The 72,089-nt window shown below is 40.3% G+C and overlaps 2 protein-coding genes across 2 annotated transcripts in view; one reads left to right on the top strand and one right to left on the bottom strand.

Moving 5' to 3' along the window:
* Positions 1-1,245, top strand: part of LMOD2 (leiomodin 2) — a 6,294-nt gene extending 5,049 nt beyond the window's left edge. Inside the window, exons 2-3 of the mRNA XM_059472356.1 lie at positions 1-475; positions 817-1,245. The exon at positions 1-475 is cut by the window's left edge and continues 851 nt beyond it. Of these exons, the coding sequence (XP_059328339.1) occupies positions 1-475; positions 817-843 (502 nt within the window). The 3' untranslated portion in view covers positions 844-1,245. The remainder of the gene's footprint in view (positions 476-816) is intronic.
* Positions 1,246-19,475: 18,230 nt separating this feature from the next.
* On the bottom strand, positions 19,476-69,920 carry WASL (WASP like actin nucleation promoting factor). Its single transcript, XM_059471836.1, has 11 exons — positions 69,495-69,920; positions 44,135-44,269; positions 42,785-42,871; positions 42,189-42,285; positions 37,300-37,323; positions 32,284-32,452; positions 29,054-29,096; positions 28,505-28,658; positions 24,886-25,406; positions 23,691-23,799; positions 19,476-22,255 (listed from the first exon to the last, which is right to left on the bottom strand). The coding sequence occupies exons 1-11, from the start codon at positions 69,606-69,608 to the stop codon at positions 22,194-22,196; spliced, it is 1,515 nt and encodes a 504-aa protein (XP_059327819.1). The 5' UTR covers positions 69,609-69,920; the 3' UTR covers positions 19,476-22,193.
* Positions 69,921-72,089: the final 2,169 nt, after the last annotated feature.

Here is a 72,089-nt window from a genome sequence, read left to right as displayed (position 1 = left end):
AAAGACCAAAGTTCTGCAGAAGGGGACACCTCGGTCCTCACCTTACGTGTCGCCTAAAAGCTCACCATGGTCTTCCCCAAAGCTCCCTAAGAAAGCACTGCCAGTGAAATGCCAGCCTTCAGCCCCTGCACCCCCCCCTCCCCTTCCCCCCTCACCCCCACCTCCCCCTCCTCCTCCCCCTCCTCCCCTTCTGCCAGAGAAGAAGGCGCCTACCAGGAATATAGCTGAAGTCATCAAACAGCAAGAAAGCTCAAAAAAAGCCTTACATAATGGACAGAAAAAGAAAAAGGGCAAAAAAACCAGAAAACATGAGAACAACATATTGAAAGAAATTAAAGATTCTTTAAAATCAATCTCAGACAGAAAATCAGAGGAAGGCTCACGACCCTCCACCCGGCCATCCACCCCACAAAGGTCTCTCCACGACAACCTTATGGAAGCAATTCGGGCAAGCAGCATAAAGCAATTAAGGCGGGTAAGTAGGAGATCCTCAGCCAGTAACTGATTGTGGTCCAAATATAGCACAAGCTCGGTTAATTTTAGTACACACAGTTAGTTAAAAAAAAAATCTTAGAGATGTGAGCATAATAAAGCACTTGGGAGGAGGCTTCCCTCTGATTAGGCTTTTCTCAGCACAGTGATTTCTGACTGTGATTTTGACAGAAAGTGGGGTAGTTTCCCAGGCTCAGTCTTGTTATGGGAGATGATGTGTAGCACAGAGCTCTTGGCAGTGTATGTCTGCAGGAATTTCAGGTATTTTGCCATCTAGACTGTACAGCAAATGTAATGAATGCCCTTCCCTTCCCTGTTTCATAGGTGGAGGTACCAGAAGCCCTTCGGTGAAAGCCTGGATGGCAGAACAAGCAGAGCAGTGATCGAGGGGAGGCTGCTTGTCCTTTCACTGGTGATAACATAGACTGTCTAGAAAGCTGCTTCCAAAGTACACTCTTAGATTCAAGCTATTTCTCTTTAATTTCAAAGAAATAAACCTGCTAAATACAAAATAATGCTCTAAGGATCCATTTGCATTGTAATCTGTAAATATGGAAATAATTTTCTTTTTTATTTAATGAGATTTATATTGAGAAGTTGTTGCTTATTTAGATATTCTTGTCAGTATCTGATTGCACATAACTGGACAAGTTCTTTACACTGAGATGTAATAGTTTACCAGCCTGTGGTTTCTTCTTTTTTTTTTTTTTTCCTTGAATTTACAATAAATGTGGTTTGAAGCTTTCAAGCAGACACATAGTCCTGGATTTCTGTGAATGAAAACCCTCCAGATGCTTGCATCAAGTTCATGAGCATTGGGAAGTCTCCTGGGAAAGAACCTGAGATCTTTCTCAGCTGCACCTGGGCATTTGTGGAGGACAGTACCTGAGCCCATATGTTAGTGCAGTTTCATATTTGCATTGGAAAAAGAGGTTTATAAGGCCATTAAAACTAAGCTGTGGGTTGTGTCAGCCCACCAGTCTGGCCCACCAGGTCCTGAGCCTTGGCCTAAAGAACTGGAAGATGAACAGAGCTTTAGATGACCTTGACTTAGAGGCTGATGGTTAATGTCAATATTTTAAGGATGCAGCAGAGTTATTCAAGTGAGATCCCTTCAGTGCAAGTCCTGTCTGTAATCAGAACTAACCCCAGTGCAGACATCCAGTCAGACAGAGAAACTTGAAAAGCAGCCTACCAACCAAAAAGGCTTTCCTATGGTATCAGGTGAACAACAAGCAGGGTGTGAAGTGTCAATGTGATACAGTGGAAGCAGAGCCAACATCACTTGGAGATGCACAACTGGAGATATCACATCACAGGCAATGGCATGAATAGCCCTTCCTCATGTAGCACTAGACATCTCCCTCTGTCAAATTAGTTATGGTTCTGGGTGCTTCAGCTAGTGTGAAGGCAGTGATAACATGGAGAAAACTGAGTAGTGGCCAAAATGTTGAAAGGCAAGAAGAGAGATATGTCCAGAAGCACTACTAAGTGTTAATTAGTTTACTCACTGCAACTATAAATAACAGAATTAGTATTTCTGTTCCATGAAGCCACATCAACGAGAATTACTTAAGGTTACCCAGCAGTGGTACTGAAAAAATATGGGTAAGCTTGTACCAACAAATATTAATGAGATGGATTTTCCCAGAAATAGGAACAAATTACTGGAGGGCAATTAAGCCTAAAGGAGAGGAGGTCTTTGAATAAATTGTCAGAAATGTTACTGCCATGGCAAGAAAACAGTGAAGACACCTTTTTCTTTTGTATTTATTGACCAAAATGTACCAAAAGCAATATATAACTATGAAGCAATATATAACTATTTATAACTAAAAGCTCACCTGAAACACGCAACTGAAAGACATTGCAACAATTTTCTTCTTGCTCAGGATCACAACTACTCATGAGTATTTCTAGATGTGGTATTACAGTATGATTGGTCTTTAGCTGCCTTTATAATTGCATAGGCTCCCATTGCATAAAAATTGACCTGTGGTCAATCTCCTGTGACCAAATGGAAGCTGGGGCTTGGGATCTTCTGAGGATGGAAGCAATGCTGGAATGCAGACCACATTCAGGAGAAGACCTGTGGCCACAGACCTTGTACACAGAAGCTTGAGGAGGATGAGAAACATCCTGAATGTTTAATCAAATGGCAAAAGCAGCTAAGCAGCTGCAAGGGAAAATAAAAGGCAATGAGGGAACTCAGGGAAAGCACGATGGAAAGGATTTGGACAAGACAAGCAAACATTTTTAAAAAACAATACCATGCTTTTGAGAAAAGAAGTAGAGTGACAAGTGAGGAAACTGTATGAGAGGTGAAAAATGATATAGAAAAAAGGATATGATAAAGAAGAAAATGAATATTGAAAAGTGTCAGATGAGAGAAGAGAAGAGAAAAATGTGAAAGGAGAAAAAGCCTAGAGAAAAAGGAAGAGGGAAGAATTCATTTTTCAGGTTGGTAAGAGCTGCTGGAATCACCCTTTTGCAGAAGGAGAGGACGATGGGCACAGCTCCTATAAAGCTTTGTCCAGAGCTCCCAGCGGCGGCTGCCGAGTGGCCATGAGCCCTCTGGGGTGTGAGCACCCTGCTCTGGAGTGTGAGCCCTGCTCTGAGGTGTGAGCCCTGCTCTGAGGTGTGAGCCCTGCTCTGAGGTGTGAGCCCTGCTCTGGGGTGTGAGCCCTGCTCTGTGAGCCCTGCTCTGGGGTGTGAGCCCTGCTCTGGAGTGTGAGCCCTGCTCTGTGAGCCCTGCTCTGGGGTGTGAGCCCTGCTCTGTGGTGTGAGCACCCTGCTCTGAGGTGTGAGCCCTGCTCTGTGGTGTGAGCACCCTGCTCTGAGGTGTGAGCCCTGCTCTGTGAGCCCTGCTCTGGAGTGTGAGCCCTGCTCTGTGAGCCCTGCTCTGGAATGTGAGCCCTGCTCTGTGGTGTGAGCCCTGCTCTGAGGTGTGAGCCCTGCTCTGTGAGCCCTGCTCTGAGGTGTGAGCCCTGCTCTGTGGTGTGAGCCCTGCTCTGTGAGCCCTGCTCTGAGGTGTGAGCCCTGCTCTGTGGTGTGAGCACCCTGCTCTGGGGTGTGAGCCCTGCTCTGAGGTGTGAGCCCTGCTCTGGGGTGTGAGCCCTGCTCTGAGCCCTGCTCTGACATGCTGAACCCTGCTCTGAGGTGCTGTGCAGCCGCAGGAGCAGCAGCCACGTGCGGCTCTCCAAGCTCTGTGGCACACTCCCTTGCCAAGGGTCAAGGCCTGTGCCTTAGCCAAAGTCTAATCTGGGCAATTACCTGCACACATTTCACAGCAGTTTCCCTTGGAGGCATTTCAAGGCATGTCTCCTATTTGCAGAGGTACAAGGCACCCTCAAACACCTTGTTAAGGTTTTGATACCCCACTGAAAGGAAAGCCAGGCCCCTTGCCTCCGGGGTGTCAGCTCTGCTGCCAGGAGTGCTGAGGGAGCTCACAGAAGTGTCCAAGGAGCAACCTCTTCTCCATTCAAACAGGCAAGCAGCCTATGACAGAACTCCCCAACTGGGAGATGCTCTGTTGCCTTCCTGGACAGTAATCTGGTTTAGAAGGAGCCAAGAGGTGCCAGGATGTGTTTCTGTCTTGGGAGCAGGCATCCCTGGGGCCCAGGTCCTGTCTGTAAGCTGAGTTCCCTTCTTTTTGATCACAAGGAGACAACTGATCTCTGCTGGAGGGCTGGCTGCCTCTTGTTTGACCTGCAGGAAAGGTGTTCTGGAGCCAGCTCCTGCACATCCTGTGCTATGCTCCCATCAGAGTGGACACAGGGGCCTCAGGATGCAGGTATGCTCCTCATTTGGACTCCTGAGGCTCCTGCAGTGGGTGGCCATCCATTTTCTCTGAAAGACCAGTCAGAGAATCAAACACATCAAAATCCATCATCTGCATGTTCCATGTGTAGCACAGCACAATTCACACTGTGAGGCAGCACCTCAGCTCCTGTACACCTCCCTGAAGAAGGACACTCTGGACTGATGTAGCGTGTCCAGAGGCAGACAGAGAGCTGGTGAAGAGTCTGGAGAGTGAGTCACAGCAGGAGTGTCTGAGGGAACTGGGAGTGCTCAGGCTGGAGACAAGGGAGCCCTTGTTGTTCTCTGTAACCACCTGATAGAAGGCTGTAACCGGTGAGGGTCAGGCTCCTCTCCCAGAGTGACAGAACAAGAGGAAATGCCCTCAAATTTCACCAGGGGAAGTTTAGACTGGGTATTAAAAAAAATTTTCTTCAGCAAAATGGTGATCAAGTAATAGAATAGGCTGAGCAGGGAAGTGGTCGGAATGTCCCTGGAAGTGTAGCTGTGGTGCTTAGAGACCTGGTTTAGAGGTGAATCTGGCAGTGCAGGATTAAGAGTTAGACTCAATGATCTTAGATGTTATTTCCAACCTTAATGATTCTGTGTTTCTATAAAAGACCTGAAAGAACCTGAATACCTGAGAGAGCCTGACTGCTACCTGTAAATCCAGTATGTAGCCCTTTAGGTCATGCCTCACCACCCAGGGAAGTGGCTGAAATTATAGAAAGAAAAGGAGTTCATAAAAGCACAAGAAATTTTATTTTCACATCTTCTGGAAGTTTTGTTGCTTCCTTCTGAGTCCCCTGCTGGTGTTTTGGACAGTGACCCACCTAGCTAGGGCTTGGATGAGCAGAGGGGATTCTTGCCCTGCAGAGGTGATTCCTTCCCACCAAACAGGGCAGGCCATGGGGGCTCCTGCCAGGTGAAGCCGCATCCATTTCTGGAGGCCAAGTCTGTGCTGCACACAAGTGGGGAGCCAGAAGAGTGGTGTGCGACAGTCCCTGCATGGGAGGTGAGTGAGAGGCTGTGAGGCAGAGGAGTGGGAAGCTGCAGCCAAGGCCTCTCCTTGCCTACCTGGCAGCACAACACAGTGATGGTTCTTGCAGAGCACTGCAGAAGCTGTGAGTATTGCAGACTTCCATGCCACCACTTGTACATCTTTCTTAGAAGTCCATCAGTTCAGGGGAAGTAATGATTAAGGCAGAGCAGCTCCACACCCAAATTAGAGAGGGCTTCTCTGCAGGCTGTTTAGAGAGTGACACGAATCACCACTGAAGGGGGTACTTGCAATGCCTGGATGTAAGGAGAGAGGTAGATCCAAACACTGTTTTCACAGGTGCAGGCCCAAGTGAAACAGCATCTGGAAGGGTGTGTACAATTTCAGTAGCTAACAGCCAGGAAAAATTGTTTTGAATTGGAAGCGAGACAGAAAATGGCTGGGATAATTGGGGAACTGAAGAGGCTGTCCTGTGAGAGAGATGAGAACAGGTGGTAGGATCAATCTAGCCAAACAAAGGCTCAAAGGGATTTCAGCTCATGTCTATAAATACTGCAACGTGGAAGGAGCTATGGGACATAGTTAGCAGTAGAAAAAACCCCCAGAAACTGTGCATGACTGCATTTGGATCAGAAATTAGAAGACATATCCAAACTCCTAGAACAAGAAGGTGCTTGGAACAGCCTTCCCATTAAAAAAGAATGGACAAATTCTTACTGTTAAAATAATGCAAGAAGCTTATGAAAATAATAGTATGATTTGGTGTTTTCAGAAGCAGGAGCCTGAAACTGGTAACACAGAAGCTCTGCCATTATTAAATTAATGCTCTTAGATGTGATAACTCCACAGGATCTGCAACCTGGAATAGTACTGAAAGTTGTAAAAATCTCCTACAATTTGTAGTAAGATGCTCTATTTTCAAATCCATGCAAGTCAGATGTTACTTTATACAAAGACTATCACATAGAACCAAAGTCTTCTGCTAGATTATGGTTTAATATCTTCCACACTTGATGCCAGCAGGAAAACCATAATTTACCAGAGGGAGTAGAATTTTGTTCACATATTGGTAAGCCCAGCACTGCATGTACACTCTCTGGTTATGACAGAACTGTTTGTCCAATGCTGCACTTATGACAGAATTAATTTTTAGATTCATTCCTTAAAAGTTATAAAACAAGTTTACTTTGACTTGCCAGTTCAATTACTTGACTTTGAATTTTAAGTTCTTAAATATGATAGTGATAATTGTGCCATACACATAAGGAGAAATACTGCACCAGGAAAAATGCCTTGCTTAAAAAAAAACCTGCATGCCTGTATCACTGCTCTTTAGAATCACCCGGTGATTTGTGGTGGCCCCTTCTATATAAGCAGCATGAGATGTTTTTCTTTTCACACATCTGAAATATCTGTCCACTCACAGTGTTTCAAGTTAGGCGCTAAATGAATTTTTAGTGATTTTTGCAGTGTTTTAGTAATTTCATTTTCTCTGACAGTTCTCTTGCTCTGGGAAGTACAGAGGACTCACATTTAAGAGCTGTTGCTCAGAAAACACCATTATCTAGGGACAACATCTCAATGTCCTACCTCTTGGTGGGACTTGAGCTTCCCAGTCCTCAGGCTCACCCTGAGCTGCCAAGACCTGGAGCCAGGAAGGAGTGGGATCAGGAACAGGGGGTGCTGCACAGCTTGGGTAGGCAAAGTGTGAATCTGAGCAGAGCAAGTGGGTGATTGGTAGGGATGGGGGAGCTCCCAGCATGGCCTGAGCATCTGCCCCAGCTCCACGCTGCTCCCTGCCTTGCCAGGGCTGTCCTGCAAGGACACCATGGGCCGAAGGTCTGCCATGGGCTGCAGCCTTGTGTGAAACTGGAAGGCAAAGGAGACAGCCCAACAGTTGAGGGCTTTCTGTGTAGACAGTGGAAAAATGGGGCAGCTGCAGGGTATCAGATCCAGATGTAACTGTTCTCTGTCAAAAGGATGGATCAGTCCAAAAGAAAAATGGAGATATGAAAAAATTCTGTCATTGTGGAAAGCAAGGAAATAGTCTATCTGCCAAATGTATTTATGTCTATCTGTACCTTTGACTTCTTTCACCTTCAAATGCATATGAATTTTATAAAGCCTTTTTAATGGCAAAAAAAAAGTTATTTTCTATAACACAGGGAAAGATGTTTTTCTTTTATTAAAATACAGTCACAGTAAAAATTCTTACTGATTGTGTGGTAAGAGCCCAGATATGTATCTCAAAGCCAAGACTGAGGGTTATGTCCTGGGCTGTTTGTGTACTCTGGGGTATATTTTTTAATTATACTACCTCTCCTTTGCCTTGGAGACATCAGTACTGATCCATATCACAGTGCTGATCCAGCTCATAGTCCTGCAAGGTTATGTTCACATAGACTGAAATGTGCTCCAAGATCCTTAGGCATCAAGAGCTGTTGGATTAATTATTACTATATTTATTTTATTTTAATTTTTGCTAACAAGAATACTTTAACTGGTGGAATAGAAGTGAATATTTCTATATGGTGTGTTTCTAATCGTGAAAGAAGCACAGCCCATGATCCAGTGTGGAAATTTTGTAAATGCAAATGAGGCAAGCCATGAGGACAGGAGTCTCACAGCTGACCTGGCTGTGAAAGAATGCCTGTGAAAAGGAAGGCACGCCGTTTCTGCCATTCCCTCACTTAAGAAACAAGAATCTAAGGAACTGATAGTCAGAAATGCTTATGCACTCTGGGGAGGATAAATCTGGGATGATTCCCAGGAGTGGCCTAGAAGACATTTCACCAGACTAACCAAGTATAGCCTCCATGTATGAAGGCTATTTTTCTTGCATGTAGTAGGCATAGCTGTATGTTTTAATTATCACACTCATCAAAGTTCTTGAGGGCTGCCAATGAGCTACAGTTAAAGCAGTGAATTTTGCAGGCACCTGAAGGAAGTGTTTATGTGTACACAGTGTGGGGTCACCCCTGTTGCTTGGTCTCAGCTTACTGCTCTCTAAATCTGCGACCCATGCATGTGTTGCTGTGTTTCACAAACAAGTTGGAAGGCAACAGTGCTCGGGTTTCATGTGCTCTCAATCACTTCTGCCAAATTCCAGCCCTTTGTTTTCCTCCTCACACAGTGTGCCCAGACTGTGGCAGGTCAGTCTCAGCTGTGCAGGGTGGGCAGGAACAAGCAAACTCTGCCCACCTTGTGAGTGGTGAGACAGGCACCAGCACCAGTCCAGGTTTGTGACTGCACAGGCAGCACCCAGACAGATACTCCAGGGCAAATACTCCTGCCTTTCATTCCAGTTTAGCATGGGTTTGGGTGTGTTACAAGCCCTTGTTAGAAGATTTATGTCATCCCATGCCAGGATTATCTTCTGTCTAGCCACTCATGAGCTAAACTTTTTAGTCTCTGCTAAAGTTTAAAGTGACTAAAATCAGTTTGAGATCCAATCACTCCAGACATCCCAGTGGTTGGATTTTAGGTGCAACACCAGCTGGTGCAGCTCCAGGACAATTTTGCAGCTCTAGGTGTGCACTGCAGAAAAAAAAAAATCAACCAACAAAAAGGAAGACTGTTGCAGTTTGCTTCCCTAGATGTCTCACTGCAGTTTCAGAGCTGTGTTGCTGGTGCAAAGGAGATGCTGGGAACCTCTAGCTAGGAACAGAGGGAGGGTAGTATTGGGCAGCATGGATTTAGCTTGGATTTAATTTTTCTGGATCAGTACCCTAAGCTCTTAGTGACTCCAGAGCACAGATGTTGATAGTTGATAGGCCAGCACAGCTGAGCAGCCTGAATAACCCCAGTGCCACTGGCTCCCACTCTCGAATTCCCACTGCAAAGAATCCCACAGGTCACATGGAGAACTGAGCTCACAGCTGGGTGCCAGAAAATCCTGAGCCCTAATCCTGCTCTGACAGCTCCCTGTTACAAGACATGGTGTTACCTCAAGGGCACTGAACACGTTTTGTCAGCTTCCTGTCTGCAGAGCATAAAAACTCCTCCAGACTGGCCTTTGCTCCTAGAAAACATCAAACATAATTAAACTGGCTCTTAAAAATACATGGTAGATGGGGCTCCTAGGCTCCCTAAACAATGTCCATTGGGAAGTCTTAGGTGAAAAGTAAGGTCATTGATATCAACCATGCTGGACATGGAGGACCATTCACACTGGAGATCTATTATTTGACTACCTCAGAGTGGCAATGAATGGCCTTATCTGTGAGTGAGTGAACAGCAATCAATACTACAAGTTGCTGTGTCTCATTCTAATGCCTAATTAAATGCAGGGTGAGCAGACCTGTTCAGTGCAGGGGGCACTAGGTCCTCAGACAGCCACCCTCAGGACCCTCAGCTCCCTGCCCCTCAGGCAGCTGTGATCCCACTACAGGCTGATCCTGAAACATTCACACTGATCCTGAAGCAGTCAAATTGATCCTGAAACAGTCACACTGATCCTGAGGCAGTCAGATTGTTCCTGAGGCAGTCACACTGATCCTGAGGCAGTCAGCTTTCCCCCCTGCAGCACCTTTCTCCTCAGCTTTATTCCTCACCAGAGGAGATGTGGTGCTGAGTAACTGGGAATGTGGGGTCCTTATCCCATTTGGGGGAATGTGGGGTCCTTATCCCATTTGGGGCTCTGCATTACCCAAGACTGCTCTCCCATCAGTCTTGTGGTGTCTGATACTGTCTCATCATTACACTGTCATTAGCAGTGCCACCTGGGATAAAGAGGCAATGGGGTGATAGATACAGAGGTTCTTTCATTAGAGATGGGTCAATTCATTACTTCCAAAGTGGAATTTCTGGGTCTCCAGTGCTGCTGTTGTGGTGAGACTCACATGCCTGAGATGGCTCAAAGCAAAGACCTGAACTTCACTGTCATATTTCAATGAATGTTTAAACACCTGCCTTCCAAATCAGCTCCTTTCCAAGATGATAAATATTTAACCCCTCCTCCAAATGGAGCAGTGGTCTCAAAAGATTTTCAATTTGACTGTAGCTTTGTTTATAGGATATTTTCTTCTTTGGAATTCGAGGTTAATGCATCTCTTGGGCAGACTCAGGGTCTCTCATTTGATTTGAAATGAAGAAGTCTGGAGAGTTCATTACTTCTGGGGCAAATGGTAAAACTGCTCAGTTCTTCAACAAGCCATGAGGTAGAAAACTGCAGGGCTGTTCACTCCTCTTGCTGGGTCTGGGGGAGCTGCAATGATCTGTGAAAAGAAGATTCAAATGTGTTCACCTTGTTCCAGTATTTGTCAGCAAAAGACGCAGCCTCCTGTCCTGAGGTCATGGGAGGATTCCAGGGCCCTCCCTGGCATTTAAAAGCAAGCAGTGGGCTTGAGTAGTTATTTCTGACACAGAATCCCATACTTTAAAGCAGAACATCTGGTTTAGTTGAAATCAGCTGGGGGTGACCTGAAGGCAAATCAGGAGTTGTATAATTTCACTTAGCTTCTAAGTGAAATTAGGGATTTAGTCTGGAAATTCTGTTGAAGCTCTCGCTCTACTCTGATCTGCCTCTTACACCAGTTATACTATAATCCTTCAAAATGCAAACACTGATCTTACCAGTGCTGGCAGAATTTCCTTCACAGCTGCTTTTGAGTGGGGCCCACACTGTGCTGCAGAGGGGAAGGCTGCATTCAAATATATGAGGAGGAAAAGATGCTACAGTAAGGACATCTACCTTGAAGTGAGTCCAGATGAGGCCATCAAGTTGATTAGAGAGATGGAGCACCTTTACTATGTGAAAAAGCTAAGAGAAATGGGATTGTACAGCTTGGAAAAAAGGTGGCTTGGGGTGACCTAATTGCAGCCTTCTGAAGGGAACCTATAAGAAGGTTGGAGGGGACTTTTGTAGATCAGGTAATGACAGAACAAGGGGAATGGATTCAAATTGAAAGACAGCAGACTTAGATTAGATATTAGGAATAAATGCTTTACTGTGAGGATGATGAAACACTGAAGAGGTTGCTCAGTGGATTATTATTTGTGGATGCCCCATCCCTAGAAATCTTTAAGGCCAGGTTGGATGGACCTCTAAGAAACCTAGTCCAGTGCAAGGTGTCCCTGTCCATGCCAGGGGCTGGAACTAAATGATCTTTAAGGACCCTTCCAGTTCAGGCTCTATGACTCCACAGTTTTATTTGCCTTTCCCCCAAGTGGTGTGTGAAGGATCACCTTGCTGTGGGGCAGAGGTGAGCACCATCCTGCCAGTGACCTGACTTCTCACTTGAAGAGCTTTCTCACCAGCTTGGCCTCCATGCTGCGCAGCACCAAATAAAGCTTGACTGTGGTCAGCTTTTCTTTTTTCTTTCCATATCTCTTGCCATTCCTCCAATAAACACTTTTAAAATATGGAGGAATATCTCCATTCCTTCCATTTTCTTCTGCTGACCCTTCCTTCATTGCAGTGTTTTGCATAGAAGAGGCTTGATTTCTTTTCCACATTTGCTTTGGGTCTGTTTAGTAACTCTCTCAGAGACAAAATCAGTGCGATTCAATGTTATCAGCTTGGGCTCAGGGGCTCTCATCAGTGTCAATCCTCACATGTCTCTCTGAAGTCCACATTTTTATGTCAAAAGACACCCTACAACCTTTTTTCCCCCTCTTTAATCCTCATCTGGCATTGCTCAGGTAATGGGAGATGAAAGCAACTGAGGTAAGGAAAAGCCAAGCCTAGCCCATGAAGTCAGTCTGAATCAAAGCTTCATCAGACTGCTTTTTCCTTCCCACTGGCTCTGAACCAAAACAAAAAATAAGACATTTTTTCATCTTATGTCTCACAAGTGATAAAGAATATTCCCTCCTAGTAGATATCACACAATCCCTCAGTTGACATCCCTTACTGTGTTTCAGGTAAAGGGTCATATCCTAGTGGATATCAAGCCCCTCAAGATCTGAGCCCCCCAAAATTTGAATCAAATTGAAATTTTTTTTTGTTGTTAATCGGTAGCTAGAGGCGGACATTTATGATGAAGCAATTGCATTGTGAACATTGTGTGCTTGACAAATCAATCTCTCAAGGGAAAGGGAAGACAGTCCCAAGCTGGATGGGCTGTTTGGACGAGAGCCACCAGGAGTGAAGTCAGCAGAACTGAGCAGTAACTGGGGGAAAGGTAATTCCAGCAGTGGGAGATCCTGACCACCAACCCATTGACCACCTACTTAAAATGAATCCAACTCAAATGGAGGGAAGAACTGTGCATGCAGACTAATTAGAATGAGAATGAGAGGTAAAACTTGGCAATAGGAGTTTCAGTACTCATTAATGAAAAAGCAATGTAATCTGTAACCAATGAATGCTTGATGCCTTTGTGAAAATGTATAAATAGCACAATGTTTTGATGATTGAAGAGCCAGCTTTTTGTGAGTTATGCCCCACCTCCCTACTTTGCACAAACTAGTATAAAAAATAGAAATCACACCTCATCTTTGTGTGAATTGGTGCTGTGCACCCGATAACAAGTCTGTGTTTGAGACAACAGCTGGAAATGTGATAAACATAAATGGGAGACTTCCTTGGTATACCAAGGTATATATAAAGATAAAACTGAAACTTCCACTTTGAATCTAAGTAAATGTTCTTCGGCATTAATTTCTCAAAAGCAAAAAATTCACAAAGCATTTTTAATATAGATTTGCTTCTGTTCTGTATTCTAAAAATCTTTTTTACAGCTTTTATTGGAAAGCAGTAGTTACAACACCTGCACCACATTTAAAACATGTAATTGTATCTTGGAGGACAAAAGAGGCTTGTTCTGGTAATAAAAATTGTCTATCAGTAGAATTTTATAAATACAGGGCAGCATGCAGAATCAGCCTTTTTTCAAAAAGCCTTCTCCAGCACCACAGAGGTATGTCCTTTATAGAGCTCCAGTTTCTGGTCAGCCTGACAATGACCCACCCCTGTTACTAACGCCAAATGCTTTGCCAGTTTGCAAGAACCACCAAAACTGTTGCAGGAACTTGTGGAAATCTTGATATAACCTTGTACACACTGATATCCTTCTGTGCAATGGGGTACTGCTTCAGATAGCCTAGCAAACCCTTGTGAACTCTGCAACTCCAGTCTGTTTTGCCCTTTTGCCATTCTGCCATGCCCTTGTGTGCCATGGCAGAGAGAAGGGGGCTTTGTACACACTGTGCAGATTGCTCCAGATGCTCCCATCTGCAGTGTAAGCCTGTGTCTTGTGCATCAGCTACGTGCTTCTCTGAGCTAGCATACACTTCAGAGGAAGAACAGTGATGAAGTTCAGAGACAACCTCATGGCACGAGTCCCCAGCAGGTAGCTGTGGCACAGGAGAGCTGCTCAGTGGTCATTGTGTAAACTAATCCTACAGGGTCTCTCCCTCTGCAGACTAATAATTCTATTCCTGTGTTTGAAGTACCACACCAGTTAAACACATATTCTTCACTGGGACTGAGACTGTTGCTAGGGCAGTACAACTGTACCTCTGCACTTGCTGCTGTACATCCTGTACATCCTGGCTGTTTCCAGGACATCCCAACAGCATGCCCATGCATGCACAGGACAACCAATATTTAAACTGAGTGAAAAAATTTGGTGCAAGTACCTCTGTGAGCTTCAGCTCAGCAAGACCTTGAGAGATTTTGTAGGGCAGAGACATTTTGTTAGTTTCACTCAAATTAGCAACACAAAGGACAAAGGTTTTGTTTCTTTTTTCCTTCTTATATGCAACAATATCGATGCTGCTAAATAAGCACCCATTTTCATAGCAGTAAAACAGGAGGTCAGATTGTAAGAGCTGTGCTTGCCCTTGTGTTTCTTAGAAGCCTTCTCTGTCTCCAGTGCAGCTGTTCACTGAAAATTATGCAGAAAGATTAATAAAATCTTAGCTGGAATCTAAAGATGTAAGGCAAGTCCAAAAGTTTTTTAAGTAAGCGTGGATCATGTTGTTCAGATGCAATAGCTGACACATTTTTACCTTATGGCTGTAGCAGTTATCAAGTGCAAATCGTAAAAAAAAAAAAAAATTAACAGGGCAAAGTAAATCAATCTGACTTCAGCCACATCCTGTCACAATTTCTCCTAATGTTCCATGATAATCTAAGAAGTGGGGGAATAAAGTGTGACTACCATCCAGCAGCAAAAATATTATCACACACTTCAAAGCTAACTGGCTGCCTTTCCTCTAACAAAGTCAGAGCTCTAATGTGCACCCTGATGAAAACAGGATGGCCCCTTTCAAACTGAGATGACAGACGAGGCAGTAAGACGAAACCAGCAGAAGCCAGCACACGCAGAGCTGCAGTAAATCTAAGCCATAAACAGAATGCCTCCTGCACTTCAGATCCTCCAAGGGCCCTGCGCTTTCTGAAAGCGCCACAGCAGCACCCTGCACCTCTGACCTTGCACACCTATGGGCAGTCAGAGAAGCAACGATTCTGGAGATTTCAAAATGACTCACACCCATGAAAGTGTTGCTTTTCACAGTTTGGGGGGACTGTGTGGCTGTTGCTGGGCAGGTGGGGAGGCAGCCCCAGGCACAGCCATCCGATAGGGCTGCACACACACTGCTGCTGCAGCACTCCCTGTTCGGGATCAGTTAAGCTTCTGACACCGTCACTCACAGCAAAGTGCTCCTGATGGGAGCTGTGCTGCAAACCTGGCTTGCAAACCAGGGGATTAGCAACTAGGCTGTAGGGCCCAAACCTCATGTCTTTCACACAGCATCTTAAAACATTTTTAGTTTATTAAAACTAAATCCATGGAGAACTGCATGCCGTGGCTGGGTTCCCAAAATATTAAATCAAAAACCAGTTTGATGCAACACTAGAGCATGACCCAATATTTGTACACACAAGTAATCAAACTGCTCAGATTAACTGCTCTACAGACATGTTTCATGTTGTTTTGGTTTTCATTTTGAGAACTTAAAAATGGCTACTGATTCTGAAAACTAGACCTTGTAGAAATGAAGAAGTCTTACCTAATGTTCTTGTTCTGAGAACTGAGATAACTAAATTTGAACAAGGAAAACCACATTTAAAAATATTTTAAGTGTCACATGTCTGGACTGCAGTATGTGTCTGGACTAGATGTATTTATATGCATTATGCTATTAGCACCATTAGACAAATGAGCAACTGAGGCACAGGGCAAAACAGATTTGGTTTCAGTTAAAACACCTGCATCTAAGTGCCTAAAGTGCAAGATGGCACCTGCTCAGTGTCTACACACTGGTTATGGGGGGTGGAGATGAGCAAGGGTCAGAAGAGTGACTGAGTTGGACAAATGCAGGATTCCACTTTGCACTGCATCCCTGATTGCTCAGTTACACATCACATGTTTCTGAGGGAGCACAGCTTCCCCTCCTGAAGGCTGGGCCATGGGCCTGGTGCATGGGACACGACCTCCATGCTGTTCTATTTTCTGTGCACACCACTGACATACCCCGTGCAGACAATCTGCCCTGATGGCCTGGAGACTCTTTGAAGTCACCTTCAAAAGAGCACCAACAGAGAGCCTGCTTGAGGTTAGACAAGATGCTTCTGTCACACACAGCAGCAGTTTCATTCAGGGCTCTGTCCTCCTGCTAACAACCTGAATTTGTTTTATGGCAAAGAATGGACAAGACAGCAAATGTACAGATAGCTTGACTTTTCTGTGTCTTTCAGAAGGCACTAGTTCTATCTAGGCAGAGAAGGAGTATTTGAAGAATGGGCCAAAGGCTAAGAGGCTTAATGCTGAAAATGGCTTGGGGAAGGACAGAGGGAAGCATATAACCTAGTTTTGGTGGAAAGTCAGGAACTACAAAGATCTGTAATAATTTAATACTGTAATGATTTCATATTGCATCACTCTTCTGGAGGATTTTAGGACCAACAGAAAGGCTCTTAGGACTGAACACACAAGGCATGGAACTAACAACTTGATCTACCACAGCATTTGATTTCAGTCAGGAGGCTGAAATTACAGCCTTTCAGAGAACAAAGATACCTTGTGTCTACAAGTAACACTGTGACAATTCACTTCTGCTTGTCAGAATACACAGGTCCCACCAAATCCCCCCCACTGCAGCATGGCTGAAGGTAACTCAGGTAAAACCTGTCATGCAGGGCACAAAGTACAAGGGATCTGCTCTGAGCTCACTCCCAATCCAGGTACCATCTCTAGACAGCACAGGCAGCTTGACTGAGGATCGTATGTATAAAATGTCAGGATGATGATGATCAGCCTGGGTGGTTGCTGCCCAAGGTGTGCATGGTTTCCTGAGGTTCACAGCCAGCAGTGAGCACACACAATGAACCAGGCAATGTGCCCACTACCAAAGAAAGACTGCAGTGTTTTTTTGTTTTCTATGTCAGCAGTGACCTATGTTGGGTTGATTCCTGGAAGAATGCTTCTTGAATTACATCTATCCTTTAATCAGCCACCCATCTCTCACAGTGCTCTTGAGAGCAAACCAGCATGGCATTTTCCCAACTGGTCATTTAGGATCTCTGTTGTTCTCACCTTGATACATGAGTAAGATATTATTTTCTAAAGAGGAATCCACATCAGGACCACTTCTGTTTCCTTAAAATGTGCTGAACAACAGCTGTGCGCTGAAAGCCGCTGAAGGTATTTGTGCTAACTGTATTCTAGGAGGTTTAGGGGCATTGTTAGTGAAGACAAGAATGGTCAAGTAGTAAGGGCTGAGAAGTGAAAACATCCGAGTTATCCAGGACATGAGTGCAGTAAGAGTCCGAAGAGTATCACAGCTCCTGTAAGGCAAGCATAGAAGATCCTACAGTACAAAAGAGATCCTTTAACATTACAAAATTATTTCATGCTGTTTTTCTTCTAACCACTGCAGGCCTGAGCACTGTGAACACAAATGAGAGCAGAGAGGTTTGCTCTCCAAAAACTCCTATCCACTTCTTACCTGACACAGCAGGTGTGTTTCAGTAACATATTCTCTAGGGATTAAATACTAGTAGTATTTATAGTACTAATAGTACTTTATTTTTAAATACTTTATTTAAAAATAAAGCCAGATTCTCTGCTGCCAGTTGGAGAGCCGTAATTCTGAGTGACTATATTCTGAGGATTACTTCTCTTGATTATTAAATAAGCACCGCTTAGGTCCAAAGGACTATTACTCTGTAGTATTAGCCAAAAAAGAAAGAGAATAGAAAATGTGCAAGCTTCTCAACAGTTTGTCAGTCCATGCTCCTTGAATCCCAAGCATCTGGGAATGACCCATCTACCAACAGTGCTCCAAATCCAGCTCAGATGCTCCAGCAGCTCCCTGGTTTTTGGCATCAACATCCAGAAGAGCCAATTCCCAAATCTCTGTTCCTGCCAATGTCATTTAAGCAAATACTTTGTGTCTGATATATTATATGATACAACCATTATCCTATTTCTTAAGCTTTAAACATCAGATTTCATTGTGTTCCCAAAGTGGTACATACAAAAATATAGTAGCTGATAATAGCTGTTTTTAAGCAAAAAAAAACACCAGCTGCTAATGGTTGTTTGTCAAGCAAAACTTGCACTTCCTCATCTAGTCCTTAAGTAATAAATTTAGAATTCATACTGCACAAGCAACCAAACTCAAGATGATTAAGCTTCAGGGAGGAAAAAGCACACACATGAAGTAATGGCTCAAGAATTTCCCTCCAGAGAAACTCCAAAAACCCTTCAGAGCACAAGGAAAAAGGCCATAAAGTATATTTTTTGATAATAATAGATTAAAAAAAAACCCAGACCAACCCCACAATAATGTAGGATATAAAACTTCCTAATTTCACTGTTCATAAATGGGTAAGTCTTGCAGTTATTATTTAAAAGTATGTAAGAGAAAAATTTGAGTAACAGAAAAATTACTACTCTAATTCATTTTAGCAGGTTACACCTGCAAATACTGTAAAATTCAGCATAAAATAAAATTTGTCAGAAAAACATCCCACTAATTATATTTGGGCAATGATTCTATTCCTCAACATGTATCTGAATTGTTTCCAAACCTGTGATTTCCAACAACCAATGTTTTATTTTTTTTCAAGCACAATATAACACACAAGACATAACAATTTGGCAATTAAAAAAACAAACCAAAAAGGCTCCTTCACAACGGGATAAACATCCTCAAACTTTCAAAGACTGTCTTAGACTTGTCAGGCTAGAGTCACTGACAAGGTAGTTAAAACATGGTGTTAAACCTTCCCAGCTCACATTCTAGTTCTTACTACCCCATCCTTTCCATCTTCTCACTCAAGAAAATTCCAGGCATGAAACAAATACATAGCAACAGGAGTCCTTACTGCACTGCTAGAGGATAACACTGGTCCTTTGAGAGACAAAGGCTGAGTATCGTCTAAGCTTCCCTGAACCATTTTCACTTTTCTATAAATAAAGCTGCTTATCACTGTACTTAAGCTTCAGGAACTTTAATTAGACCAAGAATTCCTCTAATGATTAGATAAAGGCTGTTTCAGTGGACTGCTAACAGTCTTAAAAGCAATAGGATCTTTCCTCCCTTTTCCTCCTCACAAGAATCTTGGGAAAAAAGGGCTCCTTTCAAAATCGTATTTTGACTTTCTGCTTATGAAGTGGAAATGATTATATACCTCAGCTCATCCTCCAAAGAACAATTCCAACTTTGCCCCGTGCTTAACGCTGAGAAATCAGATAAGCACTAAACACCAAAACAAAGTGTACACCAGGTAACAGTTTGAAATGCTGGACTCTTCAGATGCTTTAGCAGAGAGAAGCAAACTTCTGAAATATCCTGAACTCAAACTCTGTAATGTGCAGGACAAAGATTTACCTCTGTATAATCCAGGTTCAGCTAGAGCATCCACTGACAAGAGTTAATTATTTAGAACTTCTTCTAGAATGTTTATTAATGATCCCATGTTTGTTTGATGTTTGACCTTGAAATGTTGCTGGTTTATGGCACTTGCCTGCAGCAGTAGCCGTTTCCAAGGAGGCTGCTTAGCAGCGGTGAGATCTGCCAGGAGGACGGGGTGTCACATTCTTGCTCATTGTGTTTACTCAACAGCACAATCCAACTTTCCAGAGACATGAAACTTCTGCGATTTGACAGTGACTATTTACTGCTTTGTGAACTTGGCCAGGTGGCCAAAGTCACTTTTAAAGTGTGTCATCAATCTACAGATCTATTTTAAAACCTGTGCCGCAATCAGCACTTAAAAACCACACAGTTTTACGCTAGTTGGGTCAAATTAATTTTATTATGCTTCATGATGAATTGCCACCAGTGCAACATCCTATTCACTGTACATTTCAAAAATTCACATACTAAAAATTTCAGTTTGATAAATGGAAAACTGAATGATTGAGAAGTTCTTAGGAATTTCATACGTACAAGTGGCTAGCTGATATTGTCTATGCACATAGAGTGTTGAGATACAAAAGCCTCATGCTATTTTGTTAATTGCTAAGGCTATCTGGACAGTCAATTAACCAGAATATATAAGAGGCCTTCATTACAATGTTTAGCAACAATGCACCAGTATCATGAAATGCTGTCTTCTGCTTGGAGCAAAAGTGGCAGTGCTGAAGCATGCAGCTATGACTAACTTAACTGCCATCGCAGTCTGTATGCCTGAAATTTATCATGAACAAACACTACTGGAAAGGAAATATTAACCTGGACACCACAGGTGTGAGTGTACTTTTTATATGAAGAAATAGAAAACCCAAAAACTTTCTTTGGCCAGTATCTACAAATCAAAGTTTTATTCAATAATGCAACTTCAAATTCCCAAAATCCAGAATAGAAATTTGATTAATGAACTGTAATGCTTAATTATTAACTATATTACAGAAATTCCAATCCTGGGAACATAACAGCTAAACATATCTAGTAAGTAGCATGTTAGGAAAACCTCTAGGCCTCATCTGCTTAATTTTAAAATGCCCTATATGCAATAAGAGTGCAGTGCCAGAAGTTATATGAAAGCCATACAAATATTTTCCTTATACACAAGTTGCTAACTCCACTGCCATTAGCTACATGAGGCTGCACTTGCACTTGATCCAAAGCTCAAGCCATTACAGCAGCAAAGCTAGCAGGAAGTGTTTCCAGCAGCAGAGGCCAATGAGAAAGTTGCTGCAAGAAAATGAGACCACTTGGCAATTTTTTTCCTCAAGTTATGTGCTTAAATTACTCTTGGAAAGAAGTTAGCATCCTCTGAATAATTTAACTACAACCTTACCTCTCCCACTACTTTTCAGCAACTTTCTTTTCTCCTCCTACGACTAAATTAATTTGCTAAAGACTAGGTTATAACTGGGTTAGAAATCCAAGCCATATCATGCAGGTCCAGCCTGTCAAGATCAGGTCAACACTGGGTTTCAGTCAATACTTTTCTGATAACTTAAATTTTGTTTGATACCCTGACTACAGTCAAAGACCCAGGACACTATGCATTAACTACACTCAAATGTAACTGACTTTAACGAACATTCTGTGTCCGATAACGTGGTTTTTAAAAAGATTTTCTACCTGAAAATTACAGTAAGTACAGTAATTAATGCTGCAGATATTAAATACCCACTTAGCATAGATTAGTACTTCATAATAGGCAGATGTGCCAATGTTTACTGCACTACAAAGTACAATGTATATAAATGTGCAAGCTGTGAAATGAAAATCCCATGTTCTGTCCACTTATTCAAATACTATTCTTGTGAATCAGGTTCTTGATCTTCATCACAACCCTTGGTCTTAAAGCCAACATATGAAGACAAAATACTGCCATAAAGTTCAGTACTTTACACTCCATAGTGCATAATTCTGAGTTTATGAGACTTTCCAACCTACAGGATGTAGGATTGGTGTTTCAGCATCTGCTGTGTACCATAAAGCAAAGACTGCAAAGTAATACCACTTGTGTTTATTAGTACACCAATGTCCTACAAATTTTAAAAAGTAATTAAATGCTATTGAAGCAAGCCTTAAATGCAGCCCTTCAGCCTAAAAACCACAAAAAATTGATTTTAAAAATAGATCAAACTGTAGCGATTGCCAGCCTCCAGTACAGCCCTCAGTAATTTAGACATCTTCATTCTGAAAGTAAGAGCAGGGAAGGAAAAAAACCCAAAAACCCAACCAACAAAATCCAACCCCCCAAAAATCCCCCAGAAACCCTCCCTAAACCCCAAACCAAAACCAACCAAAAGTTGAACTTGTTTGCATCGAAGTTGCATTTACCACTATGACAGTACAGAGCCACCCTGTTTAACTTCAGATAGAGGTCCCCATTGAAGAATTTAATTTCTACTGCTGTTCAATAGCAGTCAGTACTATAGTTAGGACAAGGTAATTTTCACAACTAGCTGTGCATTTCTGCAGTGCTTTTGTGTTATGTAAAGCATACTGCTAAGATTTGACCTGCAATGTTTTGATGTATTTGAAACCATGCAATAGTATAAATCAGCCTCAACATTCATACAGCATTTCATTTGAAATCAAGGGGCTAAATAAACTAAGAGCTGCATCACTTAAAGAACATAGTGCTATACTAGGCTTTAATAAGAAAATTTAGATACAGAAAAAGTAGGGTATGAAAATAGTGTTTTCCTTCTTGCATTATAACTAAATTACATTAAGGTTTTTGTCAGTCTCACATGTTACATTTAAACTCCCTTATTGATGGAATGGAAAGTATTCACATGTACATTATCATCCAGGTGTAAACTTGCACACATTAACAGGGAGTAGCTTTGTAGAGGATTATGACAAACCTTTACAGATTAAATGAGGTATTGCACAGATTAATAAAAAAAGCAAAAGGCAACAAAAATATACAGCAAATTGGTAGAACATTTACATGATAATTTTACAGAATCCATAGACAGAAAGCAGTGTTTAGTATATCATTCACCTTAAAAAATATATATATAATAATATATGATCAATCATCCCATTCGTCATCATCCTCAAAGTCTTCTTCATCATCTTCATCCTCATCTTCATCTGTAAGATAGGAAAAGCAAGTCACTTGCATGCACAGAATTAACATGATCAAAGTATTACTGATTTCTATCACAATTTTCTGAAAAGAGAACCATCACTTCAAGGTCATGACAATACATTTAGTAATACTCTGTTTTAAGATTGCTAGACATGACATCCAGTTCAGATAGTTACTAGCTGGAAGTTAAATCTAATTTGTTTCTTTACTCACTCTTTTCTCCACAAAGGAAAAATGCATTTTGTTCACAAAGAGAACAAGAATCACAAGTTCTTGTTTAACAGTTACTATTTATTACTGTTGCTTAAAGAATGTGCAAGTTGCCAGCTTGTTCAGCTTGTTCCAGACTGGGTGTTAAACTTCAGGAACAGATTAATTTCTGGAATGTAAAAACTGCTTCCCCAGGTTTGTTACATAATGGAATTTGTTTACTTTACAAGCAGGTAAAAAAATCAGCCCTCCAAAAAAGGTCTAGTGAGCTAAAGATCATTGTGGATACCAGAATACTCAAAGCTGTGTAATGAACATCAATTTCAAAGTCAATGCTTGCTGACTTTATTCAGCCTTCCACTTTTTTTATATGCATCATTTAAAAATTTACTCTGATGAAATTAAACTACTTATTTGTTGGACAAGACAATTTCCTTCCCATAGGAAGAAACTGTAAGGGAGCATTTACCTCCCCTTCAGGTATTTAATTTTTGTTAAGTACCAAAATTGGCAATTACCACATAGGGCAGCATATCAACAAACCATAGTGCTCTTGGTGAGATGCTCAGTAGATTGCATATACAGTTCTGATAGCAAGGCAAGCTCCAGAAATGTACCAAAGCCTAAGCAGAATAGATGTACCCAAACAGCTGCATTGCAGCTACTGAACTGCAATTTCAACTACATTTATTACAAGTTGGTATTTCAGAAATGCAAATCCTCTTGCAGTCCTTATTTTTCCCAGCACTTAAGCATGGGAAGTTGATTCAGTCCTGGCAGAAACCTGGTCAAGTAACACTGCTTATCCAGGAGGTGGCAGCCAAAGCCCACCAGAACTGACAGCACAGGAGCTGAATGATGGCAAGAGATTTAGTGTCAACAAACAGAAAGCACCAAAAACTTTCTTCCACAAGATTTTGACCACTTATTTCATCAGACAGCTGGTAAACAAAAACAAATCAGTTGCAACAACAACAGAAATGTTTTTCTAAGAATATTAACCTTGCTTAGTAACTCAGTAGAGGATTACTGCGAGTTGCTAAACCCCAGTAAGTCAAAGCAGCATGAAGGAACCATTCAGCCCATCACCAGGGCACTGCCAAGGGCAGTCTGCCCTGCACTATTTGCTGGAATCCATGCTTTTCTCCACCATCATTTTACAATAAATAGAAGCGTTAACTCTTGAAAACCTGACACTGTGAGGTCAGAAATTTCCATCAGACACACCTGAAGAATGAATGGCTTTGCTCCTTTTCTGCATAACTTCCATCAATGCACCTACAATCCCTGAGGTGGGTGCAGGTGTAGGTGGTGCACTTTCCTGACCATCAGATACCTAGGAAAAAGGGTTACAATAGAAAGAAGCAATTAGCAAAGCAGAACCTCTGTATTTTGAGACAAAACTTCCTTGTATGATTATTGAGTTTATTTTCCACCAGGAGAAAGTGTGGAACAGTTTGTTGTGGAACCTTTAGCTCAAACTGCAAAATCTTTAGTAAAAATAGTCAACTTTTTAACCATATAACAGAACTGTAGCCATACCAGAGTTTAAATATTTAAGCTTTGATGAACACTCATCTAAAAGAAAGCTTCTTAATATGGTTGTACAGGCATGACTTGTATGGCTGCATAACCATTATTTATTTTATCTTTGGAATAGACCACAAAATAATTTTCATTGCTTGGGTTTGTAAACTGAGTTTGCTTTGGGCTGATAATCCCTTCTGAAGTAATGAACTTTGATAATGCCTACCTCTAATGGCAAATAAATATGAACACACCCTTACACTTTACAACAGAAGCCTTGAGTGCAGCGGAGTGGCAAAAAATAAGTATCAACAGGCAAAATAGTTTTTAAGAGATTATTTAAGATAATCATTGACATCAGTAAGAAACAGTAATAGCCTGTTCTGCAGCAGGGACAGCTACGGCATCTCTTATGGGCAGCACTTGTCAAAACACAAGCAGACACCTTCTTACAAGCCTCAATATTTGCAGAACACAGGTCCATCTTAAGATGAAAATAAAAACAAATTAATTAATCTAGTGTTTGCCTTCTACTACTGTTACTCCTAAACTCATCTCCTGCAGTTTAGATTATTTAACTGAATAGTCAGGAAAGCATCAATCTTTTCACAACCCTTGCAAAAGTTCTGTACAATCATGATACTATGACATCATCATTGTAGGATTTAGGGATTTTACTCAAAAGTGAGAATTGAGTTTGAAAGGGTAATTTCATGCCCCAAAACTCATCTACAGCAAATGTGTGTTCTTTGCATTTTCCTAGTACTACTGTTTAGTCATGGCTTCAGAAACTCTAAAACTTACGATCCAGCCCCCAAAGCAGAGCCACATTTTACTGATCACACTGCATTTGCATGTCCCAAGGGAACCTGGGTGCAAAACAGCTTTTACTCACAGATTTCAACTGTATACCCTGTCGTATCTGGTCTAGCAGTGCATCTCTTCCTGAGCAGGACACTGGTCGACTGTTCTGTTCTACCTTCTTCAACTGAGCTCCTTCTCTGATTTGATCCAAGAGTGCAGCTTTGTTTCCCGCAGGAACTGGAAGCTGGTGATCAACCTCTGAAGGAAGGCCGGGCGGTGGAGGAGGACCAGGAGGGGGCGGAGGAGGCGGAGGGGGCGGAGGAGCAGTGGAGCCGCTTGCCGGCGGCGGCGGGGGCGGAGGAGGGCCGGGGGGTGCGGCCGAGGAATGCAGGGGCGGCGGCGGAGGATACACGCGGTTGGGCGGAGGCGGCGGCACCGCCGCACCCGGCCTGGATGGAGGCGGGGGCGGAGGCGCTGCGGCGGGAGCCCTTGAAGGAGGGGGAGGCGGCGCCCCTCGGCCCCTAGCAGGGGGAGGAGGAGGGCCCGAGCTATGGGGAGGGGGGGGTGGAGGTGGAGGGGGTCCTCCTCTGCACGGTGGTGGCGGAGGTGGAGCTGAAATGAAACAAAACAACTTTGAATTACCTGCTACTCAACACCTGAAAGTCTTTCAGAGACCAGCAGAAAAAGAACACAGGCTGTGCCTTGCCTTTTGCAAGGATCTCTGTGCCTGTGCAAATTTTACCAATTCTGGATTAAAATGGATACAGCTGAATATAAGCTGTGCCTATAGGGCAAACCAAGCGAAACAAAGCCTATGTCAGGCGTGTATTTTGTAAAAGAGTCAATCACTGCAGGAAGCAGATACAAGACAGCATGACTGATTAAAGTTCATAAGAATCCTGTAAAATTTTGTTGAGCTAGGACACAACAAAAGAGAAAAACTTTTCAGAAATACACTTAAAGTGAAATACAGAATTTCCACTTTCTAATCTATCCTTTAAGTAATTACAGAATCAAGCATTTTTTAAAGTAGTATTTTCTAGTAACAACCCCCTCCTCCTCATCACTAATGCATTATAATGCAGCATAAACTGACTCTTAGTGTCTTTTACTGAAAATTACTTCCAACAGTATCTTTATGGCAGGGGCTGTCAAAAGGAAACAACTTCAGGGCTACACACAGGATCATTTCTCTGTGAAGTGGCCTTGAAATGTACTTGCTCTGCTAATGGCATTTTAAGTAGCACTGTTTCACTTCCTCTTCCATTAAACATCTAATGGCTCATGGTACTTTAGGTTGTGTGGTTGCTACACATAACTACTTAATAATCCAGGTGCCATTGTATAATGTCACCTGGATTATAAAATTAATGTTTGATTTCACATGCCTTTATAACAAAAGCGGTATTACACTCAAGAAGATACTTCTCTACCTGTTCTATTATTCCCTTCACGTTACTGGCAAAGAAAGCAGTCTGGCTGCACTGCATAGAATAGGGAACATCCATAAAAATAAGATTTTGAGGAAGCAGGAGTCACTAATACCTGAATGCCTCCTTCCCTGCTTACCTTTAGAAAAAGATACAACTCTTAAAATCATGTATTTTGTTCTTAAGTTCCACGAGTTGCTGAGTTTTTTTTCTACCCCTTCACAAGAACAACACAGAGAGTACTGGATCTGATATGCCATGTATTTTCCAAGAGACATACTGCTAACATTCTTGATTTTACAAGTGCCATTTTTGGCTGGCACGGTTGTAGTTCCGCTTAGGGCCACTGGAGGGCGGTGTTACCAAGGGCCACAGCCCGCCTAGCGCTGCAGACGGGTTTTTGCAACGCTGAGAAAAACGCGGTCGGGGCTCCAGGGTCTGTACTCTCCCTAGATTTCTAACACAAGGTTTAGGTTTTCCTGGGGGGAAATAGTTTATTCGCATTATAACTAGAGAGATATGCCACATCCAATATGTGGGAACAGCATTCTGCCTGTCTGCACTCAGCTGTAGTAAATTGAGGGAGGAGCAGCAAGGGGAGAGCACTATTAACTTACCCTCTCTCTCCCTTCCCCCTCAAACAGATGGTACAAGCAAAGCAAGAAAATAAATTTAGTTTTTTTATAAATGCACACTAATCTGTACACTGATATTAACAATAAAATTTGTATAATTATCTATAGATGGTACTGTCACCAAAAAAATAACCACCAGTACCAAAACTAGGGAAAGGGCAGGGAAAACAGGAAAATAATTTCCATCTCAGCTGAATGGCTTTTCTGCAACCCTCTAGTCAGCATGCTAGCAGGGTGAATATGTAAGCACAGAAATTCTTGCAATAAACACAGAAAAATGTTTTTCAGTTGAGGAAGAGCACTTCAAACAGCAGTCAAGCCCATACATCTAATAACAGAGTAGTGGATAAACCCACTGAAATACTGGAATATTTTATCTACCTCTATAAAAAAGCACAGAGGTACATTATCATCATGCATATTATAGATGAGGCAGTTTTTCTTTTAATTGCATACATGCAAATGGTCATAATGTGAAGTTAACACATACAACATAGAAAAACATAGAAAAATAGGCATTTAAAAAATATTTTCAGCTAGTCATAAGACTACAAAGCAAGTCTTCTCAATGTAGTTTTAAAGTTAGCAATATTGGATCAACACCCTTGTAAACATTTAAACTGAGTTTATTCTATAGAGAAGGTGACAGATTTCTTACTGAGAAAAAAACTCATAATTGGGAGTTTTGTTTGCAATTTAACTAAGAAGTTCAAACATAATTTTTAATATTGCATTCAAACAGGTTAAGGTATCATCTATGAAAGAAATCACACAACAGCATGGATACTTTGAAGCATATGCCAGCACAAGTACATACCGCTGCACCGAGGCGGACCTAAGAAATAAATGTAACAAGTCATTGTACCCCAATTCTGTATCTCTTGAGTCACTGAACAACTTACTCACTGCTTTCAAACTGTTATAATTAATTTTTCTCTTGAGAAGAGCTCTAAGCAAATTTTTGAAAGTTTGACACTGGCAGTGTAATTTGAAACTGACTTGCTATCTTCCACTAGATAATGCATCAGCTGAGGTCACATTTAAAGGTTAGGCAGGCAGCAGCTTATTTGAGAATTTTTTCCAGCATAAGCGTGCTCAAAACTAGTATTTTTTATTTCAAATTAGAAAAAAATTAACTTCAAAAAATATAAAAATTGCAGGTCTGTCACTGTTTCAAGGCTCTCTACAGAGTTCTGCCAGGGTAAACAGGCAGCACACATCTGACAGCCATCTACTATCAATACAGCTGACAACAGCATTATGTCTTCCAACACTTTCATTTATTTATAAGATTGAGATTATAAATAAATATTTAACGTACACAGTCTGAAAAAGCTGTATCAAACATACTGTGGAACTTTGCATTCAGACTAAGTGCTACTGGAAATTACTTAATTGGCATCAATATCCTTATTCCTCAGGGACAAGTACTCTCATGGGTCATGCCTGAACGTTTTTACATAGTGTAGAGTGTATGGAAACATGATTGTATGGAAACATGATCCAGTGCAACTGCAGTGACATGAAGCCCAGAGAAGAGAATCAAAAACTGCTCACCATCAACAGTTTCTACTCTAACCCTTAAGGCAAAAAATACCGTTAATTTTTAATTTTAATTTTTACATGGAAGTGAAAGGAATCCCACCTTGTCTGCGCAGCTCATTTTTAACAGCTTCCACACCTCCTGTTTTCTCAATGAAATCATATATGACCTTTGAAGTTTCTTTGTCTTTTAGTTGAGCCTCTGAAATTCCACACAGATCAAAGAGATTTTTCAGTTCTGGGTCTAAGTTGTTCACCTGCAAGTGAGATACATTGGTTTTAAGTAGCTTGGAATGTGGAGATATTTTAAAACTATCATTTATATTAGGGGAAAAAAAAATACCAACAAACCATATAGTTAAAAGGAACAGCAAAGTGATGTATAGGTCTCTGAGTTGACTTTTCAAGTCAGAAAGTACTACTTTAGGAGAAGTAAGTACCCTGCATGAAAAACTGAAGGTTTTGAATCTTTCCCCCCTCAGTCCCCCTTGCTATTCCATTCTATTCCAACATCCCTCTGTTTAAATCACATCATAAATCCCAATTTGTAACCATTTAATGTACAGTTAACTTGTTCTTTAATGCAAATCTTTAGTGCAAAAAGTTTCTAAAGTTTAAATCATTGTCTTCAGCAACTTATTAAATTACTTACATCAAAACCTGTGTTTGGATCCCAACCAACATGTCCAATGTGTCTAAAAAAAGGAGAAAAGTCCATTTAATCAGCATAAAAGGATCATGTTAACTAAAATAAGAGGACACCAAGATAACCAGAGATACCAGCTTCTAAATAATTCTTATTCCTCAGTACCCGCACTTGAGAATGGAATAGTAAAATGTCTTTATTTTCACTTTTTGTCTCATGTCCAGAAGACAAAATGGAGAATTTCTCTCCTTACGTTACAATCTGTGGCAAAACATGAAGGCTTCATGCCACCCTGTGGCGCATATGGATAATGATGCTGCTCAGAGATCAAGGAGTAGTTTTGCCTTTACACAGCAACTGGACCTTGAGCTATTGCCAAATTTTTCAGTGCCAGGCAGCTGGAAAGCCTCATCCTCCCTGTCACCACTGTGCGTATCACTGCTTTCTCATTCACATCTTTCTAAGATAAGGCAGGACTGTTTTCAGCTGCCATCTTCCTAAGCTTCTAGCAGCCATTTCATGTGGCTACTGAAGTATTATTTTATGTGATGCTATAACCAGTTAGAACACAGATCAGTTTTGTGCCCCTCCAAGCTACCTGACAATACTGCTATTGGATATGGAAAAGAGAACCACAATGTTACCAGGAATCCATGTTTAGTGATTCTTTTCACACACTTCTGGAAGGAAGATACAGTTCTCAGGAAGTTCAGCTCAGAGTTATAAAAAACACCAGGTCAGCTGTTAGTAGCCAATGCAGTCTAGGCTACACTTGATAAATTACTAAGGCTGTTTGGCTGCTGTTAAACAGTGCCTTGCACAACAGACCTTGTATTCTTGCTGTTTTTATCAGCAGCACAAGTTTTCTTCATTAAAATACTGAAGTACAATGATCAAGTTTTGGTTTTGGTATAACTATGACTAGTAAACTATACATTTTAAGAAGCAAGAAAAGAAAAAGGCTTGGTTTAGAGTGAAATTATGCCATAAAAAAGAAAAACCTATTTTGCCTAATTATTTAAATGCCTTTAAGTAACTACCAAAATACAGGATGATTTGTTTACAGAATTCTGAATGCTATGATACAGCTTGCTTCACATTAATTAGGAATGCATTTCCTACCAGGAAATTCTCACAGCTGATCACAATGTATTAACCTGGCATATATAAATTGACATTGGTTTACCACTAATACGATCTTACCCATTCATTTGTGCACATCTGTGTGACTTGGGATGCTCTTTTAAGAGGTTGTGAGCATGTAACTCAATTTAGTGCACTGAATTGACACTGAAGTTTTATATGCCATAGTTTTAGCATTATTTTTTGTTCATTTTTCACCCTTTCAAGTATGATAAATTACTTGTACACACTGACTATAACACACGTTTTTCAGATCTTTTCAATACAAATACATATTATCAGATAACTCCAAGTCTTATGCTACTTAGAAGAATGTATACAGTAATAAGTTCCATTCGTTTTGAGTACAGACTGTTGTTTTTTTTCTCAAAATGCTGAAACTCCGTATCTGCCTAACAGAAGACATTAAAAAATTTTATCTACTGATTGCAACTTTGATCTGGCATAAACAGTGACCATGTTAGTCTTCACAGGTATCATAGCACAAGTGACACAAGTTATCCTACTGGCTTATTTCCCTAACAATACCAAATGCCAGTTTCCGTATGTTTGTACAAAATCAGCAGTTAAAGTATCTTACATACTAAGATGACACATATCTGTTGCAGTCTACAGGAGACTTAAACAGACCTCAAGCCAAAAGGACTTTCAACAGACTTCTTTTGTAAAGGGTCACCATTTACAATTTAAATTTACATTATATGACACTGGAACATATCTTTTGTTTGAATGTCATTAAGTATTTTATCACCTTACTCTCAGCTTCTCTAAGTCACAGTCTGATAGACTTCATAAACAAAAGTCTTGAAGTAATTTTCTATCTATGCTGCTGCACAACCCCTTCCACAAATTCCTAACAGAGGTCTGACAGGGTAACGCAAATTTTGTCCACATATGCTCAAGTCTACATCACTACAGTCACAACAATGACCAGCTACCAAGCACTCTTCAGTTTTGTTTCCCTCACTCTTCTTTTCTGTATTTTTCCATTCAAGTGACACTAACAGATGCAGCACTTCACTGATACTCAGATCAGTAAGAACAAGGTTGATGCCTGAATTTTCTAAGCAAAATTTGTTTAGGGAAGTGTTTTAGCCCACTTCTTTTATATTCCATCCGCTATCCCATTCTACAGAGCATTTTTCCAAAACACTGTGCAGTAATGTTACTGTAACTAGTAATGTCAACATTACTTTAATGCAATTATATTCTGGGAAAACACATCAGTTTAATGATGCAACATACCACTTCAAAAGAATAAGACATTCACTTGGCATGTAAACTTCACAGTGCTTTTCTCATGCTTCACAGAAACTAATTTCTCTTGTAACTAACTCAAGCTCTAAGTTCCTGCTGCTTCAGCAAATAAAGTACATTTATTTTAAAAGGCAGAAGATTATTGCAACAATTAATGTTCAGGAAAGCAACAGTTAATTGAGTAAAGTGACCAAAACCAAGTTTTATGAAAGGGGAGCTCAAAGTGGTACATCGTAACTGCTCTAAAAGATTAAAGATACATAAGAAATGACAATAGGAAAAATTTCTGAAGGATGCATGCTGTACTTTGATCACAAGGTACAGGTCCTAGCCTACACAACAGAAAGCCTGTAAACAGAAAGCCAAAGATGAAATCATGGTAAGTAATTTCTGCAGTTATGACAAGTCAGGACACAAATGTGTATTTCACATGACAATGCACAGCTGAGTATGTGCAGGTGTAGGAACCACAGTGTCAAAGAGTTGACCACTGAGGTTGAATGAGTGTTCACTGAGCTGACAACCTCAATAAGGCACCTCTATGCAGCTGAAGTCTTTTCTAAGCTGATTTTCAATAGCAAGTTACTTTCAGTTGTTCACAGCTGCAGGAAAATCCTCATCTGTGTATAAGCTAACCTTCTTTTAAACCCCACAGCATTCCAGCTAGCATTTACTTAGTTCAGGATACACAGGTTCAAGAGGTGGCCATTTTCAAATGTAATTGACACAAAAAAAAGAAAATCAGAAAAGCAAAATGCCAACATCCCTTCCCACCACTCCAAGCAACAAAACTCCCACCCATCCAAAACCAAACTCAATTTCAAGAACATACTTACTGGAAATTAGATGGAGTTCCAATATCTGCCTTTGTCAATCTTCTCTTTTTAGTTTTTCCTTTCTTCTTTTCTTTGGTATATGAAATATTGTTGACTTGTGGAGTATAAAATCTGTTAGTTGTAATTTCTGGGTTTTTGATATCAACAGTTGCCATTGGTAGACTGGGGCCTGTGAAAGTAAAGTACAGTATTTTTAGTACTGTGTTTCACCAATGCCACGTTCAATCCACAAACTTTGGGAGGTTTTTTTTTTGACCTGTAGAATACTTGTACTTTAGCTGTAGCTCCACATGCATCCAGATGGGTTCTGGATGTCAGATGCATAAACCAAGATATTTGATTTAAAAAAAACACATGTTGCTAGAGCAGAGCAACAGGAATATTTTCTGAACTACAACTTGTTTTTTGCAACATGCACAGAACACCTGGAATGATGAGACACATTAAGATACAACATAGCTACAATCCTAGATAAGATCAAAGATGTAACTCTCATGAACAGTTAGACCCAAAGAGCCAGCAGGCCATTACCTGGGCAGCACACTAAACTGATCCTTCAGGAGATAGAACCTTCCCTTAACAAACCCCAAGTGGGAATGCTTTCTGCCATCACACACACACACAACCTGAACATCACAACGGCTTCAAAAGTCTGCTCTGGACACACTACTGTCTTTAAATACAGGACAATATCTGTGGAACTATTCAGGATTTCTTATATCTCACATTTTGACTAGTTTTCAAAACAGTGAAGTCCCAGATAAGAAACAGCTTGCAGAGACAGTAAAAAGAGCACTAGAAATACAGTTTGTAATCTTTGTGTTTCACATACATTCTCAAACTTTGCTTTTAATTCTAAATAATTCTGAATTATTATTCTAGTTATTTAAAATGCATCTGAATTATACTCCTGCTAATTTAAGCATCTTAATATTATGTTACTTGCATAATGCTAGCAAACTAACGTACCTAGTACATATTCCACTCAGGTTTTTAGCTTTGACAGAAGATAATTCCAGACATAAGCACATGATAGCAGTACTTAAATGCTAAGACGCAACTTACGCGTTTATCATATACATACATATACACACCGGTGTATTTTTATAGAAACCTACAAAAAGGGTAAGTAATTTCAGTTTTGGAAGAATGAGATTAAGCAGGCCATTTAAAACCAGTTTGGCCAGAAATAGTTTGAAAACATTCTTTACTTCCCTGTGAGTTAGGACCCAGTAGCTAACAAATGAACTAAAGACACAGTCTTACTGGGCAGATGATAAAAAAGTATAATTAGACTTTGATAAATTTGAATTTTGTTTTGACACTATTTTTTCATAACTGCATTCAGAAAGAACCAACAAGCCTTATGTTCACAGTGCAATATAAAAATCAGAAAGGACAAGCAGACAACACAACGGGTAACATAGCTGACACTTGCATTTAAACACCTCCGGGGGAGGCACCTAGTACTGGCCAGGACAAAAAACAAAAACAGAAACATGACACTGGGCGAGACAAAACTCATCTAAAACATAACAACTCGAACACTCCTATAGGAGTCTTAAAGGGCAAGATTAAAAACTGTGCTGAAACTGCATGAAAAACATTGTAGAATGTTTTCTGCTAAGCAGAAATGCTTTTATCTAGAAATGTTTTGATCTAGACAACTGTCCTTTGAGAATACCTAAACATAAACTGATCATGTAAGACTACACAAAACAATTTGCATTGTTAAGAGTTTCACTTAAAAGTAGCCCTGAATTGACTTATCATCAAATATTATCAACTCTAAATGTAACAACAAGTTCAGTAAAATCTTCAGAATTAATTGCAAATCACAGTCTTAATTTCCTTGGTACCAAACACTAGGAGTTAATATTCACTTTAATAATCTATTGCATTTTTTGTTATATTCTGTCCATTTTTACCTATTACATTGGTATTTACAGTTTCAATAGCTGTATTGACATTCAAAAAAGAAACAGGTATCTCTATAATGCTAGTAAGTTGATGATATTCTTCTCCCAATTTCTAACATCTTTGAAGTGCATCTTTCTGTACAAAAAATTCTGAACTAAGCAACATGGTCAGTTGCCTGTAAAGCAGCAGCAATTTGCAAACAGAAGTTTAATTCAGCTGAGCTAAAATCAAGGACTGATAGCCTGATTCCTTGACAATAATGTTCATACAAGAGGTCACAGTAAAATTAAAGATGAAAATTTTTCTTACCGTCTGGTTTAGACCTTTGATGTCCACGAGGGATAAAAGAACCTTGGAAAGAATTGTACTCTTCTAGAACTGCCATATTTATATCCAGTAAAATTTTCCCCATCATTACACATGCACCTTCCCCAGCAGGTGCAGACAGCTCAATAAACGAAGATGACAGAGGCATATAGAGCTCATCATTAGGAAGTACCTGACAGTACAGTGGCCTTAAGCATCCACTGTTATCAAAATCTGTGACATCTTCAGAAGGGGCTCCAGAAAACGTTGTACAGAACATTTTGAAATGTTAATTCTAGTCTGTATTTTATTTAGAGTCTCTCTAGGTACCTGTCTCAGACTACAGACAGCTCTACAGAAATGCAAACTGTTCAAACTGTTCTAGTTAACAGCTGAAACAAAATTCTGCCACATGGTTCCTCAAGATTCTCTCAAAAACTAATACTCTGAAAAATCCTCATTTCATCCAGTACTTCACTACGAGGTCAGTTCAATCACAATAACTCTTCTTTATTTGCATAAAGAGACCTAGCAATTACAAATGAGTAGAACACAAATCCCAGGAAATTACAGACTAATACATTTTACATAACTGTTAATGCCAATTTGAGTTTAATCCTCCAATTTTACAAAAAAAAAAAAAAACAAAAACAAACCCAAAACCCTTAAATCCCTATCACTGAAAACATTATACAAAAGGCCAAGTGCTTTTTCCATGCAGCTTCAATGTATGCATAAAATCCAGACTAACAAGCCCCAGTAAAACAAAATTCCTCACAGTATTTCAACCATGGGTCATGTGAGTACAGAAATGTGACTGTTCTCATTTTTCAGTTTTAGAGCTAGTAATGCATTAGCACAAAAAACACCAGCACAAAATAGCAGGTGTTTCATCTTTTCTTCCCAACAGAATTTCTGAGAAGCAAATGCATATAGACAGTAAAATAAAAAGCACCCGTTATTACAACAGATATAGTTTTTTTTCATCCAGTTACATGCTGATAGTATGTGTCTGCTGTAGTCTTAATTCCAAATACTGAAATGCAAAGTCTGTGTAGGCTGTAACAACCCTAGGCTGTAATCCATGCCCTGACCATGTCTTATCTGTGACTGTTGAGGACATGGTCACACAACTGCTCACCACCAGAGAAGCCAGGCATTACAAAATTTCATAAAATCAGAAAAAGAAAAGGTTTAGAAAGGTTTTGAAAGAGCATGTGGACGTCCCAAGGAAACAGTTTATTAAAAAAAACAGATGCTGAAACCTGTATATAACCTGAAGTGATTATAAATCTGAAAACACTGAGTATAAACCCTATGTCTTCCACAGAACACTTAGGATAAATTCAGCATAGAGATAATGACTGCAAGTTTAGTATGAGAGAATTTTTCTCAGAAAAATATTGTTCCCAAGGTCTTACAGCATGAGTTATGGAGAGTATTTTAAGGACAAAAATTTTTGCAGGCTTCGTTTTCTTAAATCTTATTCTATTCAAGGATAGCAACCAAGACCAATAAATTGTTTGTGCTATAACAGAGACAAAGGCTATTTTTTTTTTTGTGGGAGGTGTTACTACATGATCACTGTGGCTGTAATTCCCATCTGCTCTGCAGACACTGCTATCAGGGATGTGCTGTTTAGGTAACCAGAGCACTTAAAAGCTTTTGAAAGCTCAGAAAAGCTGGCAAGACCATCACACATGGTATTACTGTCAGTGTTTCAAAATTTAACAGCCCAGTCAAAGTTTAATCTATAATAAAAATGCCTGACCTAAACTGATGATTGCCTGAATTTCCTCAAAACTTAAAGTTAGTGAAAAAAAGGAAAAACAATTTTTTGAGAAGTATTCCATATGAGGGAAGTTTTATCTGGGTATGTAGAAGGAATCATTAGTTCCCATAATTCAGGCTTAGTTATGAGTTACTTGTTTTGGTGACCTACAGAGAAATGCTTGAATGACTTGGTCAGAACAAATTTTAAGGCTACCACCTCAAACCATAAGCAAATTTCAGAAGATCAGTTGACTCCACCCTTGCTCAAGTAGCAAACCCACAGATACATGCTATGACCTGTATGATCTGGCTCACCACAGAAATCTGACAGGAGAAATCCCTTTTTAACTTCAGTGTGAATTCAGAAATCAAAACCACCAAACTTGATATTCATTGATGCACCTTTTTCATGATTTTAGAATGGATGGTAAAAAAGTTCTGTATCAAACTGATACATAGTTTGATTACTTCCATCAAGTTACTAAGAGGATCTCCTGAGGAACCTGTATCTTCATGCTAGTGAGACATGTTCCTGAGAGGCAAGGAGATTCAAATAATTCTTCATTCAAAAGGAGTTTAATATTGATGAACACATGACATAAAGCCAAAAGACATGGTTAGCCAGATACACTGAAATTGAAATATTATATTCTATTAAATCCACCATTATTATACCTGCCATTGAGACAAATGCACTAGCTTTGTACTGTGATCCTATACATGCATATTCTGAAGATCAAGCAGCAAGTGCATGCTACAAGGTTTTCTCCGTTTAAGCTGAAGGGCCCTCTCTCCTACTGGCAACAAAACATGCTTCTCCAGAAACATTCTTTACAAATGTCAGCTAAGCCACAACAAATACCAAAGAACAGAAACAAAAAGAATACTGTAACCTCCGGTTTACTGCTTTTGTCACTACATGACTATCCTGAACAAATCTCAAACAAAGCTATACATACACAGTAAATGACAGCAGAAGGAAAAAATAAAATGCAGTTATTAATGCAAAAAGCTTACCATTTGGTGGGTCTCGTCTTTTTTCTGTTGAAAAAGAAAAAGAGCTATTTAAACATAGGTATCACAGGAAAAATTAATTCCAAAGTTTAGAGTCTAGTGAAGTTTTCAATGACCTTGACCTCAAATTTAGGAATCTATTAAAATCCTTAAAGTCTACTTGTGCAGTTGAAAAAAAGTATTACAGAACAAAAAACCCCAATCTTAGATAACAAGTACTGATTTAAAGTGTTCAAACAGAGCAGGAGCATATAAGGCAATAGCTACTGACTAGGTTTCTGGCATTTCAACTGTGAAGCAGAGTGAAATATGCAAAAATAATCTGTTTTAAATACAACCTATCAAAGTGAGAGTTTTGAAGCATTATGCTTTCTGATATCCACTGAATGAAACTGTTTTTTCATTTTTATCTGAAAGGTAATTAGCACTTTTATAGAGTATTGTTCCCTTACAGAATCTAAAATTCAAATAATTTTTGCTTTATGCCTAAAAAATAGGACACATGGGGTAAGACACTTCACCTATGTTATCCAACAGATAACTGGACAATATGGAAAGAACTAGAATCTCCTTGATACTAATATGATTATTCTATTCACAGCACCAGTGTTTCACAGACTATGAAGAATCTGGCTTAATGATTTAAAATGTAAAGTTTTTACACCTCAATATTCTCAGCCTATATTAAGTTCCCCTTCAAAGGAGATTTCCCTCACTTACTATTAATTACTATCCACCCCCAGTATATATTTACACACAGTACATCTATATACACACTCTTAAGAAATTTGGATTTAGCAGCACCCAGAAAGGCAAGCAGTTTATCATCTCACTACAACAAAAGCCACAACTGTGTACGGATTTGGAGGATCTGTAGTCTGACAGAGGCTCCCAAGAGTTGTATAGCAAGAATTTGTAACAGGCATTTCACTTTCCAGCAAGTCCAAGAAAAACTTAACTTGTTGCATTTTTCCAGACTCAAACATTAGAAGGGAGAGGGTGCCTCCACAGATGGTGCTGACCTTGTCCTAGGAATACTTATAACCCCAAAAATTACTATCCTAAGTATGCAAGGCGAGTCAGCCTCATGACAGTCTGCTGATCTTCAGGTAGGAATAAAGGAATCTGTCAAGATCAAACCTTCATGAGAAAGTGATCAAAATCCATTGAGAGTTAACTTTTCATGAACAAGCCTTCCAAAGACAGTTGAATTTTAGGTCACAGAAGGTTAGTTTCAGGCACAGAGATGGAGTACCTCTGCAAGGGTGCCTCAGCATAAGGTATCAGGTCTGAGGTGAGAAAAAGAAAAAAGGCTCTTTGACTAAGTACCATGCTCTTTTTTCCTAGAAGATTCAGTTTAAAAAATACACCTTGTACTGTCCCCTAGAAAGAAATTTTTAAAAAAATAAAAATCCACCTCCAACTCAACCTTTGGACCATAATTAGAGTTCTAGTCAGCAACTTAGAGACAGCAAAGGAGAGTGCAGGACCGGTTGCAAATCTGTCCTGGGATGGGAAGATGGCAAAAGCAGGAAGCATTCATAGCAAGTGTTAGGTGGCCTTGAGCCAAATCAAGGGAATCCTTTACAATTTTCATTACAATAAATAGTTCAAGAGAAAAAATATTGGGAAACAACCCAAAACATTATATACACTTTCTGTAATTTTTACTGGCTAGAATAATTTGTGGCCCAAAGAGACTAGCTCTGTTTTTCTGTGGTTATCATTGCTGACAAGAAAGTATGAACTTTTGTTCCTGAAGCACAAATGACCTGATGAGAGTGGCAGATTTTCCAGTTTTTGAAGATGAACATGCCTACTGATCTAAAACAGATGAATATCAGGAGCTGCCTATGTACAAAAAACACAGCTCCCTTCAACGAGCATTCCTGGAAATGAGAATAATCTCTGCCAAGACTTGAATCCAATGAAAGCTGAGCAGGTTAGAGATGCCCTTGTCACCCATGCAGCAAAAACAAGAGCTGTGACCAAAGATGAAAGAAAAAAACCAAAGCAAATTAAAAAAAAATTCTCTCCATATGAAGTATCTACCTTGAAACTTATGAAGTCCATGATGAAGGTACTCAGGAACTAAAAGCTTGTGAAGGAAAAAAGCACTTTCATGGAAGGTTAACAGAGCTCCCACCCATGAGCTACAAGCAGTACATAAAATTAGTCAAGAAGCCTCCTATTTCAGAAAGAACTACTTGCAGTTAAGAACAAGTGTCTGTTTCTCTTTTAGGGATGAGTGCTCAGCATGTGGAGAAGGCTCTTGTATTGGTACACACATGAACATTTCCAAGGCAAGATAAGAAAAATAAAAAGTAATGGTATCCATGTGCAATACCTGAAGTGACAGTGCACTACAGTGACAAGCACTGAGAAGAGACACACTGTGTTCAGCTGTTTACTGGGGGAACTATTTGGGATTGGTTTAACAAGCAAATAGAGAGATTATTTAAGTAAATCTACAGACAAATTAATGAATTATAGCAATTTCTTACTAATCTAAGGTTAAGAATTGACTAAAAAAAGACAAACGCAAAAACAAAAACCCAAAGCCACCAAAATTAAAAGGCCAACCCAAACCAGAGTTTAGTTAGATAAAACCCTGCACTATTATAAAGATTGAGACAACAGATCAAAAATTCTTTCTCTACCTTTGTCCCTCATTCTTGATATTTTTTGTCCTTCACTCAACTTGATATTTTGTACATTCTCTGTTTGGAGCCAAACTTTCACCTCTCTGGAACTCCAGATGCACTTACTCAGGGGTTGTCTGTATACTGGAGTGCATTTCATGCTGAGTGAGGAAGAGCAGAACCCTGTTGTGTCTTCTCTTAGCTGTCAGACAGTATTTTGTGCACTAACCTCAGCAGCAAGCCATAGCACTGTGAGCCAGAACTGCTGTTACTGCTACCTTTCAACAACATAAGTTTTCCATAAGGCTCCAGGAGAAGTCTAGCAAGCCCTGAATGGCATAACAGGCAGCTAAATGATCCCATGGAGTACTTGGGTGAGTTTAAAACACCTCAAGTGACACGGCTATGAAACAAAACATAGTTTGGAAGGCATGAAAGTAAAAATCCCGTTAAAACAGAAAAGCATCAAAATTATCAGACTATTACATCTGTGACTGAGAAATTAAGATGTATTAATATTATAGATGATATACAACTCTGGTATCATTTGTGTATATCTATGTATACACCTATATGTAAATTAATATGTGTTTCATATAAGCATTTATAAATAAACAAACAGATAAACACCAAGAGCAAATCATCTTTGATTTGAGCGTGCAGAGCCTGTTATTTTCGAAGCACAATTAAATAGCCACAAACAAATACAGAACTCCATCTGGTGGCTTGACTAAGGAATCTCGTAACTATTTTAAATTCTTGGTTTGCAGCTCTTAACAAGGAAAAACCTGAAGCGTTTTGTTTTGAAGGTTATTTTTTGGTTTTAATTTCATTTTCTTTTTAAAATAAAAGCTGTCTTGAAGTTGCAAGTGTTTGGGGAGGTAGAGTTATTTGTGAAAACAATATACAAAGTAACATGAGCTTTAGCATACCAACAAAGGTATTAGTTCAGAGAGTAAACAAGAAAAACTTAATCTGGTCCTGTGGAAAAAAATCACTATGTGGAAGAAAAACTCTGAACAGAAGGTTTGACTGAACCACTATTTTCAAACAAAGTTTGCTACAGCCAATAATGCAAATATACTTCTTCCCATGTCACGTCTGTGCATTGCAGCATTGCATTTCAGATGTAATAGAGTAAAACTTCAGGAACAGTAGATGCAAAATTACTTTTACAATGTGAGTATGAGAAACTTTATAATTGCCACTACTTAATGATCCTCCTTCTTCTCATGCAACCTTATGAACTTATTCTGAGCTGAGGGAATCTTCAAGAAGTCATTTAAGCTCCTGGAACAAGTGGTCTGCTCCTGAGTCACCATGCCTTGGTGAAATCCAAGTAAACACATACTGATAATGCACATTTGCAAGAGCACTTGCAAGGGCAGCTCTCCAGGATGAAGGCTTCCTCCTTCTACAGAAGCCTACACTGCATTGCTAGTGTGACTCCAGAATGGATTACAAAAACACATCCTGTAGCTCACACACAAGTCCACCCTACATCCTACAGCAACCCTGAGCACATCTACTTGTTCCAAGCCTGTAGTTTGTGTCACTTTATCCTTCACGGACACCTGGCTGTTTATGGGCTCCCTGGAAAATGACCAAGACAAGATCTGTAGGAAGCCTGAGCTGCCTTTAAAGCACTAACCACACTCCCAAGGCATCTTGCAGCTGGCAAAAAGCATGCTGTGCTTCACTGGCTGTCCTGTGCTCCTAAGGACAGTATAGGCACATTGTGTCTCCTGTTCTTGGCCTCAGCCAAGATCACTAGTTCTGAATAAAAGATATTTCTCTATTAACTGCTGGATCAATGCCAAAAATTCATGAACTACTGAACATACCAGATGGTAAAATTTTTGTTACAACCCACTTGGGCTGAATTTAACAAATCAGTTATAAACAGCCCAGGGCTAAAAGAGACTTTATTCAAATATGAAAACAACTTAGAGAAAGATTTCTAGTTTTCCCAATGTCAGCTTACAATTTTTGTTTCCCTCCATTTGTATTTTCAAATCACAGCCTTGGGGTCTCAGCTTACACTTCCAGAACAGAACAACAAGGTGAGTTGTTTCGGAAAAGTACTAACTTTGCACACTAGAGAAAGAAGAACAGTTTAATAGCATAATTACTTCAAAATATAAATATGGCAGTGGTGTCTCCAGTGGCTTTCAGACATAGCAGTAGCTTCCTGCTTCCCCCCCAAGTAACATAAAGAAGCCTGAATTTAAGATTAATTTGAATATTTACCAGATTTTCTCTGCCGTCGTCCAAGTAAATCTGTTACTGTTTTGCGGAATAGTTTAGCTTCTTCTTCATTAGCAAAATTAAGACCAACTTGACATGTCTGAAAAACATTAATATTTCCCCCCATGACCAAGAAAATGTTTTAAAGGCTTTCTTAAATATTGTCTTACACCTTTCTAAAGGTATAACAAGAAAAAAAATCACTGCAAATTAGGAACCAAGTCTTAGTGAAACGTATCTTAGGAACCTCTGTCTACTTATCAAATTTCTAAGGAGATATAAGCAACATCTTATAGCTTCAAATCAAAGAGGGGAAGAGAAAGGAAAATTTGTGCTTTAAGAATATATGATATGTCATAAATATAATCTGCAAGTCAAAATGCAATTTCATTAAAGAAATTCGAAAATAAAGAACAACATTTTATGCTTCTGTACTATATATTAAATTTTCTAGTTGAGATATCACAAAAATTCCTTTAATAAATAAGCTTTTACAAAGAATTAATAAAATTAATTAATATTCTCAGTTACACTAAAAGAAAATACTGTTCAAACTAAAGGCATTTTAAAATACATATTCAAAGACATTTGAGACTCACATCTCCAGCAAAGGTATGAAAATATCCTCTAGGACTATTATATACAAAGTTATTGTACAGCTCCTGCTCCCACAATAATTTCCCATCCTGAAAAGAAGAAAACAAATAAAAAAAGACTATAAAACTTCAGATGAAACTGCAGAGTTTAATTTCTTTTACAACAGAACCTATTAAGAATTGGACACAGCATAGCATTAAACATCTGCCTTGCTATTATACTAACCCAATGGATAAGCTCAATCAAAATCAAAGTACACCAGAGCTTGTGGAAGAGCTGTGAAGGCCTAGTCCATTGGGTCACTGTGTTCTGTTCAAATTCCTGGGTGCTTCCAAAAACTTCTTTCAAGTTCTATAATCCCGCCACAGTGATACTCAGAGCAGTAATAGTGACCAGTTACAAGCATACAGTGACAAAACAGCAACTGCAATAAAGGAGACTTCCAGTCTCCTGTTCTTATCTCGGGCTTGACTTGAAAACAGTTAACTAAAGAGAACAAAAATCTCACCTTTTTAAAAAGTCTCATGTATTTAAATGACATTATAGTTCAGCACCCAAGGAAGAGGTTTCTGACAAAGTCTTAACAATAAAGTGACCAAATCAAAGTCAAATGCAAGTGCCAACTGGCAATACTGAACAAATCTGAGAGACTTCAAGCACTGAACCCTGACAGATAAGGAGCTGTTTCCTGGCTGCAGAGATAATGGGAAGCTTTCCAAAGTCTCAGCACAGTCAGTAGGACATAGGTTTCTCAGTATCATTTTTGTTACAAAAACACATCTTGAACACTTTGTCTCTCAGTTCCCACTCTCTTGATCAGAATACTATAATAGGACAAAGCTCTTCAGTATGACTCTACTCTTTGTGGAGGGGGAATGAAAGAAAAAGCCACCCACCCCACCTCCCAGAAAGTCAGAACACACAACTTGTTTATCTTGCAGTTTTCACATGCTCCACACTGACCAAAAACTTTGTTTCCACCCATACATAAGACAGCATCTATTTCTTTAAACCATCCAAAGTAGTGACACCTGCTAGAAGTTTGATAGCTGTCCATATCAGTAACACTATACTCATTTCCACTAATCAGATCTGTAGAGGGCAGCTTCTGAGAGCTGTAAGAATAGTTGATATTTATTTCATCCATTAAAGATGACAAATGAAACTGTTTAAATTTAGAGTACCTGAAAAAGTTGTAATTACCTATTGATAACAACTGCAATTGCACAGCTTAAAGCACAAGCACTTGTGAATTTCTATGAGTGCATAGCTACAACTTAACTCATTGAATTCAAAATGGAGAATGAATACAACCAGACTTTAAGGGTCTGAAAAAGAAAAAGGATGCTTACCTTAATGTCAAATATTCTGATAAAATATGACCTCTGTGGATTGTCCTTTACAAGGCAAGCTACACCACAGCACTTCTTTGACCACATGGCATTGCGATCTGCTGCGTATATCTGAACGACTGCTGAAGACATCGTCTAAAAACAAAAGGTAGCTATTACTTTTAAGGAAAAAAAAAAAAAAAATTCTATAACTGAACCTTTCCCAAAGCATCTCTTAGATTTGTTCCTTGCTCTAGGCAGCAACTTTGCTGATTTCCCAGGTAGTTAACCCCATAAGATTCAAATGAGCCCAAATCACTCCTGTGCTTTAGATTTTCACTTCTATGCAAGATTTAGACACCTTAAGAACCCTTCATGAACTTTACCATGAAAAATAGCAAATAAATTTTGCCTCTAAGAAGCAGATCAATAACTATAGTGGTCACACAAAATAGCCCTACTGTGCAAGGAAATGTCTGTTTAATACTTCAAACTGAATACTCAAACAAACACAATACTCAAGATGAAACTGTAAATTGCACAGTTCCTGGACACACTCCTGGGTACTGGAATGCAACTGGAAGACATTGCTTAATTGTTTAAGTGGTCTCTGGCACAATTTTAACCTATGCCAACTGGTGAACTCCAAAAATTCCTGGGCACAGTTTGAGAACTCACATGAGCTAGGCTCATTCCAGCTGGCAACCAGAAATTGCCTGATTTTCAAACTGAGAGATTTTAATAAGAGATGAAGATTATTCCAAACCAGATTGCTTTGGTCACTAGAACATTCTTGAGCATATTTTCTAGTATGTATGTGCTTTACCTTAAGAGTCCCGTAAGGAAAGGAAAATGGAAACCCTCAAAGAATATTTAACGGCCAAGTCATAGGGACATAAAGTTTAAATTATCTGTAATAGGCCAAAGCAGAGCCCATCTAGCCTAGGATCCAGGCTCCAGCAGCACCAGCTGCCAAAAGAAGGTAAGAATACCAGAATATACCATTACAACTATGGAAGCATATCCCCAGGAACTGCCAGGCTGGAGCTCAAAGCTCCCCAGGCCAGCAGCATATACTGCATTGTTCCTTTGTGAATTTGTCTATTTGCTCTTCAGACCCATGTGAAATTCTGAGCATGATAACACTGCACAGGCCTGTGTTTCACAGTTTTCTTATGTGTTGTGTGAACAATTAGCTCCTTTTATCTAGACTTTTGCCACCTGCTAGTTTCAGTTGATCATCCCTCCTTGCTCTTACACTAAGAGATGGTGTTGATGGCTTCACAGTTGTTCCTTTATGCTGCACATCCTTTTATAGATATCTGCCACACTTCTTTGGCCTCTACGCTCTCTTTAGCAAGCAACACTAGTTTTATGTCACTCTTGTACCAAGAAAAAACAATCATATTACACATTACCCTTGTCACTTTTACATGGATATTAACTAGTCCTACTATGTTTTTCTTTGCATAGAGATGAGACTTGTGCTGTATGAATCCAGTTTGTTAGCCCTTTGAACACAGGGTCACAATGAGTTTTCTGCTTTGTTCTCTACTTCTTTCACTATCAGTCAAAAAGCTGCATTTCCTTTATCACTATGAAATATTAAGTAGATATTATTTTAGATCTGCTATAGTTCCAAGACCATTCTGGATGAGTTATACCTAATCTGAGTAATAGGCTCTTCATTAGGTTTTCCCCACCTGCTCCACAAGGATTACTCTGCCTTTATCAACACTGACTACTTGCTGAAAGAGTAGACATCTAGAATGCAGGCATGCTTTCTTAATCATTATAAGATTATCTACTAAATGTCATTGTCACCATGGTCATATTGTTCTAATGGCTTAAAACTGCAAAAGAACAACCTAAGTTTAATTGGATCTTTTTTAATCAAAACCCCTTCAGTTTTGTTAAAACAGAGTCAACATAATATAGTCAGACTGACGGCTACACCTTTGGGAAGCTATATAACCCCTGCCCAAGCACTGTGATGCTAACTTTCACAAACCAAGTCATATTTCTGATTCTTTTTGCAGCCACCTTGTCAGAAGTTGACTGACTGACTACTAATCTTGCTGGTAACCTACAGAAGAAGTTAAAGCAGGTTTGTCTGATGAAAAGAGTGCTTTGTAGACGCTTCCTCAAATGCTCTACAACTAAGTGTAAAGTAAAACTTCTCTCCCTATAATCTGCAGAGTAATACGAGTAATTTAACCATAACTGCACTTATCTGACAAGTAAAAAGGGACCTAAGAATTACCCATACTACCACAACAAAACAATTATATCTGCAATTCCATTTAATGTAAGAGGTGTCATTTTCCCCTCTATGTTGCAAACGGACAATGATCTCATTTTGGACACAGCCAGGCAGATTTTGTTCAAAATCTTTGCTTCTCTAACAGCCTCTCCCACTCATTTCCCCAATACTGTCTACTTAAATTAATAACCTTATAGACACAAATTGGTAACACACTGGAGCAAAATGGGCCATTCTACAGTTCACATTTAAGCACAGCAACTATCTCTCCACCCCTGCAAGAAGCCTTCTCAATACTCCAAGAAAAGCCCAGTTTCACTACCCAATAGGACTTCTCACAGAAATGGGTGGTCTTGGTAGGAATTATACAACTTAAATTCAGGGCACAGGAGACAGTGACCTATGTCAAGACATGGCTCCTATACATTGCTGATGATCACATCTAACAGCAAAAGCACCAACTGGAGTATCTGGGTAAACCAGTAACTGTCGTAACTCGACAACTGCTTATAAAACCTTGAACCAACACCCACCTCATGAGTACAAAGAAGAGTATCACATAGAGTGTGTCCTCATTCTGCATAATCATAATATATTTAATATATACTTGGTTACCCTGTGAGTAGAGCTTGATTTAGAAGATAAAAAACAATTTCACTGAATCTAAAGTAGGTTTTGTTTTGAGGTCTACCAAGTTTAGAGTTCAACTGCATTTTAACTTGCTCATTAGCTTTGTACAAATTCCTAATGTTGACAATTGCAATGAGGCCTTTGCATATTAGAATATAAAGCTACAAATTCTGCTGTCACACCACTCAGGTTTTCTGGGGGTTTGTGGTTTTTTTTTTTTTTTTTTTAAGGGTGATAAAGGAAAAAAATACGAAGTATATTTTGAGGGGCAGGGGGAGGAGGACAAGTAAATCCAACTCCTTTTACTTCATCCCCTCTTCATTTTCATTACGTACAGCAGTGGTGCCAAGCTTTCTGCTATTCAGTTTCTGGAACAAAGATGGTAAAAGTAATGATCCACTGCATTTGGAAATTTACACAGACTCACGGTGAAATTTAAAACTTGAGAAAATAAAACTATGTTTACTGTTATTCAATATGAATCCTAGCCACATAAATTCAATTTAAAAAGTTCAAATGTAATTGCATAATTGCAGAATCTGAGAACATTTACACAAATACATTTGAATATTCTACTGCATTTACTGAGTATTTACTGTCTATTTTGAAGACAATGTAGCTAATCGTTTCAGTTTCTCACAGCATTCTTGAAGAGAACCTTGCATTTAAAAGGACACATTCTTTTATACATAAGTATTTATTCAGAGTAGGTCAGACCACTGATTCAACATAATGATTGTATTTTTTTCTGGCATGTAGTAGGTTACTTTGTTACTACTGTATTTTCAGGAGGAGGATTTTGAAGTTGTCACTACTGCTTTTTTAAAGAGATTTGGTAAAGACCTTGTCCTTTTTATACAGCTATATATCTAGAAAGGGTGCATAGGGGAAAGAAATAAGGTAGTCCACCAAAAACTGCTGGGCCATGGAGGTGAAAACCAACCTGGCTCAGCTCCCTCTATTTTTTCCACAGTCAACCTCCAGCTGGAGGACATAGCATTGATTCCAGGAACCTGTCACACCCTTCAAGCTGATGAGCTGTGAAGCAGCAAGTCTGTGCTGTCAGCTGTACACTGGCTGTCTCACCGGAAGAGCTGGTCCTACCCTCGGACCCATACTGCAGGATATGTGGTATCAACAACAGGCTCACAAAAACACCTTCTGCCTGCAGAACAGCCACAGCCACTCACCACACGCCTGCAGAATGTGACCACAACAGCCACTGACAGTTCCCCACTGGGCAGCAGAGAGATGTGTACTGAGATCAGCCTCTGGTGTGAACATTTGCTGCAGTGGCCTGTCATGTTAATGACTTGCTGTAACTCCAGTCTTTCTCAAAAAACAGTGAAGCAAGCCAACCCAGACGGTGGCACAGCTCATTACAAGAAAGAATCATTACAATGCATGGCTTATGGCTGACAGACATGTAAACACAGTGGGCCAAAAGTCACAACAAAGAGTGGCAGCAAGATTAAAGCTTCAAGATTCAGCCACCTCAGTATACAGCAGAACAGAAAGCAAGACCCATTTGAATGTTTTTCCCCAGTGTTTACCTACAGCTGACAACAGGTTGTAGTGCAAAGATCAAAGGTTCACAAAATTACTTTGGTTGGACGTGACCTCTGCAAGTATTCCAGGCCAAGCTCCTGCTCACTGAAAGGGTAATTAAAAGCCTAGTGTCTATTTGCTCAGGGTGCTGTCCAGTTAGGTTTAAGGGCTACAAAATCACCTCTGTACTTAATAATTCCCATTTTGGTGCTTGTAGAAACGCATCCAGATTTCATGCATTTCTCTAATGGTTCAGGATTGTTACATGCTAAATGTTGACAGTACTACTGAAAACACACTAGCACTAACTTTCAACCTTTTCCTAAATTTAAGTGATGGGTTTTTTCCCATAAAGAGGCAGAACCATGTATACACACATGACAGGCTTGCTTTTCTCAAGTTATCCTTCCCAGTCTCTGAAAGTGTTTTACAAATAAAACCAGGAAAAAAAGATTAAGAAAAAAGAGAGTATTTTGTCGTGTAAAGCAAAAATGCAAGTAGTAGCAGTTGCTTTCAAGCAGAGTAACCTCTTGAAAAAACCCATGCCTATACAATGGCTGTAGCTTCTTCATTGAGGATTTTCAGCTCAATTAGCTAATTTTACATTTCTGTGGGAAAAAAGCAAGCTATGGTGAATAGCTGTGTGCAATCCAAACGCTGTCAGACAGAAATCAGAAATCAGTATTTCTCTTCTCTTTTCCATACAGCAGGTATCTGGAAACATTGTCCAAACAATACTAGAGCTGGGGAGAAGATACCTATGGTAGGTATTTTTAAGACATGCTATGGCTGAAATCTTATAGCTAAGCCAACATGTTGCAGCCTGACCAGGTGATGCTGGGCGCTCCTGGGTGACACATTTCTTCTTTGATCCAAGCCCAGGAAGACAGCCTGCAGTTTGCTTCTAGAGTGACTGTTCCAGAATGAAGAGCTTTTGCTATTCTCTGATACCACAACAGCTGTAATAGTTTTCCTCAGAGAGCAAGGCTCAGGAACACAGGCATGCTATCAAGTACCATTTCACTGCAGAAATGCTTAGTAAGGCCTAACTTTAATCTTGACCACAAGAACAGCAGGAAGCTTCAGTACCAAAGCAATCTCTAATAGCCCGGCATTGGCTGAGTTAGGGAAGAACACACAGAAACAATGTCATTAAGACTTGTAAATGAGAAAGACAAGAACCAGAAGTGAACCGGGTTCTATGGAGAATTGACCTTCATTCACAGAAAATGAGACAGTTAGATAGAATTCAGTGGTTGACATTTTTTTCTCCAGATGACAAATATTCTGAAGGAAAAAACAAACAGAATACAGCACTGACTAATCAAGCAGAGACAGCACTTGAAATCTTAGGTGTTTTCTAAAATAAGCTTAGGTTTTACAATTACACTTTAAAATGCTGGTACTTAAAATTAATTCATATAATTCAATGCAAATGTAATTGCAATTAGACAGTGATAATAACTCCCTGTTGTTTTGCAATTGCCTTATGTTCAGTGTCATAAATACATGGAGCTTCCAAAAGTATTTCTGTAGTGCTCAATACAGCTATGCATTTTATCTCATCACTCAATACAAAAACATAAAACCTGCTGTAGGGACAAGGCACCAGAACTTCCACCCCTTTCTCAAGGGAAGATTTCAGTGCCCTACACAAGCAAGCTCCACTTGCTCTTTCTGGCAGTTTAATTTTCCTTCTGCACAGTGGTCCTGTTTCAAGAAAAAAAAATGTAGCTTTTTTTCTTGGCATTGAGGAGTCTCCTGTCATGCGGGAACAGTATGCTATGTTCCCTTCCTGCGAGGAAGGGCTGATAACCCACTTCTGGGGGGAACGTTCTCTCCACCATGCACTCCTACAGAAGGCATGCACTGCAATCTCTCCCAACAGCAATTTTAAACAGACTGACTAAGCCTGCCACTATTGAAATGACCTCTAAGTAATTAAGCCACATAAAAAACATGCAAGTACGCTTCCCTAACAATTGCAACATTTCAAGTAGCAGAGGCATTTGCTAGAGTAGACAAAAAGACTTCCTAGCACTTTCACAAAACTCAGAAGAGTTTAATTAGGTTCAGAACCTTGCAATATTTCTAAGCCCTGAAGAGTAGGTAAGCCAACCTTCTTAAGCATGGGTGTCTAGTATGATGGTAGAGGTGCAATTCAGGCCTAACCGTGAGAAATATGAACACAAATTAACATCACCACCAAATTTTAAAAAGCTCAGGAAGTATTCACAAGTGTCAGCTTGTAATTGCTTTTCAGTTACAGATGGGAAAAGATTGAGATGGGAAGAAATTGGAGAGAGAAAGGACTGGTGATGTTGAAGGCAGACTATTCTTGCTTACTGCTGGCACCTTCATCTGAAGGACTGCAAGGATTAGGGCCCCAGACAACAGAATAAGTACAAGAGATGCAGCTGTCTTTTTAGGCTTTTCCCCTCTAAAGACAGTGTATCAGGCAGTGTATGGTTACTGCATCTTGTACAAGAAGTGTGATGATACTGTCTTGAGAGCATGCACAGACACATGTGTGCTAAAAATATTCTTCAAGGACTCCACAATATTTTTACTACAAAATTAGATTTCTGTGAGTCAGATTTTGCAACTCTAACTGGTTTATAATTTGTTTTCACACCAGGTTGCCTACAGAATCTTCACAACTGAGCCTAAATGTGACAGCATTCCTCCACTGGGGATTTGACTTTATTTTTAATTTGGACAAACTGTGATTACTTCAATTTTTAAAGCTATTACAGCTTCTGAAGATATATTTAGCGAATTCTTAAGAATCTCCACCTTAAAGACAATTGTGTGTTGCAAAAACCGAGTTTCAGATGTTACCGACATGATTTTAAACTAGTTTCCCACAGAAAGGAGACATACAGAACTTCACAAGTTTGCTGGCAGATTTCAGTAAGTTAAGAAACTACAAGCAATCTCCTAATTTTTATGCCCTTTACAGGATATTATTTTCTAAAGACCAACTGATTGCTCCAAAGACAGGAACACTAAACTAAAGCAAGACTTCACATTATTTGACAGAACTGACAAAAGAAAGCCTTTCGTAAATATCCAATCACATAAGTAAAACTTTATTTTGTGCAAATCAAGAAATTACTCAGCTGAAAACACTGAGGCCTTACCAGTTCTACTGCTTGTGAAATTATTTGCTACAATTACCAAGTGTTCAATTTTAACACTTTTAATTTAATTTTCATCATTTAACACATTTCATTTAATTAATTTCCCATGATTACCCACTGATTTAAAAATGCTGTGCATATAGACACCAAGAAAATAGTAATTTTTTTCCAAAAAGTTAGGCTATTAGAAATAAAGCTACTGTGTAAGAAATACTGCTTTTTCTTACTTAAAGGCAGAAGGAAGAAAGAAATCTTTTCAGAAATAACAAAGCCACTTCAGCTATTTCCTCTCATTTCTGAAACATGAGAAGACAACTCCACATATTGCATAGTGTTATGTGGAAACATTTAAGGAATTAAGAGACCAAAAATTTAACACTTAAGAACAGATTCCCTGTCTTGCCTGTGCCATGATAACCAGACAAGTGAGCTGCAATATCCTCACTGAAGATATTTTATTGATGTGAAGAAGGCACCAGTGATCATTAAGTGATGTTACAACAAAAAAAGGGATGAAACAAGGGACTGGCTGTTTGACAATCTAAGCCATAAAAGTGCTTGTCTGAACTTAAGTCTGCTGTTGTCCAGTAAAGAGATCCTTCACTCCTCATGCTCAGTCAGCCAGTTACAGACAGCTCACATTTTAATGAGTGTCTTCAGATAAAAATTCATTTGCCTTTCCAGTACCTCCCACAACTCCCCAGTTCAGTTAGAACTGGCCAACTCCTTTTCAAAACATTGCTCAACAGTGGATCACAGAAAACCAACAATTAAGGTGTAGGCAAACAGCACAGCATATAAAGCCTAATCAACAGCACACGATTAAGAGACATTCTTTTACCAGACACAGCATGAAGTTATTTTTCAATCCTACTACCTCCCTTCAGGACAGCACACGGAAGACTTCAGCCTTCCTGAGATACGACACAACCATAACCACAAGCATGCTGCAGATTATAATATTTCAAGCTATCTCAGTCTAGCAGATCATTTACCAGCTGACATACACAAGCTGGGGTTTCCACGGATGAGCAAACGGAACACTGTCACTTCCTGTTTACCTGCACAGCATCACTCACTGAGCTGCACCTCACTGCTTAATGCTGCTGAAACCTTGGCTGGCCACACAACAGCACCCACAGCAAAACAGTTACCTGTGCTCTGGAGCTGAAGTTGTTCATATAGATATAGATATAGATAATATGCTGCATACAGGCTTTCTATAAATTTGTTCTACTGCCATGGAACAGAAATTCTCCCTAAAGATGACAGCTTGTGTTGCAGTTCCACTGCCTCTCCAGTCTCCCAAGAAACTCAGATTCAAAGCGTGTAAGACTGTTCTTGCAAAGCTCAGGGAATTTTTAGATGAAATGCTGAAGTCTACCTTTCAATTTTGATCCATTTTAAATTTATCAAGACTCCCAAGACTAGGATGAATCTTACATAACCATGTAAGAGATTGTACAGATAAATAGATTAACCAGTTCTCAAAATATGTTTCATGGTCATACACAGAAATGGCAGTGTCAAGTCAAGAATCAAAAGTTTCATGCAACACACAGGATAAAACTTTGAGTTTTCTTTGGTTCCACTGCCCATCCAGCTGTAAGAAAACCCAGCCATTCCCTTCTCTTCCACAGCAACTCATTGCCTTCGTGCACTAAGGTCTTCCTCCTTCAGCCTTCAACCATTCCATTCTCTGCACAGTAATATTTTTGTAGATGATACATATTAAATGCAGATTCTTATAAGCAAATCCTCATACCCACTTTGAAGATATGAGAGTGCTTTGAGAAGAAACATCAGAATTCAGGCCAAATTTTTTAAAGTTAGATCCATGCAGTTCCTTATCAATCCACACAGTGATATAGGTATCATGAAGTTTATAAGTAAAAATCTGCAGAACAACAGTAAATTGAGTAAGGAAAGGATATGAAGCACAAACCTCAGGATTTCATGAATTATCCCAGCTCTGAAACACTCATTAATGAGCCCCTGAAAATGCTATTCAGTATCTACTTGGTACTCCCAGGCCCAGATTTTAAAAAAATCAGTATTTGCTTTGCAGACATGATATTTAGGCGAACTTCACTTATGATCTCTACACTTGAAGACAGAAAATAACATAGAATTTTGACTTTTGATACTTAGGGAAGATTGAAATAAAGCAGCTTCATTTGTTTTAAAAGAACTCTTATAAAAGAGTACATTAATTACATGCCAACATGAAACAAAGAACTCCCTTCAAAATATTAGGAAATATGAGAAAAGGCTATTAAAAGTAAAACCTCTTTGAATAATAGCCACCAGTTGGTCTCACAATTGTGTATACAACTTGTGTCCTGTCCTGTAAAGCAGACTCAATCCACTTACATAAAGGTACTTAGAGATGCAACCCCCCCTCACACTTTCACCATGCCACAATTCAACATGTATTAATTCCTCCTTGAGCAGTTCACATTTAAACAGAATAGTTATGGCAATTCAAGTCAGATACAAGAAAACATAACTACATGTAAGATTTTTTTTTATATATACACCAGCAACTGACTTTGCTATGTATAGTCATTCCCAGTGACAAGTCTTAAAAAGTTGCTATACTATGGGGGGAAAAAAAGGCAAGAAGGTGTGTTAGTTCTATGATCCCTTGCCATATTCAAAGTTTACTGCAGGATAAAACATTAGACACCACTGAATGCCCAGGAGACTGCTGGTCTTCATTTTGTTCTAGCAATAAGAAGTTGCATGCTAATGTTTGTTTGTCCCCCATGCCTCAGTTTCCTCATGTGTAACATGTAAGGGAGACACTGACCTTTATCACTGTAAAGTGCTTGGAGAACTACTGATGAAGAAGTATTATGCTGTCACAGACAAATTATTTTTGGAGGGTGTGAGATATGTGCCAATAGCTGCTAATTGCTGCTAATAGCAAAGGTTAAGACAGGTTAATTTCCACATCTGTTTTAGGTAAGGAAATGGAGATATTCTTTCACCATGGGGGGGGATGCCCCTTGAGTCTAGTGACATTTATTACAGCTAACAGTTTCAATTACCATGCCCAAAGGGGCTTCTTCTCTGCAGATACCAGCACTACTTTTACCAACATGCTGTGGAGGCCAAAAGCCACTTAAATTCACCCGTCTGTAAACAAACTTTAGTTTGGAAGCAGTGCCACAGAATGGTGGTCTTAGATGGCTGAATGTACATAGATCTCCGGCTTACAATTTAAATCCCCTATTTCTATTCTAGACCAATCATGGCTGCAAATTCTTTGTAACAAAATTACTAATGCTTTTGTAAGACACCATCACACTTATTTCACACAGTACATTTAACTTGAGACTCTTAAGATGGAAGACTAAAGAGCACAATCATATGACTCAAAACTTCCCATGTACCTGGAATGTCTCAGTGGTCTATTCCGTGAAAACCCCTGAGCAATAATAATCCATTAAATCTCAGTATGTAGGCATTGAAAAAAAATATAAAACAATGCACCAAAAAACAAGTTGTTTTGAAAACCAGGCACTCTAGCCTAGTTCTGACACAGCCCTTCAATAAGGGCAATCTCACCATCCCCATGTACCTAGATCAATTTACAATGGATTCAGACTACATAGAAAAATGCTAGGGAGAGTTTGCTTCAGCTTCTGGCATTGCTACTTAGTCCCCTAAACTCCCCTAGGAGTTGAAAACTCCACTGTGGCATGGCCTCTGCAGGTAAATATTTATGTTTATACTCTCAGGTCAGGTATTAAAAATCTTCAATTTCTACTACTAAAGAAAAGTCCCCACAAAAAAAATTTGTGTTTTTGTTACACTCTCTCTCTTGACTGTCTAAATGAATAGTACAAAGGTAATTTAATGTAGTTTACTGAAGGAAGAAAACACCCTTAAGGAAAGAATTGCTGAGTTTGCAATATTCAATCTCCAGGGTGAAAAAAGAAATACAACTGAGCTCTGCCAAGCTGGGACTTCATAAAAAGTTCAGATTAAGAATTATTTTGAAATTCGGATATTAACAATGAAGTTGACGATTTCCTTTCTGAACTTACTACCCACTATCTGAAAATAAATGCAGAGGGCTGCTGAATGGGAAAGCTCCGTCCCTGAAGCCAAAATTCTCCTGTAACTCCATATGGTGCCAGAATATTTCTTATAATGAAGCTGCCTGCTTTACTAAACACACCAAGAAGAGCAAAAACTGTAAAGAATCTACTATTTAAAGTTAATGAAAAAGTGTTCATTTATACAAGTAAAATGCTTTAGAAAGAGGGCAGCAGGATGTTATTTTTCCACTGCACTTAACACTTCAGTGTCCATATCTAGTCACCAGTTTCCAGTTTAAAATATCATGTAATGCTTATTTTTTCTTTCAGTGCAGAACTGGTAGTACAAGTTCACATAGCAAAGGGAAGGAACAGATACAGTGATACTGCTCTCAATCTTAATTCTTAATGTCTGGATAATCAGAACAAAATCACCCTCATCGTCATTTGATGACAGTTAGCTCCCCATAACTGCTGTGTTCCTGTGTGTAACTTCTGAACATTGTTCAACAGCAGTAACATAACATATGGAAAGTAACGTGTACCCACCTGAATTTACAAGTAAAATAAACATTATTTCACTCTACTTACACCAGTACTAGACTCATGTGAGAAACAAAGCTTACAATAAAGAAAATCAATATTTATTAGACCAATATAAGATGTTAGAATCCACAGTCACATCAATATAATTGACATGGACATGGTAAAGATATTTTAATGACTCTTAGGACAGAAAACCTTTGTTTCAAAGAACAGCCAAAAGAAACATCTGGTCTGAAACTGACCTTTAAGCTTTTTGGTGAGTATTTTCTGAATTAATATGGAGCCAAAATATAAACTTAAATGAAAAAGATGTTAAGATAGCTTTGCTTGTGATCACAGTGAAGTTGTAACACTGATAACTACCAATCTGCATTGCACTGCAGTCCAATTAATCAGTATTATTATCCTAATCAAGCATCAGATTTGAAGCATTACATGTTTCAGTTTCTGAACTCCTTTTCTGCAAGTCTCCAAGTGTGTTCTGGAGCTGAAGGAGGCTAACATGCTCAATGCTACTGCTTCCTGCTGCTTGGGAGAACTGGCAACTGCTTTCTTGTCAGGTCAAGTGGTTGTCACTATCTGAAAACCTCCACTTATGCAATAAATTACAGTGCTCTTATGACAGTATAAAATCAGCAGGTAAACTGTAACACCACACTAACATAAAAATGTACATAATAAATGTTATGCAAGTTACAATCATTGAAAAGATAAAAGTTATTGTGACATAATGATTATTTTCTTCAGATGTGTAACACTTTTGGAAACAAGATATTCTCTGTAAGGGCAATGATGCACCCTAAATCCCAATGGGTGAAAGAAGGTACCCTTTGTCAAAGCAGACTTTGGACTTCCAGTTTTTGTGTGGATATTCCCTTCCTTTGTGATCAACTACTTCAGCTGCTCTGAGCACCTGAACAGCCTCAATCTGTTAATATAGAAACAGAAAACTCTTGATGTTGAGTGTATGAAAGATATCATTCCCATGAGTATACAGCTTAGAGAAAAAACAAGCCGGTTATCTCATAAGACAGAATTCAAGAAAAATTACACCCTCCTCAAGAGACTTTACATAAATATAGAAATAGGATACCTCTCCAAGTCTCCTGCAATAAATTATTACAGGTGTGGGACCTCCATAATAGCAATGCATTGCTAGAAGTTCAGTATGGTTGACTGTATATGTATCAGATTTAAGTCTGTATAACTGGGTCCTCAAAAGGCCGAGGAGATGAATTGCCAGAAGCTTTAAGGCTGTGGTACAAGCACTCCTTGTGGTACAAGCACTTCCACAAGGAAGATGGTGATGGAGAGCACCAGTAACACAGCTGGATCTTGGGAAAGCCTTGCAGGGGGACGAAGGGTTTGGGCTAAATAGAAAAATCTTGATTTCCTGATTGTGCCCAGGAATGGATACGAGACTCAGAGCAGACTTACAGAATAAATTGAGAGCCACTCAGCTTCACCAACAGAAGTGTCCCATTGAACATCTGTTACACAAAAGTGCATCCTTCAGAATGTCACTGCCATCCACCAGGTGTGATATTATACACAGCTTGAGAGTTTTTTACTAGATTATGTGGAACTAACATCTCTAAATCTGCCAATCCCTACATAAAAGCTTCAGTTCTGCAAGAAATGCAACAGTCCTCTGCAGAATTCCAGACTCCAAGAAGTAACATGTCAGCCAGCTCATTCCAGGACTAGGTTACTCTCACACACCAAGCACCATGCTGCACTTAAAGTGCCCAGAGCACCTGAATTGAAAAACAGCCTTGATAATACATGGCAGACATCTGTATTCAAGGCTGATTTGTTTATCTGGAGTAAGCCAACTATGAAACAACCTTTGTTAATTCAGACTTACATCATAGTGGTATTTTTTTTTTTGTATGTGGTGTCCTTGGAGAAGTTATTTCCAGTCAAATGGATATTGGTACTGCATCATCTCATTGCTAAAACAATTATTGCAGCTAGAACAGACATACAAGCCACCATCCTGAAATAAAGCCTAAAACCACTCAGCTGAACCAAATGCTACCTGTTGTAGGAGAAAACTGCTTGCACAGCACCAAGCCTCATCAGGGGACCAGCTCCTGCCAGTGCTGACTTATAAAAGTGACACTGGGAAAAAAATATGGCATGAAGGGAGAGAGGGAATAACCAGACACTCAAGGGGAAAAAATGGTACAATAAAAACTTGAGAGAAGTGTTCACAGAACTGAGGCATGCAAAGACTGCCTAGCTGATCTCGTGGACATAGAAGACAGAACAAACTGAAAAGTCTCCTGAGCTCATACCTTTATACCCCAAACAGAACCAACAACTAAGATGAGATACTAGCATAGACAGAATATGTGATGATCAAACTACCACTAATTACACTACCTGACATCTGGAATGGTCTCTGGAGCTCAATCAGGAAACAAATTACTGCATCTGAGCTGATGGGAAACTGCTATGACACTCCAAAATGCAGTAAAGATTCTAAGAGAACTAAGCACATCCCTGGAGGCTCTGAAGATGCACAGAACTTTTCTTAAATGACTTACAAACTACACATCAGAAAAGAAACCTTTAGACAGGATACATTTTCTTCGGCCATTGCTCTGCAAACAAGTGAAGTAAAAGAAATGCAGCATCCTTTAAGGTCATCCTTGCTGTACCTCATGCACTCAGTAGAAGCACAGCTATAAGTCAGCTACATCTCCTTACCAGAAGGTAAAATCTTTTTTTCCCTTCTGGAATCAGAGATCAGAAACCTTATGAGCTTGTGTTCACAGTATCAGTATCAAATAGACTTGGTAATTTGTCCACTGTAGCAGGCGATTAGTGCACAGGCACATTTTTGTCTGCTGTAAACTTCTAGGCACCTACATTTTCTCCAGTTTCCAAAAGCAATTTCTAGGAGCAGAAAGACAATACTGAATTTTGCTGCCAGCAGGAAAAACAGGTTTGATGTGAACTTAATGTCAAAGCAGACAGTAACGTGCACAGCAGCAGAGCTGACACTTATTCTGTGATCTACATGCTACTGACAATGCTAGAAGAGACAGTTCACATCTCCCCATCCCCAGAACAGCTTCTGTCTCCTTGCAGATTTCCCTGGTTGTGCAAACATGAGTTACTAAGACCTGGGCCACTTTCAGGATATGATGGGAAATGGTGAAGAATACATAGATACATAGAGTAACAAACTCTCTTCCCAACACAACACAAATTGGGTAGGGATGGCCCTACCCCATGTGATGTACCAGGAGCTGTTAACACCATTCTAATCTCAAAAACCACACTCATACAAATTTGAGCAACTACTAGGCTAGCACTCAAAACTGTGCCAGGAAGTGTGCCAACAAATAGAACAGCATGGACAGTCATGGAACAGTGCCTGAGTTCATGCTACTGCCCCACTTAGGTCTGTTAGCACAGCTGGCTGACACACCACAGGTGAGAAACAAGACAAGATGCATCCTTCTGCCACCAAGCTTAAATGTTATCAGCAACATAAAGGTATGGTCCAGACAGGTATGGTCAGTGTGAGAGATGGACTCCTTGGTAACACAAGTGAAGCCTGGACTAGCAGCATGAACACTTTTTCAATAAACAAATTTCCATACACAACATGAAAAGTGGACAGAGAAACAAACAGGATTTTTTCTGTCATTTACAGGCACAAAAGACCAGAGGTGTTCAAAGAGGCTGTTAAGCAAAAGCCTCAATGACAAACTGAAGCATTCAAAGCAAGACCTCCTAAATGACATAAAAAGATAAAGTTAAAACCATAACATGGAGTGATATCTACATATCCCAGCAAAACATTTAGCATCATATCCATCTCCATGCATCCTATAAAACAAAACTGTCACACAACTATAGGTATGTTGCATCTAGATGCTTGAATTAAGGCAAGGAAGGTCATGACCTGAGAAGAGGCATCAGCTGTTATTATCAGTCTCTCAGGTATAGGAATATTGGCACCTGAATATGATATGGACAAATCTCTTAAAGACAGAACTGTTTTTTAAAACAAAGAAATGGTGCATTGAATCGTTGAGTTCTAGACACCATGAGCAACCAGCACTTTATGTCACAATCACTCTTTAAATTTAAAACTACACAAGATTTTAAAGTTCCAGCTACACAAACTGAGCACCGTGCCACCAGTACAGTGTAACACAAAGAGGCCAACATTGTTTAAGAAAGGTCAAAACTACAACACTATTGTGTGGCTAAAAGATACTGGTTCACATAATATTAGCATAAAATTAACCCCAAACCTTGAATTATCAGGTTGATAAAAATATAAATGCTAATAAATGCATATCCAGTTATAAAATGAATTTCATACCTGAGACACTCTTAACTAAAACCTAAAACAAATAAAGAAAAAAATAGCCCTGCATTTAATTTGTTAGAAACTACTGCTTCCTTCCCTGCAAACGCAAGGGGAAGCTTTTGCCTGTGGTATTGCAGAGAGCACACACCACTACAGGATGTTCATAGTTTTCTTCCTCTTTTCAGTTAACCACAAGAATCAAGCACAGTTTTAGAGAGAGGAGCTTATTTGGATGCCTTTGTGTATATTTAGTGTCATAAGCCAAGTGATGTTTCTGTTTGCTTTGGCTGACTGAGGGGGAGTAAAGGGAAAAAATGTCTACTTAGAAAGAATGACCACATCTTAGCTGTGCTCAGAGAGAGCTGTCACATGGTTAGAGGAGCAGGAAATAACTTACAGTTCAGTCAAAGCAGGACTAAGCAGTTCTGTGGTTTCAAATCTGAGCCTGTAGAGTTGCTGAAGCTGTATCTTCCAGTATACAGTTTCTTAACATAGCAGCTTACAAACTGGAGAGCCCAGTCCTGCCTGGAGAAGCAGCAGTGAAGGGTGGAGCAGTGCAAGAAGCCTGAGGAAGACCACACTCCTTTTCTGTGTACCCTCCTCATATCCACCAGAAGCTCTCTTCCCTATAACCACATTAACAATGACTTTGGCCAGTGAAGACAAATACAGGTGAGAAATGAGTAATGGCAGGTCTCAGGCTCCATGCACTCCATGTGTGCAGCAGCAAAAGCTGCCTGGCACAGACATTGCCTCCTCTCCTCATGAATGTCCTTGAGCAGTGCTCTGCTGAGCTACAGACAAATGTCTATCCCAGCACTGCATATGGGTAGGACTACACATCTGGTGAGACACAAATCAGATCCTTGCTCATCCTTAAGAACAAAGGAGCTGAGGAACTGAGGAGGGGGAAAAAGGGAGTGGGGGGGGGAAATGGTGAGGAAGAAGGTCAGTCCTACCTGGAGATCTTTGTGCAGATTATGGATGCAGGAGCTGAAGGGAGAAAGGAAAATTCTGGAAGCACTTGAAGTGCAAGAGGAAAACAGGAAAGGAGGAAACCCTGTTACTGGGACAGGGCAGAAAACTTACTAAAAGAATAAAAAGTACATGTGTTAAGAGTACAAGGAGAACATGATGGAAGCAGAGACATGAGATTTGGAGGGAAGAGGTCACTATGCAGGACTTCAAGGTACCTCAGCAGAATGGGGCTTACAAAAGAACTAGCTGTTAAATTGATTCCTAAAATAGAAAATTCTTTTAAAGTCAATAAATTATTGCTTCTGTTACAAAATGTACTAGAGAGGTTGTAAAATAATCGGTCACTTTTCTTTATCCCCAACACAGAAAATATAAGAAATTAATACTAATTTCTTGTCCACAAGTCACAAACAGGTAAGTTGGCTGTCACCTTGAGAGAGGAGAAAACATTTAAGATCTACAGCCAAATTCCCACTTCCAAATATTCTTGCTTTTCAGCCTAGACAGCAAGACAAGCACTAGGGCTTGTTACTTAATCTCAACAAGTGCTGGCTGGCTTTTGGGACAGCCATTATCATCAGTAATACTTGAAGTAAACACATTTTTTAAAAGTATTTGTAATCTCAAAGGCAAGAGTTACCTTCACATAATTGAGAGTTCAAATAAAGAAAGCAGTTTTCAAAGCTGTTCAAAAAGGCAAAAGTCACACTTTCTTTTGTTGGGTTGGTGTTTCTCAAATTGCAGGCACAGTACCTTCACATACAAAATGTGCTTATATGGGAGCATATCTGTGCTCACTAAATATACCCCCCTTATGCTGCATAGTGGCTAATGGACAAGAGGAGATAAAAGCAAAATAACACATCTGCATTGAAGGCAAAGGAGATGAATGCAGGGAAATTCTGAATTACAAGATGTTCTGCAGGGGAAAATGATGTGTGAAACTGTCTTACAGAAATGGAAACACAACCTTAGTGTTATCTTTCAGCTTTAAACTAGACACACTGGAGGACAGAAAGATGTATTAACACTGTTTCTTAGAAAACCTAAAAAGAAAATGCTGTGTTAAGAGTGAGGATTTTAAGGACAGCTAAATAAACAGTAGAGGGAAAACAGCCTCACCAAGGTGGGGATGCATGTATGAAAGCAAGTGCCTAAAGTGAGAAGCAATCTGCAAATGTGTCGTGGAGCTCTGCAGCCAGCAACAGTTTTCTTGCCAGCAATGATCATCTCCACAGAACATTATGTCTACAGGAATTGAGTAATTCATTTAATGAACTTATTCCAGAATCATATATTCTTAACACAGACATTCTAATTTGAGATACCTAAAGTGTCATTTACTGCACAAAGAGGTGTCAGCAAAACTGTCTACCTTTAACTCAGAAGTGTCTGAGAAAACACTACTAAAATTTAAGAATTAAGCAAGTGAGCAAATTTCTAAGAAAGTGTCCCTATGATTGTTTGAACTGCATCTTCTCTTTTTCCATTTGGACCTTTGAGAACACCACTCCAGCGATGATCACAGTACACCTCAGGATCTTCAAATTTAACTACAATTGATCTGAAGGTCACACTTATTGTTCCCATTTTATTGGATATCCAGGCACCAACAACAATTCTGGAAGCCACAAAAGATGGTGTGGCAGTGCACCCAAGCAAATACCTGGAGAAACTAAACTATCTTGTACAGCATCTGAGCCACGTCCCAGTAGAGCGGGCTGTTTAAAACCACCCATGAAGTAGAACTTCTAGTTCTACTAAAGCCACTCTGCAATATTTACTGTTACAAGGAGAACCAACTAGCCAATAAAAAAAAATCCCTCTGTGCTAAGTAACACAATGTCAGCCTTTCTTCAAGAAACTGTACCCTAACCTCCTAACCTACCAATCAGCAACTCTGCCTAAGTGCCTGTGACACATTTTCGTTGCTTCCTGTATTTTATTATCTAGGTATTAGGTAATGAAACCATAAGTCTCCTGTATGCTAAGTTTTATTTCTGTACTACAAAGATTCCTCAAGAGACAAGCCTATGAAATGCACTCACTGGAGGAGAGGACACTATAAATCTTACCACACAGCTTCAAGTCAACAGCAAATTATCTCAGCAAACAGAGCATTTAGAGCTCCACAAACCCCATGTACAGACAGCTCTGCCTATAAAAAGCCAATGACAGGATCAAGCCTTTTTTCATGGTAGTTGATGAACTAGTACAAAGTTCCTAGGTGGCACTCACTCATCACACACAAATATCTTCAATGCTTCACTCCATCCATTCCAGCACTAAGCTAGAAGCTGCCAGTGGCAATTGCTGCCATTGCTGGCACCTGCAGCCACTATCAATGAAAGCAGTAGAGGAGTTCTTAATGCTGGCACAAAGTAGAGCAATAAGGGTCATAGGAATTCTAAAGAAAAAACAGGTGAGTTTTTTCAGGCAGAAGTACCAGAACTCTTTCAAAAAAAGAAATTCAAGATCTAAAATTAGAGCATTCCCCATTTTCATGTTTTTAGCCTGAAACTGCATGGTTCTTACGAGATGAATTTTACATTCTTCACTTGTGACAAATTCGGCTAGTACTACATCTTTCAGAACCAGAAGAAATAAGCAGAGAGAAAAATATTCTAATGATAAAAAATTCAAAACAATATTTACAAGCAGATAAGGTCAAGAAATCACATCAATTTTCCATTAAAAGAAGAACAAAGTAGTCTTTACATTTAAAAATTTGCATTAAATAGCAAACTCAATGCTTATCTTCTAACAAGAACCTATCTCTTCCTTGGGTGTGCTCCTAAGCAATCTGAACTAGGCTATCTGAACATCTTAGTGAAAAACTTGCAGTCAAAACTTGACTGTTCATCTGAATTCTAAATTAAAACTGTGCCCTCTTCTAAATTCCTTAATATGACTCTTAGCTGTGAAAAACCAGTAAGTAACAACACAACAGCTTGTGACTACAAATTGTTTTCATCCTGTTGTGCATGTATACCATAGGATTCCAGAGCACTTATCAGGAGCATGAGTGGCACAGCTGACCATGTGATTAACCACACAGATGCTGAGAGACTTTTGGCACTTGACAGCCTCCAAAACAGATAAAATATATCTACAAAGATGCTCAGAAGAGCTTAATGCTGAAGCCTTAACAGAGTGAGGTACAGGTTGTGTTTGCCTGAGTACATCACCCTTCATTCAGCAATACATAATGCTTCACAACAGACACACAGTGACTGGAACTTGTAGCAGGACCCACTCCTGCTACATACTCACTCCTACTCATATCAAGACAGAGTTTGTCTAGCACATGAAGTACAGGAACAGCCAGGAGAGATATAACCACTAGTCACTGAACACAAAAACTTCTGTTAGCTGAGTTTCTATCTTAAAGAGATTTAGATAACTGACAGTGAGGTTTATTGACAATTATGGGATTTTAAGACCTAAATTTCTGCCTTTTTCTCCTTAACCATAGCCCACACTTTGTGAATTGATGCTTTGTCTCAAATGCATACAGCTATGAGATGCAGTGCCTTCTAGACTGTTCCCAAGCAGTCTCAAAACATTTCTCATCCATGGGTAAGCAAGCTAAGGCAGTGAACTATGCTGTAAAGACATTAATAGCAAGCTGTGAGCATGAGGAACATACTCTTGTAAGGACAATGGTTGTACCTCTTGTTCTATGGAGTCTGATATGATCCATTACTGTGAAAATCAGTTTTGTAGGCACAGGTATGGTTCAAAGGAACTGTTAAGACCCCACTGTCATTTTCTCTACAAAGGAAGATTATCACTGATAACTTGTTCAGAAAACTCACTCTAGTGGATACTAGTGAGGTGTCTAAAGATGCTACATGTCTTTTGTAGAACAGGGCAAATCTCAAAAGAAATCCAGGTGTAATTCTCAATACTCTCCTATTCCACAAGACCCCATCCTTTACACTTTATCTTTTCCCTCCACATCTCATTTAGAAACAAATGAAAAGATGAGAGATTCACCACTGAATTAATGTGTCAGTTCTCCCTACTTGTACAGGGGATAAGTATTTTTTAAACTGCAATGTCAGTCTTTTTTGGATGTACAGACTGCAGCTAAACTCAAACTGAGGAGTCCCAACACTTGTCAGACACGTGAAAGTGCCCATTACTCAGACTTGTAGTCTACCTTCAAGCCCTAGTTCATGCTGTTTTCATAAGCACAAGTAATCTTACAAGGCCCTTCCTGATAAAACATTTAATTCTTATCAACTAAGAGCTATAACTGCCATTCAAGTTTTTATTTTGCTTTATCTCAGCTATTACTGCAATTTGTTCTTTGGCTCTGATACACAAACTTATTCTGGTCACATGCACTTTTAAAAGCAGCCAAAACAGTTTTCTTAGTTAGCTTACTGCTGTGTCACTTCTCTTTCTGCATCCTTCACCAGTTCCTGTTTACCACATGAACCACAGGCGAGATCTCACAAAGAACAACATATTCCCAGCCTTATTCACTGCACCTTATCCAAGTGGTGAGTAGCACTTCTAAGCAGCATAAAATATCCATACTCCATTCTACCTACTTCTAGTGCTACCAAATACACACTTCTCATGGTTTGTTTCTCAAAAATTATTTCTACAGAATAAACTAGTTTTTCATTACTGACACTGCTGACCAATATTAATCATGCAAATTATAGAAGTTATTTCTTTATTAGATTATAAAATGGACATCTAGCATTTACTTTTTCTTACAAAACTCATCATTATTTAAAATAATGATTAATAACTAATCAGAACTTATGCAAAAACTTTTAAGCTGGGCATAACTACAAAAATCATTAATATACACAAAACTAATCTCATAGCTCCACTTAGTATAACTGTACATACACTTTTATTTCCACATTATTATTAGAAAGTTATTCAAAACTTTTTAAAGAGAGCAAATTTTACACCTGACCTAGATAACAAATATCACAAACCTGAATGAAAATTAGTTATATGCCTAAACAACGGGAGTCCTAAAGGGCTTTATGCTGGATATATTCTGTAAATAATTCTACATCTGGATTCATATTTCAGCCAAATCAACTATAGCTACAGCTTTGACTATTAGCCAGTGGCTTGGTTTTGAAAGCCTCATCTGTCATGGGCAAAGGTATTTTAATTGCTTGTAGATTCAGATAAACATTTTACAGCTCAGCAAGTACAGAGGAAAAAAGAGTAGAGAAGAAAACCAATTACCCACTGTATGTACACTTGCCTATTAGTGAGTTTCTCAAAGGACCAGCAGTAGTGTGCAGAATGGTATCAACCTCAGCAACACAGAGTGATGGCTCTTCAGCATTTCCCCCTCTCACAGGAAATTTTTCTATCAGGGATCATTACTTAAGAGGCCACTGGACCTGTGTCCATTTCCGAGTTCACAGACTGTGAGTACTCAAAGTAATACACTTTGATATATTCCTTTGCTTTCCTATAGAACAAAAATCAGATAATTGAATCCTCAATGTTATTTCAAAATAGCTGCCTTGTTACCAGTCAGAAATAAAGGAAATATTGAAATAAATAAATTTCAGAGCACCACATGCTTTCTTAACTAAGCCCTTCAGGCCTGATAGCAGTGTTATGGCATCCATTAAGAACTCTATAAATTATTACTGCAAAGAGTATCTTAGGAGCATGGTTTAATGTCTCAACTTTCTTCTGGTGTTCAATGCAGTAGTGATCTAAACACGAGATTTAGTCAAACAAAACCTAAAATTATGTCAATGTGGCTGACACATCCAACAGCCTCTCCATGCCCCAGTGACAGAAACACCACCTACAGCAGCAAGGCAGCCCAGATATTTCAGGTGATTGCGAGAGTAAGCATTTAGCATCTTACAGAACTCACAAAATTTTCCTTTCTTAAAAAGCAGCACTTACAGTCAGAAACTTCACTACTGAGTAATTCAAACATGGATATTATGAGATCAAATATCAAGAACAAAAAGGCATTGATCAGCACAGCATGTTGAGTGAAGCTGGAAGGCCAAGAGTACCAAGAGTCCTACTGCACCCCAGCAGACACTGTGGTTTCAGGTCAGACAGCTGAGGCTGTTACCATCTCCAGGTACCCATTCCACTTCCCTGCTTAAGGCAGCGCCCTCCAAGGGGCAGAATATTCCATCTGTGCACTTGTTTCTCAATTTCTGGCTCATGCCACACAGTAAGCCAAAAAAGCCTGGTTAAATACCTCTAGATCTTCAGTGCTTAAGTCCTCAAGACTGAGCGGAGAACCTCAACTTTACTAAAATAAGCCTATGATTAACTTAGCACAAAGGGCTGGGAAAAGAGGAAACAACAGACCACAATTTGAAGAACCTCAATTGGAAAGTCATCCAATATTGTGTGTAAATCAGAAGAATGTGTAATTTCAAGCAAGCTGTAAATCCCATGACACCCAGATCCTGAAGATATTTACCTCCAGTCTGCTTTCAACATACTACTTATGCAGAAAATTTGGGAGCTTAACTAGGTGAGTTTTACAGCTGAGTATAACAGAAATTAAAAGTGTGTTCATCTGACAAGAAAAAAAATCAAGTTACAGAAAAGCAAACTGAAAATCAATTTACACACAAATTCATGAACTATTTTTTTATATTTAAAGAAAAAGTGATACTGGTTTTTTTTTCTTTCTTAGCAAAGAAGTAGAAGATATGAAGCATTGCCTGAAATTAACCGAGGCATTTCTACAATTCTATACTTTTCAAAACATATACTTTAGGGGTCATACCTTCTGACACGCTGAAAGTTACTGTGAAAGCATCTTATCTAACCCACCCCAATGTAAATATTCTTTACTTCCTCTTCCCTTGCATCTTATGTTTTCCTCTCAGCAGTTTGATCAACCATACCATTTCAAAGTCCAGAGAGTTATGTGGAATCAATATGACTACACGGATATCCTGCTTTAAGTCACAGTTTTAAGTTCATGAAACACTCTCCATAGCTTTACAGCAAGTGCCTAATAGTATTTTAGGTACAAGACACAATGCACCAGAATAGTCATTGTTCTGAAAATCACTGTTTTTAAAAAAGCAGCTTCTTTTCCAGTGAAAGCGTTTATCTTTTGAAGCTTTCAAATAGTTCTTTAATATAGATAAGTAGTTTTAGTACAGTTTTACGTTACATGTAAGAAGGTATTCTGAAACCGAACTTACTGATATAGAAATAGGAAAATATGCAGTATTTGAGTACACGAACTTGTTGTTTACGCTAAGAAAAGCGCAGACTAAACCCAAGGCAGGCCTAGCACTGATACGAGCCTTCCTACAACTTGGTGCAACACTGCTTTGTTGTACCGCTGGTGTACCTGGGGTCCGTCCCAGCCTCGCCGAGCAATGGAACTTTTACGGCCCCGGAGCCCCGCGACTGCTGCTTTGCGGCGGCTTCCCCTGCAGCGCCCGGGTCGGCGGCAGGGCAGCGGGAGCCCCGCCGGCCCCGGGAGCTCCGTATGCCGACGGGCAGCGAGGCGCGGAAGGACGGCGCCCACACCGGTGCCCGCGGCGCTCTCGGAGCCGCCCGGCGCGCCCGGTTCCGAAGCGAGCGAGGCCGGGCCCGGCGCTCAGGGCCGGCAGCCCCGCCGGACCGGGCGGGCCGAGGGGCCGCTGCCGCCGCCGTTCATCGCTCCCCGCCCTGCGCTGCGGGCGAGCCGGGCGGGCAGCGAGGCCTGCGAGGGCCGCCCCCCGCCCGACGCCGGGACGGGGCAGCGGAGCAGGATGAAACTTCCGCAGCCTCAACTTCCCAGCGCCCGGCCGGGCTGTCCTCACACGCCCCCGCCCGCCCCGGGCCCCGACCCGCCGCGCCCTGGTGGGGCGGCTGGGGGTGCCCCAGTCCCCTCGCCCCCTCGGTCGGGACTTACCACGCATTTTTTGCCGAGGAAGCCGAAGAGGCTCTCGTTCTCCTGCGGGGTGAGCAGCAGCGAGCCCACGTTAGTGACCCGCCGCGGGGGCTGCTGCTGCGGGGCGCCGCTCATGGCCGGGGCCGGCCCGGCGCTGCCCTCGCCGCCCTGCGACCGATGGCGCCCGCGGCCCCTTCCTCCCCTTCCTCCTCCTCCGCCGCCGCCGCCGGGGCCTCACAGCAGCCGCATCGCTGAGCCTCTTCGCGGGACCGGGGAAGGAGGGAAGAAAAGAGGGGCGGCGGGCAGGGTGCCGGCGAGGTGAGCGGTCGGGAAAGGGGGTGCCGGGCAGCCGTGCAGCCGCGCCGGAGCCGCTCCGCGCCGGGGCCGATCCCGATCGCTCCCGCCCCTAAACTTCCAACTCCGGCCCGGCCCCGGCGGCCGCGCGATTCAACATGGCAGCGGGGGCGGGCGAGACCACGGCGCGCGGCAGCCAAGGGGGAGCCCAGCGAGCGCGCGGCCGCCGCGACCATGCGCCGTGCGGGGGGAGGGGAGGGCGTCGCCTTCCGTGCCCGCCCCCTCGGTACCTGCCGGGCCGGGCGGTGCCGGGCATGGGCGGCCCGCGGGGGCAGAGGAGGAGAACGGGGGTGATCAGAGCACGGAGAAGAAGAAAGACAAGAAAATGACGGAAAAGAGGAGCGGTCGCCGCCGTAAGGACGCGGCCGCTGTCCCGGAGCCGTGGGAACCGGGAGGGGCAGTGCCATGAGGGGCAGTGCCGCCCGGTCTCAGCCCGTGGGGAGCTCGGGTCTGTGGGGGAATCGCCTGGAGCGCGAAGGGGCCCCGACAACATCGCCTGAGCGCGGGGTGCCCGGGCCGCCCGCCGGGGTGCGGGAACCAGCGTGTGCTTCAGCTGTCAGGGGAGCCCGGTGTAGTTTGTAACCCAAAAGTCTTTTCTCGGTTCCAGAAAGGAAGCTTGTTGCCCAGCCGGCGTGTCGCTGTGCCAGCCAGCGGGGAGGCCGGGCGGGGGTGTCACCCACCCACGGGTCGGAGGTGAATAGTAGGTGTTTCGGCTCTCCAGGGGCCAGCTGCTGAGGAGAAATCAGGTATACAATAGACAGCCTTTGTCAGCCAGATTTCTCTTCCCCCTGCTTCTCTCCGTGTGACAGCAACCAGCTGCGATGAAGGCTGAAGACATTTCAAAGCCCCAAGACCCAAAGCCCTGCTGCTTATTTTGTGCAGCTTTCAGCTGCACAAAATAAATGTTCACGTTTCTCACGTGCAAAAGTGAAAAACAGATATCAAAGTGAGCACCTTGCTAGTTTTCTGTTGTTTTAGGTGAAGAGTGTGCCTCATCCTCTGATAAATTAATTGTGTGGAAGGTGCTAGGTGAAAGGGGGAAGGTCCCCCACTGTAACTGTACTGTACATTGTACAGAAGAACTGAAGTACAAGAGGAAACAAACCAGGGAAGGCAGGAGAAAAAATTGGGAACACAAGTCTTTATATGATGCTGAACTGACTTTCAGTATCTTCCAAAAGATGGCAGCCCCTTCTGCTCTACTTACAGGCCCTTTTGCCTGTTCTTAAGAACTTGTAACTGTGTCCCAAAATGTAAGGAAGGGAGAATATGGAAGAAAATCCTGAATTTACACCATAAAAATAGTTTGAAATGCATGCATATACAAGACTCCTCAATCTCCAGATCTCTCAGAAGTGACTTGAATGTTACTGTAAAGGAAAACCAGTAGGAACCAAGTGTTTCTAAATACTTCTCAGCAATCCGAGGTTCTTCAGTGTTACATACTTTCTGTAAAGTACACACTCTCTGTGTAAGCATGTGTGTATTTTACTGGGAAATGCTTAAGCTATAAAATATTGGCAGCATTTCTTTCATTGCAAATGTATGGAAAAAGATAAAACACTTGGAAGCAATTTACAAGACAGTATTTTGTGGGTTTTATTTTTTTGAGATTTGCTTGTTTGGGGTTTTTTTATTTCATGAATGAAACAATTATTGTCTAGCTGAAGCCATTTTGGGGAAATTTACATGCCTCCCTTGCTGGTGGAGTAAATAACAAATGTAGTACACCTTCAATGGGTGTATGGTGGTATTGTCCCCATCTTCTAATCACTTGTATTCTTTGATATTTTTTTTTCTCTCTACAAACTTTTGATATTTGTTCCTTGATCTTGCCCTGCTGCCTGGGTGTTACAGGTGATGCATTTTGCTTCATACTGTTCTTTTCAGACCAGCTGGCTGGTAGATATTCTTAAGGGCCTTTTAACCTTCAGGCTCTATTGTTAGGATTTTGTTTGCTTTTTTAATAAGGGGAGGCGGGAAAGGGAAGAAAAGAGGTCTATTTTCAGTCCCTGTGTTTCATTAATTATTCAAAAGCTGTTTCTGTTTTCATATAATGGCTAAACAGTGAGTCCTGAAGGGAAGGGGAAACACCAATATCTGTCGATACATCCATGGGATCCACTGAAAATTGATTTTTTGCCTTGATATATGTATTTGCAGTCATATCAGCAAAAACCTGCTGTTTCTGCATAAAGCATCCAATTTGAAGCAAAGTTCTCTCAAGGAAAGCCACAAAGTAGAGTCACCTGTCTGTATTTT

The sequence above is a fragment of the Ammospiza nelsoni genome, chromosome 5, assembly GCF_027579445.1.
Source record: "Ammospiza nelsoni isolate bAmmNel1 chromosome 5, bAmmNel1.pri, whole genome shotgun sequence".
Taxonomy (NCBI): Eukaryota; Metazoa; Chordata; class Aves; order Passeriformes; family Passerellidae; genus Ammospiza; species Ammospiza nelsoni.
The sequence above is the reverse complement of the archived record's forward strand: the minus strand, read 5'-3'. Positions and strand labels throughout refer to the sequence as shown.

Coding starts and splice junctions, on each gene's coding strand:
- WASL (XM_059471836.1), bottom strand. CDS start 69,608: ATGAGCGGCGCCCCGCAGCAGCAGCCCCCGCGGCGGGTCACTAACGTG. Junction 42,872..44,134: donor TCAGAATATTTGACATTAAG/GTAAGCATCCTT, acceptor TCTTCTTTTCAG/GATGGGAAATTATTGTGGGA. Junction 32,453..37,299: donor AAGACGAGACCCACCAAATG/GTAAGCTTTTTG, acceptor TTACTTTCACAG/GCCCCAGTCTACCAATGGCA.